The 64,322-nt window shown below is 57.5% G+C and overlaps 1 protein-coding gene across 2 annotated transcripts; it reads right to left on the minus strand.

Moving 5' to 3' along the window:
• Nucleotides 1-10,610: 10,610 nt before the first annotated feature.
• On the minus strand, nt 10,611-53,133 carry PAMR1 (peptidase domain containing associated with muscle regeneration 1). 2 transcript variants are annotated; one of them, XM_008069581.2, is made up of 10 exons: nt 52,989-53,133; nt 50,240-50,368; nt 39,066-39,180; nt 35,586-35,803; nt 34,151-34,258; nt 19,541-19,753; nt 17,861-17,927; nt 14,971-15,203; nt 13,730-14,022; nt 10,611-11,561 (listed from the first exon to the last, which is right to left on the minus strand). In XM_008069581.2, the coding sequence occupies exons 1-10, from the start codon at nt 53,116-53,118 to the stop codon at nt 11,025-11,027; spliced, it is 2,043 nt and encodes a 680-aa protein (XP_008067772.1). In that variant the 5' UTR covers nt 53,119-53,133; the 3' UTR covers nt 10,611-11,024. The 2 variants fall into 2 exon arrangements, with proteins under 2 accessions (XP_008067772.1, XP_008067773.1); XM_008069582.2 differs by lacking the exons at nt 35,586-35,803; nt 39,066-39,180.
• Between the last annotated feature and the right edge of the window lie 11,189 nt (nt 53,134-64,322).

Genomic DNA, 64,322 nt, shown 5'->3' on the forward strand with positions numbered 1-64,322 from the left:
GGCGCAGCCTGGGCTCCCGCCTGGGCCGCGGGCCCGAGGAGACCCCCGCCCGCGCGCCCCTCGACCCTCCCACCGCGCGGGGCCGGCCAGGAGACGAACGCTGGCGCCGGCCAGCGCGAGCCCCGCGGGACCGTGGGTGCCCACCTGCCGGCGCCGACGTCGGGAAGCCTCGGCCCTCCCGCCCCGCAGCGACCTGGGCGGTGTCCTGGGCCCTCGAAGGGGCTTGTCCCTCGCCTCGCCTGGCCTGGCCTCGCCGGGCTGAGAGCTGAGCGGGCCAGAGACCGCGAGCCCTGAAGCCCGAGTCTGCCCCAGGACGCCCGGAGGAGCGCGCACCTCCTCCTGCGAGCCCGCGGGGCAGCCTCTTGGGCGGAACCTCCGAGGGGGGACAGGCAGGTGAGAGAGCACAAGAAATGAGGGGCAACCCGGGGGAAGTTAAAAACAGCCCCTGCGCGCTCCGGAGCCCGGGCCCAGCCCCTCTGTGCCCTCGTGCCTCCGCCTTTCCAAACCCCTTAAATGACAGGACCCTGCAGAGCCCCTCCAACTTCCCGTTTCTCATTAAAGGAAAGAAGGCCCAAACCACCCCTCCATCTGGGCCCCTGGCTTCACTCTCCTCTTCAAGCCATCAAAAACAGAAAGCCAACGCTAGCTGCTGTTCACCGCGGCGTGACTCCGGAACACAGTGGTAGGTGGGAACGACCTTCTCATGCTTGTGCCGGGCCTGACTCCTCAGCCCTGCCGGGTAGGCTGCGACTGTGTCTGAGGTTGTCAGACCCGCTCACTGTCTCATTTTTTAGTGGCACATTTCGGGGGTTCCGCTTCTCTCTCTGCTGGGGGCCGGCCCTCCTGGCCTGGATATCTGTGGTCTCAGCCACTCCACTCCTTGTCAGCAGCCCTTTAAAACAGGCATGAGTGAACACCGCCCTGATCCCTCCATCCCTGCAGCAGGCATGGAGAGCGCTGCACCTGAACGTCCAACACGCCCAGCCATGTTTTGAGTGTTGAGGACCTGGGAGAGTCTGGGAACCCCAGTCATGTCCGGGTCGGAAGGGGAGGCCACTCCACTCGCCTCCTCTGCACACCCCGATGTCCCGTCCCGTGCTTGGGCACTTGCCTTCAGCTGCCCGACACCAGGCCTGTCACAGCACGGGGACTAAGACAGACAGTTCTGCCCAATCGTTGTTTGCTTGAAGACACAGGTGTGCTTTCTTCGTGCCAGAGGGCTCCTGCCGGCATCCACACAAATTACCCATTTTTCAAGTAAGCTGGGGTGGTGATTGTCGACACTCACTGCCCATGAAGATGCCCGGAGAGGTTCTTAGAAAATAGCGAGGCCACACACCTTCCTGAGGGTTCTGGCCCCGCTGGGGGTGCCTTGTGGAGGGTTCCAGCGCCTCATTCTGGGGATGCCTTCGGGAGGGCTCTGGCCTCTTCGTCTGGGACACCTTCCAGAGGCCCTGCCCACACCCTGCTCCCCCCATCCCCCCAACCCCCCCCACACATCCAAACCGCTCTGCCTATGCTGGACTGCACTTCTTGCCTGGGCTCTCATTCTTGGCTTCCTCATCTCAGAACGGGAGAAGCTGACATGGCCACCTGGGGTTGGCGTGTGGAGATGCCATAAGCTGGACAGGTCAGGAGGGCTGGGTGGGAGCTGCCCTGGGTCACAGAAGCTGCAGGTACTGGTGAGTCTAGCGCTGAGCTTGCCAGGGAGCCCAGCCCCTGACCGGAATGTGCCCCCAGTGCCTCCTCAAGGTCACCCATGGCCAGCCTCCTGACCCGCCGTGTAGGTAAAGCCTGGACGTGAGGCCAGCACACAGCCAGCCCGCAAACTGGCAGGAGCACCACGGGAGTCTGGGCCCTTTGTGCCCCCAGACTCCAGTGTTAGGGCAGAAGCAGGGAGATGGGATGCCCCGATGTGTGCAGTGGAATCTAATGGCTAGACACCCTTCCCGAACCTGGTTCACGGCCCTGGGTGCCCCTGATGAGCGCGGCTCACGGGCCTGAGGGCAAAGACCAATGTCCTGCTCTCTACAGGTGACTTGGATTAGCAGTGGACTGTGATGCATGGGACTTGTCCTTCTCTGCCTTATTGGTGGGCAACTTGGCCTAACCAAGCTGCAGGAATTGAGTCCCTGGGGTTGACCCGAGCTCGTGCGTGAGTTGGGACATCACGGCTCTGGCAGTGCGGCCTCAGCAACCGCCGAGTGCTTGTGGTGTGTGACACGATGCTTTATGTGTATAACCTTGTCTGATTCCACAGAAGACAGAATCACCCCATTTTACAGAGGAGAAAATTAAGGCCAAGAGATTGAGGAATTTGCCCAAGGTTACACAGGCATCAGCGGTTATTTTAGTCAGGGCCCCAGCTGGAAAAAGACAGCGCACTCACATTAAGTAAATCCAGGCAGTTTAGTGAAGGGATCCTTCGGAAGGGTGTGGGAAGGGGGCAGGGAAACTCTAGGGGCGGCAGTGCAGGCTCTGGGCTGGTGGCGGCAGGGGACAGCCACCCACTCTAAGCCTGAAGGGAGGTTATGGGCCTTGGGGGTCTTGGGTAGATAAGACCCCCAGCCGGGAGCTGAGACCTTTGTGACCAGCCAGCTGCCAGGGACCTCGACCCCTACGTCCCTCCAGCCCACCTCTGCCCCTTGGGAGCTGCAGTGGGAGGGATGCAAGCCTATGGAGCCCACCCACACGGTCCTTGCCATGCCTACTCCTGGGAACACAGAGGGTGGTCTGCAGGGCCATGGTGGCCAGGCATGAGCCATCGCCCTCTCTGGGGCAACCAGTCAGCATCACGGTGTCCTCATGGTGGGAGCAGGCTGCCCTGCCACGCGGGACATCCACCGTGGGCGTTCCCGTGGACACAGACGTGGCCAGATCTTTGCCAGAGACCAGGGGATATGCCACGGAAGGAGTCAGCGTGCCCGGGCCTCTGTTCTGTCATCCTCAGGCCCTTCGCCAACCACTGATGGGCTTCATGGGACCAGAGGAGGGACACAGCCCCCATCCCGAGGCTCTTCTGAAGAGTGCATCCCTGTCTGGGCTCTCCTGCGGTGCTTGGGGTGGGTGGAGGACGCCCAACACGGAAGAGGAAACAAGGTCCACGCTGCTTCCATAGAAGGATGCCGGCAAAGATCACCCCTGTCAGGGAAAGTGGCCCCAGGCCCCGTGAGGGACCGCCACTCTGTCACGGCTGAGAAACACGGCTCCACCGCTCCCAGCGCAGCTGCCGTTCTCGCCTTGCCCCCTCTGCACTGGGACCCCCAGTTGCTCGCGAGGTGGGATGTGCACACGTGTGGTCCTTTGCAAAGGCAGAGCCCTGGGCAAGCTGTCCTCTCTGCGCTCTGCCAGGCTGCTCTGGGAGGCTGTCTGGGCTCTGGGTGGAGCCGGCCACATGACATCGGAGGTGTCACCTAAACTCCCTCATCTGTAAGACGGGTTTAGTTGCTGTGGCTTCACAAGTCGCATCTGCAGGGCGGACAGCACAGGGCCTGGCATGCCGTGTGAATGCGTGGAACGTCTGCCTTCCTAAATGACCGAGGAATTGTGAGCTGGGAATGTTGACCCAACCACTAAGACGACAGGATCAGACACCTGAAGCCTGCTTTTTTAATGCAATAAACCAGGCCAGTCGCCTTGGCTCACGCCTGTAATCTCAGCACTTTGGGAGGTGGAGATGAGAGGATTGCCTGAGCCCAGGGTTTCACTTTGGGAGATGGAGATGAGAGGATTGCCTGAGCCCAGGGTTTCAAGACCAACCTGGGCAACTTGGCGAGACCTTGCCTCTACAATTAAAAAAAAAAATCTGGAACTTATAGTTACCGATGCTTGGAAGGCTGAGGTGGGCAGATCACCTGAACCCAGCAGGTCCAGGATGCGGTGGCCATGAGCATACACCTGCCCTCCAGCCTGGGCGACAGAGTGAGATTCTGACTCAGAGTGCATAAAAAATAAAATAAACCAGCAGGGACATTGGGGGCCTTCCACAAGACCATAGGCGTATGTCGATTTTCAGCAACGTTACCTCCTTTAATCTGAATGAAAAGCATGAGTGGAAATTGTTGAGCCGTGCTCCTGTTCAGAGGAAAGATGCTAACCTCCCCGCACGTGGGCTGTGGAGCCTGGAGCAGGCTGAAGGGGAGTGGCGAAGCAGCTGAGAGGAGCACTGAGCAGCTCAGAGACATGTGGGCTCAGAGCAGTGAGTCATGGGAGGCCGTTGCGGCAGCGCCAGGTGCCTGTGTGGGGTGTGGGTGGACACAGGCCCAGGTCGCCTGGGAATCAGATCCACAGGCACTGCCCGCCCGCCCGTGTCTGGCGCCCTTTGGGTGAGGCCACTCCTCTTCTCTTCTCTCCGAATGACCTGGGGCAGGTGACCAAGCCCAGTTGTCATCACCCTGGTTCCTGGCTACGGCTGCCCCCTGTGCCCCACAGACAGGCTCCTGCAGCCTGAGCCCGGGCTTGGTGTCCCGGATTGTGGAGTAGCATCCCGGGCCGCACCTCTGGCGGGGGCTGAAGTGAGAGACGCGCCAAGTTCATTCACACTTCTGGTGAACACATGTTCCCAAGAGAGAAGAAAGGGCTTCTATTCTTGCCTCTCCTTGCTGATGAGAAGAGAGATGTCACTTCACAGAAATCTCAATTCAGCCTGGGAGCCTGGGCTAAATATAATCATTCTTCAGGAAGAATCGGCTCATTAAGAAATGCTCCAGGTGGCTGAGCCATCCGGAGGCTGGGCCATTCGAGGCTGAGCCATTTGGAGGCTGAGTCATTTGGAGGCTGAGCCATTCAGGGCTACGCTTCTGCCTGGTGAATTCCGATGGAGAGTGCAGGTTCCTTCCACCTCTTGGAGGGAAGCGGGGACGGCAGCGTGGCAGCACACACTGTGTGTCTGTCCTTCCTTCCACTGTTCCCACTCTGATACCTGATGCTGTGTCAGGGGTGGCAAGGATCCTCAGGTGTGAAGGCCTTGGCGTTGGCTTCGCCACGCGTCTCTCCCAGGGGCTCGACCTCACGTGGAATGGAGGACCTCTCAGGAGTGACACCGGCGCACCATGGCCCGCCTCTCCCCTTCACACGAGATGCCATACTCCAGTGAGACCCCCGTGACGAGCCAGCCAGTGGAGGGAAATCCTTCGTCCTCGGGGAGGTTAATTTGCTTTACAGCAGCGCCTGTGACTGAACGAGAGCAACTTATCGAGGGCTGGAGCGAGACCCCAAGCCAGGCGGCCGTGGCCACCGACGTCCAGGGGGCTCCAGTCCAGGTTCTGAATATCCTTCCCTGGGACACACCAGGTGGCTTCAGGGTGACTGTGCGGCCACCCAGAAGCACCTTGCTCTGGGGGAGGTGATTTTCCTGCTGAGCAACTTAGTTCTAAAGGAGGATTGCAGACACGGGGGTTGCTGCAAGTTGGAGGCGAGGCGGAAGAGCTGGCCTGTGCGGCACAGTAGGGGGGAGGAAGTGTGCTCCTGAGCCCTGTGTGGCCCGTCCCCCCATCGGCTTCTCCCGATCGGGCCTAATATTGAGGGTCACGGTGTTCCTTCTTCTTCTCCCAGAAGCCAGGAACATGACAGCATTCTTCCTCTGAGAATTCAGTGCTGGGCTGCATCTGCATCCAGGAGGCCGCTCGCTCGCTTGACCTGCTGACTTTCCTTTCACCAGTTGCAGTCGTGGCCTCTGGAAACACTCAGTGAGGCAGACACGGACATGACATGAGCCCTACAGACACGGACACAACATGAGCCCTACACACCCGGCCATCGAGCCCAGCCATCGCAAGCCCGGCCCCGGCACATGTAGCCCACGGCCCAGCCCGGCCCAGCATTGCTGGGGCGCAGGGTAGCTGCCAGGACCAGCGCGAGGCTGCACGCTGCCACCAAGCCCCCCGGGGCCCGCATCCCTCCAACAGTCCAGAAAGGTAAAGCTCCAGGCCCGGTCCAGGCCCGGTCCGTCCTACTCTGAACTTGCCCCGATGCTTGGGACAGAGCGCTGGCGGGAGTGAAGACGTGTGTTTCTCTCACTTCCTGCCTCCTCTGCCGGCCTCACTTTTCCTGCTGCCCTAGCTCCGTCCACTCAGGAATGTCTCTGTCAGAAGGACACGCAGGAGAGCCGCTGCAACGAGACGCCAGGGCTGCTCTCACGTCCAGGGGAGGACGCAGGAGACCCAGGCCAGGGCGTCGGCTGCACCTACCGGCCCAGTGCTCTTACTCCCATTCTGGGAGCGCATGGGGCATGCGTACGTCGTGCCGCCCTGGCGGTGCCCTCTCGGTGCATCCTCCCAGCCCTGAAGCGGCCCTGCCGTGGTCTCTGCATACGCCCTGTCCGTCCCATTCCGTCGGCCGGCAGCCTCGCTGCCCTGGAGGCTCCTGGGGTGTGCCAGGAGCCCCTTCTCCAGACCTGCACTTGTTCCTCCCTCTGTTTGTAGTGTTTTTCCTCCCTCCCAGAATTAGCTTCCTCCCAGATCGCCCATCAGCTCTCCAGGGAGGAAGACCGCTCACCCCTCGCCTGCGGTTAAATCCCCCCACACTTGCTTGCGACACATTCTCTCGGGTGCTGTTTATCCTCCCCTGCCTGCTGTGGCTTCTCCTCTGCATGCTGCCTGGGTGCTGTGACCAAGGGCACACGCCAGCCCACCTAGTCGCCCTCTGGGTCCCCGCCCGTGATCTACAGCAAGCATGGAGGACTTGGACGAATGGCAGGTGGGAAACGGATGCTGACACAATTCCCAGTGGGTTCTGGGTGGAGAGAGGGTGTCAGCGAACATTTCTGTGTGGGAGCTGAATGTGGGAAACCTGCAGGAAGTTGAAGTCCCTGAGGACGGTGAAGACTCACGTTCACACCCACACCCCTTGCTCCAGATGACAACGGCGTCGGCTGGAAAGAGAGCCTTGGAGGACTGCAGATGTCACCCAGGCTGGAGTGCAGCGGTGCAATCGTAGCCCGCTGCAGCCTTGAACTCCTGGGTTCAAGCGACCCTCCCCTCTCAGTCTCACAAGTGGCTGGGACCACAGAAGCCCCCCCCCCCCCCGGCTGATTTTTAAAATTTTTTTATGAAGACGAGGTCTTGCTATGTTTTCCAGACTGGTCTCGAACCCCTGGCCTCAAGGGTTCCTCCCACCACGGCTTCCCAAGACACTGGGATTGCAGGCGTGAGCTCCAGTACCTGACCTCTCTCAGAAAGGCATCCAGACAGCTCCGCCCACGTGGCCCTCTGCTCGCTCCTCCTCCCTGTTCTGCCCCCCCCGCCCTGTTGACCTCCACTGTCCTTTCCCGTGGCCTCCACTCGCCTGGGCCTTCCCAGCACCCGCAAAGCTCCTCTCCTCTCCAGCCCTCACTATGCCTCTCATAACTGGCTCCTCGGCCTCCAGTCTCCCCCCCAGAAGAACAACAACAAAGCAATGGCAACAGCCGCCAGGACAGCAGCCCACGTTCACAGGCTGAGACTGAGTGTCGTTGCCAGGCCCTGTGTGTGACGGCCGGGTCTCGGCCCACCGCCCACTCCTGGGACAGCGTCCCAACGGGCCTTTCTAGAACACCTCTCACTCTCCTGGCACCACCACAGGAGCTGGGGTCTGCAGATGGGCAGGAAGAGCCCCCAGGTGTGGGACCCACCGTCGGTGGGCTTTGGTGAGGTGGCCCCCGACCTGCGCTGCAGCAGGGGCTTCACCGAGGGCAGTGAGCAGCCCCTCCAGACAGCCCGCCCCGAGGGATCCCGGGCGTTCTTGAAGTCTTGCCCCACGCACAGTGTCTTCCTGCCTGTCTACCCTCACTCCAAGACCCGCCTGTGAAGAACAATGCCCGTCCTGCGTGGGGCCCCACTTCCGGTGCCGAGGGGCTTCCGGGAGAGAATGCGCCGTGAGCTGCCACTCAGTCACGGCAAAAAGCCCGGCCGCCCCGAGGAGAGACAGTCCTGCTAAAACACGGGGCTTCCTTACCTTCTGTGAACTGTGTGGTAAAACATCCATGATGCATGAAGTTCAAGTAAAATCTGTGTGATTTGGGGAACACTTGACATATACACGACGCCCCCTTCTTCAATGGGCCGTGTCCCGGTAAGCCCACCATAAGCTGAAGACACCATGAGTTGAACACGCATTGAGGCGCCTGACCTGCCAAGCCCCTCGCACAGCCTGGGTCCCTCGGACGTGCTCAGGACGCTCAGCGAGCCCGGTTGGGTGTATCATCCACTCGAAGCCTTGTTGGTGACTGAGCACTCACTCACCCTCACCGTCTCGAGTTCCATGTGAATGTGAGGAGCAGAGTGGCCGTGTGGGTTCTCAGAGCTTCTGTGAGTGTGTGCCACTCTTGCACCAGCCTAAAGTCATGGAACCCCGAGTCAAACCCTCTTGAGTCAGGGACCGCCTGTGTACGCACACATATGCTGATGTGTACGGCTGTGCATATATGTGTGCGTATGCATGTATGGATGTGCATATGGGTACATGTGTTATGTGTGTGCACATGTGAGTATCCATGCACATGTGTATACATGTGGTGTACACACATGTACCTGTGTACATGCACGTGTGTATACATATGTACACACACACACAAACACACAGAGGGCTGTATTCATACGCGGGACCCTCCGGCCACAGACACCTGGAAGCACACGTGAGTTGAGCAGTTGGGGTCTCCGGCCCTTGTGCATCCTAGGGAGCTGTGGGGTGTCTCACCAGAGTGTGTCAGAAGGAACTTGCAGCACCTGGGCTGTTGCTGGGGGATGGCAGGGAGGCTTTGGGAAGGGGAGCTGCTTGGGCAGTGCCACGAGGAAGTAGGGGCAGTTCTGTGCTAGAAGGGAGGAGACAGGAAAGAGTCACAGCGGTGACAGGAAGGCGTGGCGGAAGGAGTGGCAGTCACCCCGTCCCCAGGGTGGGGTTCAGTGGTGTCTCTGTGGTTTACACCGCGACCTGCTCTCGTCTGTCCTGACCCAGGAAGCGGGGTCCTGTGTGTGCCTCTGTCCATCACAGCCTGAATGCCCCGGCCATGTTGGCCCCTTGAGAGTATTGGTCCCGGCGGGTGGCTGTCACAGCCTGGCAGGAGTGCCAGGTCACTCCCCAGCATCCGAGCCCTGCTGGTAGGATGTGGACATCAGGGGGCAGGCGTGAAGACCCACCAAGGCTGCCATTGTGGCCCAGCATTCAGATTCCGTGGTGTGTGACGATGCCCATGCGCAGAGGGAGTGCCTGCCTGGGCAGGCATGGAGGCATGAGGAGCTGTGTCCCGTAGGTGACACTGTGGTCACCGCTTTGCCCCACACCTCACCGATCGTCACAGCCACCACTGTGACATCCCTGGGGTGTATCATGCCAGCGAATGAGGACAACCTGAGGAGAGAGCCAAGCATGGCTGGGGCCACTTGGAAGGGAAATCGGGGATAGGAATTGAAATCCGGGTCTCATTGCTCCAACTTCCATGACACTTTCAAGACCCAGGCTTTCTAGGTTTTAAAAAAAAAGCCTTTACGTGACCTAGTAAATATTTATAGAATCAAATCCTCCAGCCTCTGCCACGGTGTCGGCCACGGCAGCCTCGGGTTAAGCTGTGCTCCAATTCCTGGCCCACTGACACTTGAGAATCGACAGCCACCACTCCAAGACACCAGCGCTGGGCAATTCATCCTGACAGTTGGGAGCAAAGGCACCACTCTCAGATCCAGCCAGGAGGATGGGCTGGGCAGGGGGAAAGCCCAGGAAAGCCCGGCCAGCACACTCCCCCTGCTCAGGGTCACACAGGGCCCAGTGACGGGGAGGCGTCCTCACTCCTGTCTCGGCTGCAGCCCTGGAGGCCCAGGGCCTCAGAGATGGGTAAGGGGACAGTGGGGCCCCGCCTGGGCCTGCAGGAGGACCCCTCGGAAGCCTGGGCTCCCAGTTCCCACATGCTCCAGGAAAGACCCCGACGTCCCCTCGGGCCCTGGGGAGGAAGGGGAGGTCGCTGGGAGGCTGGGCAGTCACCAAAGGTCGGCACTGTGGCTGCGGGGCTGAATGACTCAGGCCAGCATCCAGCAGGGTCCTCACCTGCTGCCAGGAGCAGGCGTCCTGGAAGGGCTGAGGCGTGGGAAGGAGTCCAAAGGACATGGCACGACGTGCCCACCCTCGCCCTGGGCTGGAGAGAGACGGGCAGGGGAGGGGAGGAGAAACAGGAGGGAGAGTCGCCCAAGGAGAAGGCCCTGGAGGGGTCGCAAGGTGCCTGGGTGGGCTGGTGCCTCGTGGGCGGCGGGGCAGGGTCTGGAGATATCTCCTCCATGGGGACTTCCTGCTTATCCCATCTGGCGAGGAGCTGTGGCCGGTTCAAACACTGAGAGCTCAGGAAAGATTCCCCGAGGCCCCAGCAGGGTTCTTGCCAAGTTCAGAACGTGAGCCAGAGCCACATTGGACTTCCCCCGTCCCTGGTGTCCCCCGTGAGCACCTCACGTGACGCTCCCATCTCCCTCCTCTCCTACCACGCTCCTGGTTGACACTGGCTGTGTCAAAGGCATCATGGGGATGAAAGCCCTGGGCGCCACTTTAAAGGGCACATGCCAGGTGTTGGCCCTCACAGGGAACTCGGAGGGGTGTGCGGGACGTGGGTCAGCACACGTGTTGGGCAGAAGCCAGCCCTTGCTTTATTGAATGTGTACAAGAGATGGGGAGGGAAGGACCACGTACACGGCAGCCATGGCCACAGAAGCCCACGCCAGCCCCAAGCCACCCCGAGCTCACAGCTGGGCAGTCCTGCAGGCGGCATTCTGGAGCACGCAGCCTCCCAAGAGGCCTCAAGAAGCCCGGCCTCCCTGCCAGCCCCCTCTCCACTGTGCCCTGGGAGGCCGGGAAGGTCTGTGTTCTCAGGGTCTTCTCTGAAGAAGTGCCCCTGCAAGCCGTCTTCCAAGTGGCCATCTAGGCAGCCAGGGAGGCAGTGACCACCAGATACCGCTCTCCCTGGCCCTGAGTGCTATCCCTGAAACCATAAACCCGAAACAGCCGAGCTCATGGCGGCACGCCCACCAGTCCACATGACCATGCAGCACGCGCCCACGGGCAGATGCCGCTCACTTCATGTTCCGCTCGACCCAGTCCCTGAAGGGCGGCACCTTGGTGAAGGCCGTGGGGAGGTCATGGCTGCATGTGCGGTCATAGCTCCAGCTGACCAGTCCCACCAGGTGCCAGCGGGGCTCAGGGGACACCTGCCCTGGGAAGGATGCAGCCGCAATGCCGCCCGTGCCTGCAGTGCAGATGTCAGAAGGGGCGGCGGGATCCCGGCTGGCGCAGAACATGTTGTCAGTGATGCTCACAGGGACCCCTCGGTCCTCGTGCTGCTCCTCACACAGCAGCGAGTCCACCCCCTGGACCACCCCCGAGCTCAGTGCCTCGTCCTTGAAGCCGGGGCTCCTCTCGTCTGCCAGGATGTTCCAGCCGGCCACTGTGACATGGGCCTCCTGGAAGGAGGCGCTAAGGTCGCGCATGGAGGCCAGGCAGATGGGCTGCACACGGGGACTGAGGCGGGCCTTGTCCAGGAGCTTCAGGACGGCGATGTCGGCGTCCAGCAGGATGGGGTCGTAGTTGGGGTGCGGGATGACAGCGGAGATCTGCAAAGAGGGCCGGGAGCGGGGTGAGCAGGTGGCATAGGCATGACACCCAGGCCTGGGGTGCACCACGAGAAGATGAGTCTGTAGGTGGCAACCACAGGAGGCTCTTTGCTGGGGAAGTGCTCTGTGCCAGGGAATGCACCCTGTTAGGCTGCCCAGAGCCGGTGTGGTGTTAAGAGAGCAGAGAGGATGGAGGGTGGCAAGGAGCGGGAGCCCACCCATCTGAGGGAGCCCACTCACCCGCTGGAGAACACAGGGCACACCCATCTACATGGAGGACACCCACTGCCATAGAGGTCACACCCAGCTACATGGCCCACACACTTCTGCACGGGAGCCTACACACATCTAAGGTGGGCAGTGGCCACTTTCTCCAGTTGCTCACCACTCTGCAGACGTGAGGCCAGCGTTCCCATTTTATCAGAGTGGCCTCCAGATATTTACCTGAATATCTTAATTTTTAAATGTTTCAAATAAATAATTGAAAATACCCATGTTAGCACCATCAAGGCACAAACCCATATAGTTATTACTGTATAACCTTTGTTCCACTGAAACATTTCATTTGCCTCCAAGCCACCCAGATAGAGCTATGCCTAGACGTTTCCCAAGACATCTCTACAACGCATTCCTGATTTCCCCATATTGCCGGTCACTCTCTTTGATGGGAGCCTCCAGGAACTCACATCTGTGATAACTCGTACATCATTTCTGTGTGTGTCCTGTTACTTCAATGCCTTTGAAAGCATTGCCTCTGGGCATCTCGTGTCACCTGATCATGATCTGGTTCTCCCACTAGACTGTGAACTCTTCAAAAAATCCCTATTCTTTTTTTTTTCCCTGAGTCAGGGTCTCACTCTGTCTCCCAGACTGTAGTGCAGTGGCATGGTCACCGTCACCCCAGTGTCAATCTGTTGGGCTTAGGCGATCCTTCCACCTTAGCCTACCAAGTAGCTAGAACTACAGATGCACACCACCATGAACAGCTGGATTTTGTGATTTATTGTAGAGACAAGGTCTCACCAAGTTGCCTAGGCTCGTCTTGAACCGCTGGGCTCAGGCAATCCTCCCACCTTGGCCTCCCAAAGTGCTGGGATTACAGGTTCGTGTCACTGCACCTGGCCAAAAATGCCTATTCTTTGCTGTGTCTATTTGCAGTGAATGTTACATTGTGGGAGTTCAAAAATGGATGGATGAATGAATGGATGGATGGATGGATGGATGGATGGATGGATGGATGGATGGACAGATGGACTGTTGGATGGATAGATGAGTGGATGGATGGATGGATGGATGGATGGATGGACGGATGGATAGATGAGTAGATGCGTGTATGGATAGATGAGTAGATGGATGGATGGGTGACTAGATGGACAGACGGATAGATGAGTGGATGGGTGGATGGATAGATGAGTAAGTGTAGGGATGGATGACTAGATGGACAGATGGATGGATAGATGAGTGGGTGGGTGGATAAGTGGATGTATGGATGGACAGATGGATGGACAGACGAGTAGATGCATGGATGGACGAATAGATGGATGGATGGACAGATGGATGGACGGACGGATGGACAAACAGATGGTAGATGAGTTGAAGAGAGAGAGGGAGGGAGGCTTGGGACAGTGAGAAGTATGTAGTAACTTGGCTAGGCATGTATTAGATAAAGCTTCTCTATGTCCTCCCTAGGACAGTGTCCAAATGTAACAGGTGACTGACTTTCATTCAAGAAGTATTTATTGATCCTTTGAACCAAGCACTGTGCCAGGCTGTGGGGGTGAATGTCAAGTCACTGCATCCGTGGAGCTCGCGGCTTCGGGAAAGTCAGCCATTAAGCAAGTCGTTCCAACAATTTTAAATTTGTCACCATCACGATAGATGCTACTAGGAGAAGCATGTGTGTATTCTACTCTTCGGTGATTAACTTTTGGTGGCCACAATGATGGAAGGCGTTTGTCTCTATCCTACTTTTGAAATAACCAAAGGAAAAAAGACTCTATCGTCTTTCTGGATGTCCCTGTCTGGTATGAGTCAGTATGAAATGTCGAACCCTGCTCTGGGCCTGGCTCTGGCTGCTGCGGACATGCTGGGGGACAGGGCCGCATGTTCACTGCCCCATGTTTGGAGCTCACAGGCGGAGCCCGTTTCCAGGGCGTGGCCCCTCTCACCCGCAAGCTCTGGATGGTCTTCTCATCCCGGTCGTCGTCCCGGTAGAATTTCCCCAAGATGACTTTGAGGTCTGCTGTCTTGATCACGGCCACCTTCCCCAGGTCGGTGACACAGTGGGCAGCCACCACCACGGTGCGCTCGTTCACCAGGGCGCCGCTGCAGACCAGGACCCACGCTCCACCGTGCAGGCTGCTGTCCTGCGCCCCATGGGTCCTCCTGTAAATGGCTGCCTGCCACGGCCAGCGCAACCCTGGGGTCTTCGGAGTAGTGATGTTCTCGATTTTCCCGCAGACTACAGAGGAAGTACCAGCCTAGTAAGATGAACTCAGACTCTCCCATCCAAGGGGAACACGCCACTCAGCCAGGACACACAACTGTGTGTGAGGCCACCAGACCGTCCCACCTGAGCTGCTGCCTTTAAGTTTAGTCCACCACCCCAACGTGGCTGGCTGCAAAGGGTGGGGTGAAATCGGAGGCTTTGCAGCCACATGAAACTGGGTTCTGTTCCTAGACGCTTCTATCGCTGCCTTATCTCCTGAGGCTCTGTCTTCCTGCCTGTGTGATGGGTAGCAATGACAACCGTCTCATGGGGGCCTTGAGGAGACTGAGACAATTTCAGAAACATACCAAAAATATACGCACTGCCGTCGGGACACGGCCAAAGTGGACTGAGCCTCACTGCTCTCCCTTCAGACGAGGCCGAGTACGTTCAGGGTGGTCTGGCCGCACACACACCTCTCCTCTCACAGAGAGGTGGCGGGAACAGAAAGACCCAATCCAGACACGTCCACACATTATCTCAGAGATCATCACTGTGACCTGATGGGGCCGTCCATGCCGCATTACTTAATGAGCGATGGTGACCCAGTGAACAGTGTCGGAGAGTGTGAACCAGGGCTTGCACAGGGCGGCTGAGATTGCGAAACTTGAAGCCCTCGGGTGCTTTCCACCCCTTCCCCACCTGGCGATTAATGACTGCTCTCTCCCTTTTCTCCAAGAAAACACGATGGCTCACCCACAAGAAAGCTGCCTCGAGTGGGTTCCCTTCTCCTGGACAGTATGTTTGGGCTAAAGGAAAGAAGCTCTACGTGTGGGATTTCAGACATCACCCCACGAGGGAGCGCTCTGCCGGCCCAATCCTCTGGACCAGGGTCCCTCCCGGACAAGGCTCCACCAGGACGCACAGTTTCCTGGGCAGCTGCAACCGGCGGAGGATGCCCCAGAGCCAGCCTCGACTCACCCGGGACGCAGGACGGGGCCCGCCCACTCCACTTCCCCGTCCTCAGGCACGTTCTCCGGCTGCTGCCCAGACGTTGGTAGAAGGGTGAGGCACACTCGTACTGCAGCTGGGTGTGCAGGTGCTGGTAGCCGGCAGGCAGGTCTCCGAAGGGAAGGGTGGGCTTCTTGGTGGGGGCGCCTTGCATCGTCTGCTTGCTGAAGGCCGCGGAGTACAGCTGGTGCAGCGGCGTCTCCCTGGGGGGGGGCGACAGACCTGTTTGGCCTCGGAGTCCGTGCCGAGCCCCACAAGATACTGGGTCACAGAGGAAAGACATGGCTGCCTCTCACTCTCTGCCTCCCACACACCTCCCACTCTGTGCCTCCCACACACCTCCTCCCAGCACGGGCACAGTCTCCCGCACACCTGACCTCCGTGCCTCCCCGGTTCCCTTTCTGGCTCCAGACTTTTGCCAGAGAGAATGCTGTCCCGCCGACGGCTGCACCCAGCACGGGCACACGTGGATCAGCCACCATGCAAGGCGGAGGGCAGGGATTTGACCAAAGGCGTCCAGGTAGGTTTGTTCAACCTCCAAATGGGGCGACATTGGGACCTGGCTTGAGCACACGGCGCTGGCACACAGCTGGATTCGGCAGTGAGAGCTGTGACCGGTGCTTGTAGACATGCACCCTGCTCCTGAACATGCAGGCAGTGTGTCACTGTGAGAGGGACAGAGACACGCCTGGAGCTGCTTCTGAGACCACCAGGTGGCTAGGTACTGCATAAGCACCATGTAGCCGTGTTCAGGCCCTGTTGGTCATAACGGCTGCCCATTGACAGGCTGGTGCTCCCTTGGGAATTCACTTTTCATCCCTGTCTAGGGAAACCCAGAGAGGGTCGTGGGAGTGCTCAGGGCATACAGCAGAGGAGCCGGTGCCCAGGACGGCACTCAGCCTCCATGACTCGCCCTGGGGCCCCCGCAGCTTGTTGAAGAAGTCTATCTAATTGCTGCACCATGTTTGGCTCGGAGCAATATGCCCTGTGTTGATTCCATTTCAGATCTTCAGTGAGTGTTTACACCCAGGCCTGCCGGAACTCCATGAGCTTGCAGACACGCCCCTCTCTTGATGGGAGGTCAACACACCTCTGGGGGTGGGCCTGGCCCTGGATGCAGGACGCAGGCACAGGCCCTCCTTACACAGGCTCACATCCACTTACACAGCACCTACCCCCGCCACTGACCTCCTGCTAAGATTGCACAGAAACGGGAGCCCAGTGGTCCCTGTGACCAGCTCGGTGCTCACCTGCAACACGTGCCCTGGGAAGGGACAGGCTGATCCCACTCAGGGGGGAGTCCAGCCCAGGGTGTCATAAAGGGCCAGGATGTGGACTCCACAGTCTCCAAGGAGCTGCCTCCCCCGGGGGGAAAGTCAGAAGGGGCTGGGACAGTACAAGGGGGAAAGGGCAGTACAGGGGTCCTGACTGGATACTCCGGGCATGGGGGTGGGGCCCAGGCTCGTTTCTGGGGCTCCCTGCTAGATTGCCAACGACAGCCCTGGGATGGGTGTCTCTGCGCAGGGCACCTCACCAGGCCCACTACAGGAGGCCGAACACCCAGAGCACGAGGAAGGACCCTGAAGATACACGCCGGGTGTGCATCCTGGCTTGGCCATGTGTTCCAGCAACGTGGTCTTGGACGAGTTCCTCGGCTCCTCTGAGCCTCAGTCCACCCATCGGTAACAAAAGTGTGGAGGCTGCAGTGAGGGCGAAATGAGCTGTTGGTGCCCGAGGAACAGGTGAGCCACGCCCACAGCGAGCATCGAACCGGGTTGGCTACCGCGCAGGGTGCACCCCTCACAACAGTCCCTGGGATGGACTGCACCTCTCCGTGACTGTCAAAAGAGCAAACTGAGGCCAGCAAGCTTGGGCACTCGCCCAGGAATTTCCAGCACCCAAGGGAGGCAGCCCCAGCCTCGCACCCTGGCTGTGAACCCAGTCCGCATGTACAGAACTCCGACGTGGGCATGAGAACTCCAGCTCCAGCAGCACAGACCGCGTTCCTGCACATGTCACGTCCACGTTGCTGGGAGGGGAGGGAGGCAGGAACTGGGCAAACCAACCAAGGGCAGGCCTGGAAGGCAGCAGGCCAGGGGGACGCTGGGGACGAGACAGAGGGCGGCGAGGGCCCGAGACTCTGGGTCCCGAATCCACTCATGGGAGGGGTGAGGTGGGGAAGCCACCTTCACGGGAACGGCCCCTTCATGGGCAAGCGCCCAGCAGAGCAGAGGCACACAGGGAAGCTTCGCTCACACCCCGCGAGGCAGGTCCAGATGGAGCCACCGCGTCCAGTTCCCAGGCAGGATGGCGCCTGGAGTGGTGGCACGCGGAGGCGGCTGCTCCACGGGCGTGGAGTGGGGCCGAGGCAGGAGGGAGCCGAGGACCTGGTCTCTGCCCCCATCCCTCCGGCTGGGCACTCAGCCGGTTTCCCCCCACCCCCACAGCCACCGCCCACCTCTCTCCTGGCCTGGCCTGGCCTGCCGTGCTCGCTGGTCACGACAGGAGTGTCAGAGCTGGCTGCGTGGGTTGGAAAGGTCACTGACGCCTGACCATCAATACGCCACAACTTCTGAGAGATGCAAGAGTGGATGTCTGCTCCTCAGAGGTCATCTGAAAGTCTAGCTTGCAGCCAGCGCCTGCTTTCCCACGGTCCCCTAGCTCTGACCGCCGGCCAGCGGCTGCCACCCCTTGGCTCACGGTGGCTGGCTAACAAGCTCCATCTAACAAGCCTGTTCTCTCCTAACCAGGCAGCACTCAGTGTCCCCGTGAAACCCAGGCTGTCTCTGGCCCGACGCCCGTGGGGAGAGGGGGTGGCAGGCGCCTCCCCCAACCCAAAGACAGAGCTGGGTGCCCTCACCTCGACTGAACCTGCGTTGGAAGGACTCTCCTCCTCACCAGGTCTGAGGTCTTGGGTTCTCGGCAGGCTGGAAGCAAAGAGACAAGGCGCATGACCTTTCCACGGTCACCGCCTACCGCACTCGGGACCACACCGGACCCCAGCCCTTGAGACCCTCGGCCGAACTCCATTGGCTCACTGGGCTGGATGCAGCAGCCGCCCCCTCCCAACCCTGACCCAGAAGAGCCCACGTGTGCACACGCCCCTGCGCTGCAGCCCGTGGTGACTGGGACAGCGGCAGCGCCCCGTGAGGGCCGCCTGCTTGCGGGAACAGGGCTGAAAGCTCGTCAAGGCGGAATGCATCAAAGGGCAGCTCATGCAGGGAGCGGAGGGGCCTCCCTGGGAGCCGGACAGCAGCATTCACAGACAGGCCCTGGTCACTGTTCCTCCCTGTCCTCTCTGCACTCAGGACCCTGCAGTCACGGGGCAGTTCCAAGCCCAGTTCAATTTTGCGGAAGGCTCTCTTTCTTCACAGTGAAAAGGGCCCTTCCCGCCTCTCTTTCCCAATCAGGCCGCCAACCCTCATCTAATTAGCAACTTGGAGAACTCAGGCTGTGTTAATTTGTAAGAGAAGGGTGGACAGAAACCTCCAAGGTCTTATGGGACACTGTTCCCATACTTAATGAAAACCAGATTCAGAGTCTGTGCGGGTGGGAAGCGGCCGCTTCTGGTCCGCGACTAAAGAGGCTTGTTCCTTTCACAAGGTGGTCCCTTTCGCTGCTGTCCATGGCTCAGGCTGTTGACAAACACCCACAAGTGCGGGGTGAAGGCAATTATCTGGATAATCCGGGACAAGGACATGCTTCACTTCCCGGTAAACAGCCGGGTCATGGTGGCCTGCTCCCAGGCCGAGGGGTCCCACCTGGAGCAGCTGGTGAACCCATTCAGCAGGGAGCTCGGATCCCACGGCCGGGGAAGCAAAACCTCCGTACGACGGCCCATCTGTCTGGCTCCAACCCACATGCGAACTCACCTCCCAGGTTCCTGGCTGCCTCGCTCGCGCCGGCCAGTACAAGTCCCTTCTGCCTGCACCTTGCTCTGTCCCGCTGGCTTCCATCCGGATTAACAGCATGGCTCCTCTCCACACCCAAGTCCCTCAGCTCTCCTGATTGGTGCCAACCCCACCCGGCTCCTGCACGGTCCCTGGTCTCTTCTCTCTCTGAACGGGGACAACTCGCCTGTCCTGGGAGTGTCCCTTGAACACCCAAGGGCTTCCTGTCTGCCTCAGCTTCCGGACAGCTCAGCACCATTAGTCCTCCCCGGCAGAGGCTGGTGAGACAGTGCATCTGTCTCCTCTTTTCGTTTCTTGGCTGACTGGCTGTGTGGTGGGATGGACACAGCTGTGTCAGGGTTCGCAAGCGGCCTAGACGCTGCCCCTGGACCCATGTGTTAAACTCTGCCACCTGCCCTGCACTAGACCGCCCTGCTTGAGTACCTTGAGGTGTCGTGGTGTGGGCAAGCCAGTCCTCTTGGGGCCAGAAAAGCAGATATTTGGGGATGGCTTCCAACCACAGAGCTACGCTCGGGTCCAGGAAGCACTTACAGCAGAAAGGCACATTTTCAGGGACTCAAATCATGCTGGGAGCCCCCGGCCCACTAGCATCCTGCATACACCTGCAGGCGGCCCACCAGCCACACTACCTTTGACGCAGATGGGCTGTTTCCCGGACCACTCCCCGCTCTGCTGGCAGGTCCTCTGGTCGTTGCCGCTGAGGACGTAAGAGCCGTTACAGAAGAAGGTGAGGACAGTGCCCACCTTCATGTGGTGTCGATCGGCGAGCCCAGGGCCCCCTGTGACCCTCCTGTGCCCATGGGCTGGGCCCCCGGGGTCCGAGCAGTTCCTCTCTTCAAGGACTGGAGTGGGAGACAGAAGAGAAGGGTACTGTCAGAGCCTGAATCATCCGAGCTGGGCTGGAATCCGTCCATGTCTCAATGGACTAAAAACACAGCCATGCAGAAACATGCTGCAAGACTTCACGGTCAGAAGTGCTAGGGACAAGCCCTCCCCCCAACTCATGTATCATGCTTGAACGGGAATGCCTTTCACTCTATACGTAGGGGGCCTTGACCCCACATCTGGCCCTCGGCGACCTTTCTGTTTCCTCTCACACCATGGGGACCAGGCAGGCTTCGACCAAGTCTGTGTCTCGGCGTGCCCAAGGGGACTGTTTTTGGCAAGGGTGTGTAGCACCTTCATTCTCGAAAATTTGGACAGTGAAGTCACAGAGCTCACACAGAGAACCCAGGGCTAATACGCAATCTCCAGGAACAGACGTGCGCTGAAGGTCCAGGGAAGAAACCGCCAGAGAGCAATGGACTCGCTGGGGAGCCGACTTCCCTGATCTCCAGAGAGGACTTGCCACCCAGCACCCGACATGCATCGCTGAGATGCTTCTGCTCCTTAACTCCCGCAGGGCAGCCGCGAAGCGCAAGTGGTATCAGCAGCCATTCTGAGCACTGAGCAGGACTTCCGGATTTTTTTTTTCTTTTTCTTTTTTTTTCTGACTCAGAGTCTCACTTTGTCGTCCAGGCTGGAGTGTAGGGGCATACTCATGGCCACCCCAGCCTCCACCTGCTAGGCTCAGGCAATCCTTCTGCCTCAGCCTTCCAAGGAGTTGGCATTGCAGGTGTGGGCTACCACACCTGGCCAATTTTTTATTTATTGTAAAGATGAAGTCTTGCCAAGCTGTCCAGGCTAATCTCAAACCCACGGGCTCAGGCAATCCACTCATTCCAGCCTCTCAAAGTGCTAAAATGAATGACAGACTGAGCCACCGAGCCCGGCCTAGGACTTCCGGATTTCTTCTGGAATCTTCTATAGATAGTAAAACATCCTCCTCAAGCCAATTCTGGCACAGAGCTGGACATGGCCTGGCTGAGGACGCGGGTCACCAGACAAGACCTGAGGATGCAGCTCCTTGAAAGAAGACGTGACCTGCCCAAGACCACAGGTCCCCAGATGTGATCTGCCTGAGGACACAGGTCCCTGGAGGATGCCACCCATCGTAACTGAACGGGGGTTTGGGCGCTCCACCAGCCCTCCTGGCTCCTTCCTCACCATCTCTCCAGAGCGCAGGCTCATCCTCACAAACAGTACCTACTCCACGCGGTCCTGCGCTTGGCATGCTTTTTGTTTTGTGATTGCCCCAATCACCCTTCAGACAACTCACTCACTGGCCTCCAGGCAAGAAAAGAATCTCCACCCAGTAACAGCCCTACAGTGTGTGAGAGCTGGAAGTAAATCCACAGCTCTCTTCCATGTCACTTGCAAGTCCGCCACACTAGCCAGGCTGCTGCTTTGTCTGCTCTGAGACTGTCCGCAGACTGCATGGCAGATGATCTGATGATGCTCATGTGCTTTCGGGCCATTTTCCTGGCAGGAGAATCCCAAATCCCCACTTCAAGTACAGAAAGGAGCCCGCTGAGCGAGCTGTTTGAAAACCCTGAGCAGACGCAGGGAGAGCCCAGGGCCTGCTGGGAGGAGGGCCGAGGAAGCCGTCCCTGGCGTCCTTGCGGGGGCTGCCTTCTCTGAGCACAGACTCCCAGGCTGAATGTGGAGCCCAGGTGCCCCCAGGCCCAGGACTGCTGCCATCGCAAGCACACAGCAGGCTGTGCCTGCGTGTCTCAAGTCGTGGCGCTTGTCACCCACATGAAATTCGGGAGCGTCCACAGAAGAATCCGCACCCTTGGCTTCTAGAACGGCTCAGACCCACAGCCTGGGCCTGCCCTCAACAGGACAGCGCTCTGCGTAGCCGCAGACCTGCTCTCCCAGCCCCTCCCCAGGCTGCCTGGCTCCAGCGGGCATCTGAGTCCACGGCCAGGCGCCTGTGAGAGGGCTCTGGTCTGTGCCATTCACAAGGCACCCTGAGAGGACAACAGTAGATTTAGGTTAAGAGCATGCTATTGAGAGACCCAAAGAAACTTTTAAAAAAACACCATATTTGTTGTAAAAGTAGCGTTTAGTTCACTATATTTCATATATCCCCACCTCATGTTTACTATATATTTTGTGTATTCCTACCTCATGTATTTTATGAAATCTTAGTATTTTAAATTCTACCTCAGATGAAATCTTAGTACTTTAAATCCTACCTCAGATCCCGTAGAATTAGGCATATGTCGGGTGCCGGGTCGTGACCAATTATGTAATGGCGTAAGTAGTGTTTGTGTTTAGAGCTCTTGGGTTAAGCATTGTCAGCCCCAAATTAGTAGGCTAACTGCTGCTTTTACAACGGGATGTAAATGATAAAGCGATAAGCCCCTTTCAGACATTCCTACAAGGTGGCAGCAGACTCAGAGGTGCCAGCTGCTCTCTATCACCGGTTTTTATCCCAGTGATAATTTACACGCAGTGGCTATGTAAACCTCAAGGGAACAAAGACTTTTATAAAAGAAACCGCCTTGCTATAATACTCTTGTGATATTTTATAAATTCCCAGAATTAGTATATGAATTTCTACCCCACATTCACTGTATGTGTTTGCAGCATTCATATTTAAAACTTTGTTAAGTTTTTAATTTAAAACTTGGTTAAGCTTTTGTTGTCCCATAATGGCCATGTTATCTTATGTAAATGTTAATTTAAGCAAACAAGCTTTCCTAAGCATACCTTGGGATGGAAACTTAAAGGGCTAATGTAACCCTTTGCCTGCTGGCTCAGGTTACTTCATACACAGGGACTGCATGGACCTAACTTATCTAACATTCCACTCTGCCCATTAAGTGGGTTTCTGTCAATCACGGACAGCACCCACCAATACCAAGTGTTCCCGTACCCATTAGGAGAAATTACCCAATCATGTAAAATCAAGTTTAAAGTTCTTTCCCCTCCCTCTGTAATTGTGCATAAAAACTGCTTGCCATTGTGAATCAGGGCTCTGGTCCATGAAGCCTCTACGGGCTTCATGCGTGAGCCCAGACTCGAGCCTGAATAAAGACCCTCGTGTGTTTGCATCAGAGCTGGCTCTTTGTGGTCTCTATCTCTCTCATTAGAGTCCCGGGTTCAACAACCCCCCTCCATGTTAGCTTTGAGGGAGCTCACAGCCAGGGAAGCTGGGTGGCGTATAAGGCCAGTCCTGGGACATAGGGAGGCACGCCTTACCGCAGCCCCGGGAGCCTCAGCGGATGAGAGAGGCTTTCACCTGTGGCTGCCACAGTCAGTCTTTCTCCCCTTGGGCAAATGTGCTCCCATGGCCCGCAAAGCTCACCCCGCCCCAGCGGGGCACAAGGTCCCTGGGGAACACAGGCCTGCCACAGTTAACATGGGTTTCACCAGCGGGAACCCTGGTGGGGGCTTGAGCCCTCAGAAAATAAAGACTCAGGACGCCCAGGTCGTTTGCTTCCTTCTGTGAGGAGGCATTGGGAGAAGACATACGGAGACACTGAGGCAGAGTGCACGGGGCCCCTCTGCCTGTGACTGAGGAATGTGGCTGTGTTTCCATAATTCTTGGGGACACACACTTTTATGATCCATCCTTTCTGAAACCAGGTCGCACCTGACGTGCGCCGTTCATGAGGCATCTCGTTACACACAGCCGTCAGTGCCGCCGCTCAGTCCTGACGAGGCCTGGGAACAGAGGGCCACGAGACCCGCCACTCGGCTTCAGGCAGCTGCTTGCGGAATGCCAGCAGGATGCAGTCATGTGATGCTGCCGAGTCAGAACTCGTAGGGGGTGCTCGTGTCCTCCCAGACTCCTGTGTTGAAATCCTGACCCTCAATGTCATGGTGCTGGCGGCGGGGTCTTGAGGGGTGGGGTCATGAGGGTGGAGCCTTGCGAAGGGAACCAGCGCCTGACGCAAGAGGCCCCAGAGAGTCCCTCGTCCTCCTTCTGCCACCCCAGGACACAGAAAGTGACGGCGTCTGTGGCCCAGGAAGGGGGCCTCGCCAGGCAACGTCAATGGCACCTTGGCCTTGGGCTTCCCAGCCTCCAGAGCTGTGAAAATAAATGCTTGTGGCTTAAGGCGCCCAGGCCATGGTATCTGGTTGCAGCAGCCCCGGCTGACTGACACAGAAGGCAGGACTGGACGTCAAGAGAGACATAGACGATAGAAGCAGATTTAGAAAAAGAAAAGTAGCCATCTGTCACCACTTAGAAGTGACTGTCTTGTGTACAGTCAGGGAAATAAAAGGCAAGATCAAGCAGAAACCTTGGAAAAAAGCCAAAGGAAAAATCTGGAACTGAAAGTATAAGGGCAGGAATTTAAAACTCAAGACATGGCTGAAGAGGACAGCTGAGTTGAAAGATGGCTTCAAAGAACACGCTCAGAATGAAGCCCACAGAGACAAAATATGGTACCGGAAAATGCAAGAAATATGGGGACACAGCAAGGAGGGCTAAACATGGACATGACTGGCCTCCAGGAAGGTATACCAATGGTCACTGTACAAATAAAACTTGGGCCTCGCTTTGGTCCCCACTCCGCCTGGTTTGAAGCCAGGTACCCTTCTTGGTGAAGTCCCGGTTTCTGGTCGACCCCTGGGCCCCAGCCACGCTGTCGGCACAGGTGTCTCTTTATCCGGCATGACTGAGCTCAAGGTCGTGTCACTGCATCAGCGCCGGACTTCACCCCTCTCCCCTCATTTGCCCTGCGCTCTCCAAAGCCGTGCTCTCTCCTGGACCGTCTGAAGAGGCCCCGAGGCATCCTCGGCCATCTGTGTGCTCCAGTGTGGGCGTTCACCCAGAGGGCACCTAGGCTGGTGGCACCCGTCAGAGTGCTCCCCAGGGGCAGGGTTCCAAGCGATCATTTTCCCCACTTGTCCTTTTGAAAACCTCTGTCTCCCCGTTGAGGTTCATAGCCCCCTCCTGCTTGGTGTCCGAGGGCTGCGTGTCTTGTCGCCAGTGGGCGGGTACTTTCACGCGAAGCCAGGTGGGAGGTTCAGCATCTCGTTTCTGGCTGGGGGAGCCTGACACTCCTGCTTCCCAGATGGAGCTGCCCTGGAGGAAGAACACCGCACGTCATGTCACCGCTCTCATCCTGGGGACAGACACGCTCGTGTAGCCTGCCCTGACTCGCCGTTGCAGGAACAGAGTGGGATGGAGCCACGTCTCTGCGAGGCTGCTCAGATCACTCTTAAGGAACACTGTCTCTGCTCTTGTTTTCCTCTTTCTTGGGGAGACTGTGTGAGGCAGGCGGCCATGCTGCCTGTGACAAAGCCTGTGTGCCGGCTTGGGATGGTGCTCCCGGTGAGTGCTACTGCCTGCCACGTTGTCCCCAGTGAGGGCGCCATCCCCATCCACATGGTGCTGGCAGCTGGTGCTGGTGCCTCAAACTCGCCATTGGCTTGTGCTGTCCTGCCGGTGTGGGGAGCTGCTGAGCCCCTGGGCGGACCCCCGGGACCCAAGACCGCCAGAGCACTGACCAAGGGCAGTGGGACAAAGAAAGTCAGAGGAATCTCTTCATCTGCAGGCAGGCAGCTGGGGTGGGTGGAGCCAAGGAATCTCTTCATCTACAGGCAGGCAGCCAGGGTGGATGGCACCAACATCTCAAGTGGAGCTCCTGCTGCAGTGAGCCTTGGAGACGTGCTGGGGTTTGAGCACCCAGATTTTCGAGTTTTGTTCTCCCTGCGGGACTCGTTGGAGTCAAGGTCCCCGTCTGACCGTGCACATGTTCCAGCTGAGGCTGCCCGTGGCCAATTAATTGGGGAACCGCTGCTAAGATGAGACCCTGGAAGAGGCCCGAGATGCACCTTACCCGCAGAAGCACCATTTCCCAGTGGGGGTGGCGTCACCCATCTATCGAGGGCCTGGCCAATCGAGAAGGAGGGGAAGGAGGCTGGGCTGTCTCTCTCTGCCTGAGCTGGGCCCCCTGCTGCCCTCTACACTCTTGGTGCTCAGGCCTTCGGGCCTGCGGCTCCAGCCTCCAAGCCCACCACTGCTTTCCAGGGGATGCAGCTATAGACGGCCGACGGTGGGCTTCCAAGCCTGCACAGTGGTGTGAGCAGCACCATGTCTACAGCCAATTCATCCTGTGTCTTGGAGAACGTGACCAAAGCTCCAGAGTCTATCCGGTCAGCTCCCCAGGAGACCCCTCCTGCGATGTCTCAGGCTGGGCTCCCCGAGAGGCTACCTGGGGCAGGCTGGAGTGCAAGGAGTTTATCAGGCAGATACTCAGGAGGATCAGCGGATACTCAGGAGGATAGGGCTAAGACAGAAGTCTGCACTCTGGAGCCAGTGGCCCCCAGGGGCCAGTGAGGCTCCGTGTCACTCAGCAACTCTGGGGACAGCATGGAGCAAGAGACACGAGCCACACCCTGCCAGGACCCCGGTCACTTGCTGGAGGCGACGGGGAGCAGTCAGCCTGCCCACATCAGAGCCCGTGGCCTGCAGCCGAGGCAGTCCAGGCATGGCAGGGCGTGAGACGTGGCATCCGCCAGGTCAGCACAGACCTGGAGCACGCACCATCACGCCCGCTGCCCTTCTCCTCTCAAGAGAGAGAAGGATCTGCAGTTTACAAAACTGAATGTGCAGCATTGTGGCACCCATCCTCCGACAAGGCGGGGGAGCAGGGTCAGAATAGCGCCACCAACGTCCCATCCCCGGTAGTATTGGTCACTGGATGTGAGTTCGCTGTCTCCTACGTTCCAACCCACCCAGGATTTGTTTGTAATTGTTCATGCTCGGCTTCTAAGTTCTTTTATCTTAATTTAATGATGACTAATTATACTCTGCTTGCAGCACATAATTGCAGTGGTTTGCAGCTATTTGCAGAACTATGCGTAAAAAGCCTATGCTTCTTGTTTTGCAGATTTTCTGTTAATGAAATACTGATGACAGCCCCACAACCCCCCCCCCAGCAAAAACACCAAGCCAGGTGCAGTTCTGTCTCTGCAGTTAGAGCGCTTTTCACAGATCTGAGGTTATCTGAGTGTCCAGCTGACGAAACAGATCCAGAGTGGGCAGATTCGTGGTTTGTTGTCCGGCTGGAGGCAGGACCCAGCCGGCGGGAAGCCAGACCCTGTCCTGAGCACACCCTCAGAATCCACCCACCCTCCCTTGTCACCCACATCAGGGGACAACTTGGGACAGATCCTCGGGTCTGTGTCTCCTGAGGCATGGAGGGTTCTGGAAGCCGGGCATCCCCCAGGTCACCGCTTAGAGAAGCCATGGGAGGCCTCTCCCATCCCCTTCACGCTCTCGCAGAGCCTGTGTTTGAGGTCGGTGTCCCTGGACCAAACCACACTCCTCTCCTTCTGGAAAGTCTGTGCCAGCCAGGAGAGGGACACCCTGCTGAGGGAATTCCCACTGACTCCCTTTCATCCCTGTCCAGCCGGCGGGTCCACGCATTACCAGCTCTTGGCTGGGGTGGGGTGGGATGGGGGGAGGCGGTGTCCCCATGAGCCGGTGCTTGGACGGCACACACTGCGAGCTTTTCATCCAGCAGCCATGCAGGGGCTCGGCTCACAATCAGCCTTTTGATCCCATCTCTGTTGTCCTCGGCCTGGTACACAGTGTCTTTCGGACACCCCTTTTCCGGCCCATTTATCCGGGCCGCTGAGGCAGCCTGCGTCGAGTAAGGGCGAGGCTGAGCGTTCTTTGGAGGTCCCGGTCGAGTCGTGCCCTGCTGGGTATCCCGCGGCATCCTGTGGTTCACCCCAATCGGTGCAGGGTCGGAGCCTGTATGGGGTCAGGGACATCCTGCCTCCCCGCTGGCTCTGCTCAACCACACAGTCTTCTTGGGGCGGCCCCAGACTGCAGGTTTCCTGATCGGCCTGTGGTGGGAAATGTCTCCACGTGCTGGGGAAGTGTCCCGTGGTGTTCAGTCGACTTTTCCATGCTGGAAGTGCTGCTGTGCACACGCCCAGCTCCGTGTAGCCTCGGGGAGAGAATGGCCTTGCGGGAGGGTCCCAGGATGCGGCATCCCAGGAGGCCCCATCCCAGGAGACAAGAGACGCTGGGGAGTATCCTCACCTCATCGCTGTCACCAAAGGCCTCCCTGGAGGAAGCTATGGCAGAAGCCACATGGCTCGTGGTGCTCCTGTCTGTCCTCTGTCCTAGAAGGGTAAGATGGGATGGTCTCGTGGCTTTGCAGGGGGAAGGGAAAGCACCAAGCCCCCTCCTCCCAGGGCTGGTGCCTGATGGGCCTCACACACATCTGTCTGGACATGCCTGCAACATGGGGTGACTGGGGGCCCCACCACGTGCTGAGATAGGCTCACGCTGGCACGGCCTGGCTCAAGTGGGGGAGGGCAAGAGGAAACACGCCATTTCAGCAGGTGGCTGCCCACGGAACACCCGTGGTTGTGTGAAGGTGAAGAGGAGGCTTTTGTCTTCTGGGAGGGGAGGAGGGTAGTGCTGCCACAGGGAAGGGCCTTATGGAGAGGGGCCTCTGAGCCCTGCTGAGAGCCGGTGTCCCCCCGGGGCTGTGGCAGGACACCGCCTCCTCCCGAGGAGGCTCTCACTGGTCACCCTCGGGACCCAGGCAAGGAGCGACCAGGTGCCAGCCAAGCTTAGCCACGCAAGGGGGTCAGGCCTTCGCACACCCACCTTGGGGTTCACACGTCCTCTCTGTGGCTGGAAGGCTGTCTGTGCTACAATGATTGCTGAGTGCGTGACCCCCCCAGGACCCCGGCCTTCACGAGACACAGCCACGCTCTGGCCCGGAGGCACAGGCCCGGGAGCTTGGTGGAGCACACGTAAGATGTCACATGGTCTGTGTGGATGCAAGCTCACCCAACAAGCATTGACCTGACGGAAGGAAAACTTTTCCCCGAAAGTACACACACACACACACACACACACACACACACACACACATCCTTGATGGCTGCACACCCCAGGGTTGACCGCTGGGAACACCAGGGAGGCTTTGGAGAGTGGCTTCCATGCTGGGGAAGGCAGGGGCAGTCCCAGGCGGGCTGTGAGACAACAGGGTCCCCAGTGCACAGGTCTCTGGGCAACAGGCCCTGAAGGCACAGGCTGCCGAGAGCCTGTGAGTGAGAATGCCGGCCCCCCTGGACCCACCCTCGCCCTCACACCCTCCCAGGACAGAGTGGCCTGCCCTTTTCCTGTCTCTCTAACAAAACGCCAGAGGCAGCTCCAAGGCCCCGTGCCTAGGGCAGCCGCAGGGTCGGCACACAGCCACACCGCACCCTGAACAGGGACTCCATGAGAGCGGCAGCTGCCAGGCCACACGACCCTGGGACCGCCTGCTCTGGCCTCTGATGTCGGCTTCCCCCACACTGCTCCCTCATGCCTTTCACCAGCCCCGCTCTGCACTGTCCGGGCCACAGAGGCTCCCGGGTCACCGTGTGCAGTGGGGCGGGGGGAGGGAGTCCCTGGGTCCAGGGTCTCCTTGATGACACTGCACCATCTGCTTGTCCTTGCTGGCATGTGGGCCGGCCGACAGAGGACACGCAGAGGTCTTGGGAGCATCTCCTCAGCCCCGCCCCGTGGGTGGCTTGTCACCCTTTGGTCGTAGAAACCAGTGCTGTCATCCTGAGCCCTTACCCGGGAGCCCCTACTTCCTGCCACACCTTTAAACGGCTGTAACATAGAGCCAGAAGCAGCAGTGGGAACAGTGGCCCTTGGCTCAGCTCGGGCCTCACACACATCAGTTCATCAGTCCCAGCCCCTCTGAGAGGGATCGGGTATTATTTTTCTGGCCTTTATAAACGGGGAACCTGAGGCTCATAGGAGCCAAGTGACTTGCTGAAGGCCATGTGGCCAGCAACTTGCGGACTCAGCGTTACATGGGTCTGGGATTCATGGGATTCCAGTGTCTCCACCCAGGCAAGCTCTCTTCTGATGGACAAGACGCACCTGGCCTCTCACATCAGGGACGAGAGCCATCAGGCTGTGGAAAGGCAGGAATGATTCTGTTTCACTGCCTCCCACAGGGAATCCCAGGCAGCTGACGACCGTCCCTCCAGCTCGCGGCCTGTGATCTATCCATGTGTGCTGGAGACAGCAGCGACCCTCCAGAGGTCCCTGTGCGTCCCACCCTTCAGCCTTTCTGAGAAAACCCAGGGCTCCTCACCATGCAGGCGCACAAAGGCGGTCACACGCACACAAAGGCAGTCGCCTTTGAAGCCCCTGTGTCAAGTGTGCCCCCAGCTCTTTCTTCCCAGGCCTGGGGACAGGCCAGTGGAAAGTTCCCGAGACTCCAGGCCCCCTGAGACTTGCTGGTTCCCCTTTAACTGGGGAGGCCGGGTGTTTGCTAAAGGCGTGTCAGAGCCCAGAGCTGTTTCATCGCCTTCATTGGGATGCAGGGGACCACCGGCAATGGGGCCAGGGAACAAAGCGGCATGGAAACCAGGGCCGGACGCCGAATCCTTGCTTTTCAAAACAAGACTCCGACCATTTGCGCAAAGACTCATTCTACTGTTGTGCGCCTCACAAAGAGGCAGGAAACTTCAGAGGGAAGACGCCTGGTTTCCTACACGGTGGCCGGGGAGGCTTGGCCGGAGTTGCCAGGAGGCCACGCCCCTTGTTCTGTGTCCGTGGGGGTCACCCCAGGTGGGGAGTGTTTCTCCTCCTTGGAAGAGTTGGGGAAAGTGATCGGGGGGCCTCACGCCCTTGGGACGCTGGACTTGGTCCGCCCCCTCTCCCATCCTTTGTCTAATTTCCCACCAAATTTTCCAAGACTCGCCCAACTGGAGTTCCTTGCAAAGAATTGGTTTCCTGCCTGTAGGGACAGACCTTGGTTCCTGCAACCAGGTCTCACATCCACTCCGAGGACAGGTGCATAGGTGACTGGCTCATCCTGTCAGCTGGCACTGCCTTCCAGGGATCCTCACCACAGCTCTCACTGGTGAAGGGTGTGCGTCCTGTGACCCTGCAACTCAGCCTCCAAGAAGTGACCCCAGCAGTGTGAACAGAGACACACGCCGGGAGAGGCATTGCCGTCACCTTATGACAGCACAGCGCAGCCGTCGCCTGTCTGCCTCAAGGACACAGATGAGGACGTGCTTAGACATCCATCTGTACAGCGAACTCTCAGTTGTCATGTTTACAAGTGAGCTTCCACAAGGACTGACCTGGAAAAAATATCCGTGGCACAGGCAAAGAAAATATGTTGGAAAGTTGTGTGTGTGCCTTACCCACTCTTGTTTAAAACAGGGTTTCTTGTCACAGCACTACTGACGGTGGGCCGGATAGCTCCTTGCTGGGGACCTCTGTGCCCTGCAGGATGGCCTCTGCCCACCAGAGGCCAGCAGCACCCACCTGGGGATAACAGCCAACACCATTCCCAGACAGGGCCTGATGTCCCCTGAGGTGGGCACGGAGAGCAGCATCGCCACCATTGTTTAAAATAATGACATACAGGCTGCCTGTCAGTCTAGCACTTTGGGAGGCTGAAGCAAGGGGATTGCCAAGCCCGCGGGTTGGCAAAACCTTGTCTCTACAATAAATTAAAAATTAACTGGACATGGTGGTGCCCACCTGTAGTTCCTGCTACTTGGAAGGCTGAGGCAGAAGGATCACCAGAGCCCAGCAGTTCTTCCCAGCAGGTCGATGCTGGGGTAGCTGCGAGTTTACCATTGCTCTTCAGCCTAGGTGACAGAGTGAGACTCCAACTCAAAAGTAAATAAACAATGACATATAGTCAGGTACAGCAACACATGCCCGTCGTCACAGCTCCTTGGAGGCTGAGGTAGGAGATTCACTGGAGATAAGCCCAGGAAACATAGGAAGACTCATCTCAAAAATAATAATAATATGCTGTCATGCAGACAACACAGGCTTGCATGCCACAGAAGACAGTCTGGAAGGACATTCCCCAAGTTGTAGCTGTGGCTCCCTGGGAACCAGGACTGGCCAGCAAGAGCAATGCCCTCTTTTTATGGTAGACACCTCTGTGCTATATGATTGTGGGGAGAAGTGCGTATTTCTGCTATTAAGTAGGAATCTGCCCCTCCTCCACCCCACTCCCAGGCCAGGAGGGTGGGAAGGAGGCTGGTCCCAAGGGACTGTCCACCAGGACTCCGCTGGGAACAGGGTGTGAACAAGCCCCACCCAGAGGGGAAGGCCTGAGAGCAGCGCCTTGGGACATGTTCTACTGACCCTCGAGTCCCACCATGCCCTCAGCGAGACCCCGACTGCAGTTGTGACCCAGGAGGGGTATGGGCAGCCTGGCCTCTGCCTTTGGATTTGGCAGGGCCAGCGTCCTGCCCTCTGCCTCAATCATCCATCAGCAGCAAGGAGCCCCTGCCTCACCACAGAGACGCAATGAGACCAGGTTGCTGAAGAGGCTTCTGCGAGTCTCCCCTCCCCAGGCCTGGGATGACGTGCCTAAGACAGGGCTCTTGCCAATATTGGCTTCAGTGCTTTGAAAGCTAGTTTTCTAAAAAGCAAGAGCCTGCCCGGGCACAGTGGCTCCCGCCTGTCATCCCAGCACTTTGGGAGGCTAATGTGGGAGGATTGCTTGAGCTCAAGAGTTCGAGGCCAGCCTGGGCAATATAGTAAGACCCTGTCTCTACAGACAATTTTTAAAAAATAAAAACAAACCAAAGGCTGGGTCCACTATGGGTGCCTGAGAGTTTGGAGAGCCCTAATGCTTGCATCTCTTCCTAACTTTGAAAGACCCTCCTCCGGTAGATTTGTCGAGCTTGCTGGTAGACTCAAGAGGAAACAGGAGAGACACTTTCTTCCTCAGTTTTTCTTTTCTGGTCAACAGATGCTCTGGAACAAGGTCCAGATCTCCTCGGACGCTGTGAGGTAAAGCGCCAGGGCCCGCTGTGTGATGCCCCCATGGAGTGGGCACTCATGCTGAGTTCCCTGAAGGAAAAAACCTAGACCCGACAGAAAACGGAAGGCCCCAGTTCCCGGTGATGCTCCCAGACGCGTGTACTGGGTCCTCCTGCCACACCCATGCACGCCGTGGGGATTGCAGGTGTGGACGACATTCTGGATGCCAGAGGAAGTGTCCTGCCCATCCGGCGGGTGTTTCGGTGACTTGAGACAGTGCAGACCGAGTGCAGGTCCGTCCTCAGCGACCCTCTCCACATCTTGCCTCAGGCCCATGTCTTTCCTGAGAGAATAACGACGCTGAGACAAGCGCTTGCCATCATGATCCATACGGGAATACTTTAATTCCTGTCATCGGGGCTACTTTGTTATCCCCAGTTTGTTATCCGACGTGTGGAGCCTTGGCCCGGCTTCCTCAGGGCATCTGACATGCGTGGGGATGTGGATTCTCCTTCCACTCACTCTCTGCCCGTAGAGCCCCAGTTGCGGCCCTCGTGGAAGACGCCTCCCTTTCTCTTCCCTCTGCGTCTGGCGGCAGCCCCTGCTGCTGTCGAGGCTCAAGATTCCACACATGCTCCAGAAATGAGACATGCACTTTTCTCCCATCTGCCTGACACGCCACGTGGCAGACTCGGAGGAGGCGGGTCACGAGACAGGATGTGCTTTTCCCCTGGAGCAGAGTCAACCTCACCTGAACGGAGGAGGCTTCCTGAGCTCAGCGCACGCTGGAGACCCAAGATCCGTGCTGAGTGCAGGGGAGCATCCATGCCGATGAACTCAAACACACATGGCCCCTAGAGAATGCCAATGTCCAGGTCCTGAATGGCCACAAGGCACCCGTGAGTGCTCCTTACCGGCAGCTGAGGTGGGCACGGTGGGCGCTGCACCCTGGGCTCTGTACACTGTTTGCAGGAGCACGTCCTCTCCCAGCCTGAGGCTAGTTACCTGGGACTCTCTTCCACAGAACTGCCTGGCGCCACAGGCACCTACGGCCACACGCAGGGAGGCGTGTCCTCCTCCCCAGGCCCCGAGAGACAGTCGACCCTCAATCATCGTCTGCACGTCCCAAAGCACCGCATGTCTACAGAATGGTCATGTCACGTGTCACACACTCCAGGACACTCAGCCTCACAACGCAGGGCCTGAGACCCTCAGGAGATGGGGCCGGTGGCCACCAGCACCTCTCCCAACCTCACCGCTGGCTGAGGGAGTAGCAACCCCTTGGAGCCCAACCCTCCGTGGCACTGTAGGACAGACAGCTCCTTCTCAGGGTTCTGGTGCTGTCCTCGGCACTCAAGGCTGCGTGTCCACACCTTAGGATGGACAGACTCATTCCTAGGCCCGTCCTCCATGTCCCGGGTCTGTCCTAGGCCCTTGAGGCCTCTTTGTTCTGAAAGTGTGTGTAGCCAGTGGGGGCTGATATCTGTAGGCAAGCCTGGGGGCTCCAGGCCCCTGACCCAGAGGCAGTGCAGCCCTCTGGGACCCTTGGTGGAGTGCTCGCATCCCACCGCCTTGGACAGGCCCGTGAGCCACTGCCCCCTCCCCCACAGCGAGGCACACTCACGGTCTTCGCAGCGCCGCCCAGTGTAGCCCGCCAGGCAAGCACACCTGTAGGACCCAGCTCCATCTGGGACGCAAGTGCCATCGTGCATGCACGGGGAGGAGGAACAGGCTGCAAGAGAAGAGGTGGGGTTGGCGGCGTGGCTGCTGACGGCCACAGCCCACACCGGGAGGCTGCCACATTGCTGGGGCCCTCCTGGGACTTGGACTCCTGCTGCTTTCCTGGGACCACCACCCAAGAACGCCCCGACAGTCCCTCAGTGGGTGTCACACATGGTGGAGCCTGTCTGACACGTGCGAAGGCCCCAGAAGTACACACGAACCCCCCAGCCCGAGAGACATGGCAGATACTAAGGCGGCATGGAGTCACACTGCCATCTCTCCAAAGAACACAGTGAGGAAAGCCACCCCGGGGACAGCAGGCCACCCATCGGAAGCATGCAGCACCCAGGTACGGGGGCCACAGTGGGAAGGCATCCTCGTGACACTCACTGAGAGCCACCAAACGTCCTTCTACCAACGTCAGTGCCCTGGGATGCTGACGTGTGGGTGTCCCACCAGATGACGGCCACGGGCCACATGCACTGCGGCACTGCAGTGTCTAGTGGGTGTCCCTCTAGATGAGGACCCTGGGCTCACGTGTGCTGGGGATGCTGCAGCTCCCAGTGGGTTCCCTCTAGATGAGGCCTCTTGACCGGCGTGTGCCGGGGACCTTGCAGCACCCAGTGGGCTTACCCTGACCTCTCCTGGCAGCTGTCAGGGTTGCTAAGAACATTCACACTCTTCAGTCGTTCAGACCCTGAACCCCCATCCTTTAGGCATCCTGGGGACGACTTTGCTGGGAAACTCCCTGGGCAACTTGGGCCTGCGTGCCACCCACCTGTCCACATCCACTCAACCGGTGCCGAATGCGTCCTGGCCCAGAGCCACAGTTCGCACAGCAACTGTCATGCCTTCCCGTGTGACAACTGTGCCCCACACCTCCTGTGTTATCCCCCAGGCCTCCCTAGCAGAGCAGGATCTGTTGCTACGTCCTTGCCACTAATGGGGAAACTGAGGCCCCGAGGAGGAGAGCTCACGCAGGGCCCACAGCTGAATCTGCTGGGAGTCCACAGCCCTTGCCCTTGGCCACAAGCACCCGCTCGGGCGAGCGCTGGAGCCTCCCCGCATGGGTGTAGGCCCCTGGTTCTGCCCCACAGCCGGGCGACTCGGTGAGTCACCTGGCCTCTCTGTGCTCCCGCCTCCCCCACCTGCACAAGGAGATCGCCACCCCCTCTCCGGCCCCAGGCGGGCTCGTCTGTCCCTCTCCCGTGTCTCCGGCTTTGGAGAATGCAGCAGGCCGGGTTTGATCAAGGCCGAGTGGGAGCAAGGGAGGCCGGGGGAGGAATCTATCTGGAGACTGAGGGGGGCCCGACGCCCTGGGGACCCACAGCCTTCACCTGTGACCTCCTCAAACACGGCATGGAAGCCGTCGAAGTTCTTGGAGCCGTCAGAGCGGAAGAGCATGTGGAGGGAGGAGCCCGTGCTGCGGATGGGGGATGGCCGCTCGTTGCCACAGAAGCGCCTGATGATCCGCCCATCGCTGCCATCTCCGTCCCGGACCTCGACGAAGTCATACTGGCACGTGTAGTCGAACTCCAGGCTCAGCATGACAAACCTGCGGGGGAGGGACGAGTGGGCCTCTGCCACCCAGGACTGGGCGTGCTTGAGGCCAGAGCGGGGTGGGTCTGGGGGCGGAGCTGCCCTCGGCCTGGTCTAACATGGCGGAGGTGCCTGAGTGCACGCGGAGGCTCCACGTGGCCCCCTCCCGCCCCCAACTCCCGGCTGGCGTGGTTGCTTCCTTCCCGTACTCAGGCCTGAGCTTAAGCACCCCCCGAAGAGGCCCTGGCCGCTCCAGAGGTGAGCCTGGCTTTCCTTGCGATGTAGACACGAACTTTAATTCTGATTTTATCTCTTGGACTCTTCTTCTTGGCCCATCTCTGCCATGAGCCTTCAAGCCCCTTAGGGGCAGGTGGGGCGTCCGTCTCTAACTTTGCTTCCATAGTGCCCTGCACAAAGGGTGCCACAGACACTGTTGGATGGCCGGCCGGCCAGACACCGACCGCAACATCCAGATGGAGGGCGAATGCTTTGCAGGGTGAGGAAAGGAAAAATCCTCTGCACATGCCCCTGTGCGACGGAAGGACCAGGTCACTTTCTTCTGGCTATCAATCATCCTCATGCCCGAGGGCAGAGAAATCAGCACAGAGCCAGAAGTTCAGGGCTAAGGAGACCGGGCACACCCATGCTCCTCTAAAGGGGGTCTCGGGATTGGAGACACAGGGCCACGTCAGATCGGCAAATCCACACAAGCCCACGCAAGAGGGTAGCAGCCATGGCCCAGGCCGGGAGCCACAGAGCCGGCCCGGGATTCCCCAGGGATGCCAAGGGCCAGTCTCCCAAGGTCTCCGCCTCCATGCTCTGCAGAAGACGTGGAAACAGGCGGAGGCTCATGACATCTGCCGGAACCCTTGGGCTCAGGACGCTTCTACCACCCAGGGTGGAAGCCATGTGTCCAGCCCGGGGCCCTGGGATGTGGTGGTACCAGCCCTTTCTGGATGCTCTCCAAGGTCCTCAGAGTGGAAACCCGGGGGCGGGGTGTCATCGCTGTTTACTTCACAGAAAGCAGAGTCCTCCGACTTCGAGGACATCAGCCGCCCCACCCAGACACCACCATCACTCGCTTCAGTCACTGGACTCACAGCTCCTCTCGGCCTCTGAAGAGAGAGGATGAGGAGAGATCCCCACCCGCCGGGCCGCAGCCCTTCCTGAGGCTGAGAGGAGACCTCGTGGCTGCAACCGCATTCACGTAGTCATTCATTTGTTCACTTACTGAGCGTGTGTGGGGGCCGGATCTGTGCCGGGCATGGTCTCTGTCCCAGGGGCTGCCAGCAGGGCCCCGACGGCCAGCTGGATACACGCCTGCCCTCATGGGGAGAGGTCTGATGTGGGAGACAGAGATGGACCAGGAGACCAGAAGCGCACGGATCCCAGAGCACAGTGTGGTCCAAGGAAAGCAGACAGGAGCACCGGGGTGGTGGGCGGGGCGGGTTCTGATGCAGGCGGCCAAGGACGTGGCTAAGGGGTGCCGTGGAGCTGGCCACGTGAGTCCCAAAGGGTGGAGCCAGCGGGGATCTGTCCATGCAAATGCTCCAAGGTGGCAGGGGTGCTACAGGCGGTGAGGGAGGGAGGGACGTGTGACGGGGCCAGGAGGAAGATCCTGCCTGGTGGGAAATTTGGGCTATATTAAGCCAACAAGAGAAGGGTGGTTGGATCCGGGTTTAGGTCTCTTCTGCAGCGGCTGGGCCTTGGACCCCTGCCCCAAGGCCGAGGAAGCTGAGAAGCCAATACAGAGGCAGGACACATTCAGCTTTTCAGAAGGAAGTGCTTGCGGGCACTTAGAAGCCACAAAGTCCTGGGCAGGTGCAGGCCGGGATGGCAGATCCACACTGTCTACCCAGTGCCAGGCCTGCGTACCACAGCTGGGCTGTGCAGGGCGGTGGAGTCAGCGACTCGCCCGGGGCAAGGCAAGGCGCCGTGTGCATCTGCCCGAGGTCAGGCTCTCAGCACGCACAGGCTCGAAGAACCCTGGATGAAAGAGAAATCCCCGGGGCCTCCCTAGAGCAGGGGCAAGCAGAAGGCCACATGGCGGCTCTGCATCCAAGATAGAGCAGTTGGCCCCACCACTCACTCCAGACTCTGCCAGAGGAGATGGCTGAGCGGGCAGGGGTGGAGGCAGGAGGCCAGTGGGGAGGCCACGGCCGTCCCAGGTTGGGGGGTCTGAGGCGGATGGTGACCAAAGGGACAGAGATGCCCATGAACTTGAGACCCGTTGCGGAGAGAAAGGGGACTTTTGAGATGGTCTAACTGTGGTGGAGAATGGGAAAGGACTCAGGGATGATGCTGGGCTTTGGGCTGAACACGCCATGGCTTTCTCATCGCCACCATGGTCATCCCTCCCCTGAACACACCAGGCTCCCAGAAAACACTCATGAAAGCACGTGCCCCAGAGGACCCAGGACTTCCGTCTTCTCCATCTTCACCCCAGGCTGGAAACAGGAAGAGAAAGCGGACGACGGTCCTGGGGCGCCCAGGGCTGGGAGGGCTTCTCCGCCTCCCTGGCAAGGAAAAGAAAGGTGTTCCCCAGGGCAGAGAAGCTTCGCTGGGGTCAGAGAGCTGTACGTCCCCGACACTTCGTGTGAGCAGAGCCCATCCACCTGGAGTGCACCGAGACCGGTCCAGACCCAGGACGCAGCGGCCCGTGGTCTCAGCGACCAGCACTCCCTGCAGAGTCCACCAGTAGCTACAGTTAGAGGGGTCTGCCTGTTGGGCCGTGGTACAGACTAAATGATTGCAGGATCCCAATTCTGTAAGAAGCCGCTTCTCTTCCACTCGAGGGAGAGCTGGCATGTTCTGTGGGGACGTGTGCTGCTCTGGAGAGTGGCAGTGGCAGCATGAACCTCACTCGAGTCCCAAGTCCCCAGAATGTGAGACCAGCAAGGCCTCATGCCTAGGGGACACCTTCAGCCTCACGTCTAAGGGGATACATCCAGGCCTCGCGCGTTCATATCCTGGTCCCGGGACCCACCCACTGCTGGATGAGCCGGTCTCCTTACAGAGCCCTGGGTGAGGAGACGGATCCTGGCGCTCGCTCTGTGCCTGTTGTCTTTGCGTTTCTCTGTCTGTGGCTGAGTGTCAAGCATCGAGTCACTGTCACGTGGGCCCAGCCCCCCACAGCAGCCCCGGAATACAGGGAATGTGCCAATGCACGTTTCCAGCCTCTAAAAAGAGGCGTGGACAGTCACCCCCAGGGCACCGGGTCCCTGCTCTCTGTGCCGCAGCCATTTCCCGTGACCCAGCCCCCCTCGCCCCGCCCCTACCTCAGCTGGATGATGAACCCGGGCCTGGCATGAATGGTCCACTCACAGCGCGCATTCAGGGGGTAGCCCTCCAGCAGAATCTGGCCCTGCGGGGCGCGCAGAACCTGGCCACAGCCTGGAAGAGGAGGAAAGGTCAGACGTGGATTCAAGGCCGGCAGGAACTGACCGGGAGGTCTCAACGGCCTCTGGGCTCAGCGCACCCGAGAGCAGAGAGTGAAGGGAGGAGGGAGCCTGTGATTCTCAGGACGCTGGCCCTGTGAGGGGCCATTGGTAGAGATTCGCTCACTTAATCCACCAACAGCTTGGGAAGGGAGGGGGCTCCTCCTGGTTTTGTGGCTGGGAAAGCAGAACAGTAACCAGAGTGAACAAACAGCGTCCCGGCCACCAAGTGGCAGAGCAGACACAGACCCAGCTGTGCCCAGATGAGGAGGCCAACCTCTGCTCCTGCCTCCCCAGGCCTGCTGATCACCTCTGCTGCCCTGCACAAAAGGCTCGGAACGCAGACCCTACCTGCTCCAACCAGTCAGAACACCTGTGCGGTGTCCAATGAGCGTCCGTGTCGTAAATGCCCCGCTGGTGCCTGGCACGCAGGGAGAGCGCATCCCGGCCACGCAAACTGGATTGAGGTTTGCACATCTTTCCTTGCCCCCAATTCCTTTTGTTCAAACAAAGTCTTATCAAGACCATCAATTAAAAACAACCCCAGGAATCCAAGAGGGGCTCCCGGTGGATGCAGAAGCCAAGTCTGACATCTCCCACCCCACCCCACCTGGCTCATGGAGTCACCCTGCAGAGTCCCTCAGGTCTGGAAGCCACGAGACTGAGCAGTCTTGAAGCTAAGACGGCACAGCTGTGGGAGATGGGCCCTATTTTTGTTCCCAAATGTTTGGGGAATGTGTTTGGAAGTGGTTTTAAGAAAAAATTATTTGAGTCATGAAATAAATGGTATTCTCCACCTGGGACTGGAAAACTATAACCACGGGTCAGATCCGGCCCTCCATCTGTTCTTTAAAAAAATTTTATTGGAACACAGCCACCTACTTGCACGCGTGTGTTGTTGCTGGCTGCCTTTGCGTTATTGTGGCAAAACTGAGTCATTGTGGCAGGAGACAGGCAGGCCTGCAGAATCCCCATCTGGTCATCTAGAGAAAGCTTATGCACCCCAACTCTTTGCAGGAATCCAGGCGACATTATAGACATTCAGTAGCACCCCAAAAAGGCATCAAATCCCACCACTAAGAAGCAAGACCCTCCATGGGCACTGCTCCATGGAAGATGACACCAGCTGTGTTTCCACAGCAACAGGACCGAGTACAGTTCCACAACTGACCAGTCATGAGGCCCAAGGCAAGGCCATTCTGGGAAAGCCGGCTTGAGGACAGACAACCCATCTGTCCATGAGACCCTCCCCCGTGGGCAGCCCATGTCTCCCTGAGACCCTCCATGGACAGCCCATCTCTCCACAAGATTCTTCCCATGGGCAGCCCGTCCCTCCACGAGACCCTCCCCTGTGGACAGCCCGTCCCTCCACGAGACCCTCTCCCATGAGTAGCCTGTCTCTTCACAAAACCCTCCCAGTGGACAGCCGGTCTCTCCACGAGACTCTCCCACCCTCTGCCTTCCACGTGGACCCTGTCCAGCCTCCACCATCACCTGCAACCCTGACCTCCTCCTACCATCCACATAGCCACCAAGGTTACCTTCTGAGTAAGTGAATCGGATCACATCACCTTCCTGACCGGAGCTCTCCGAAGACTGGCCACGGTGCCAACGCTTCCTGCATTGTGTGCAGCCCCACCCCCATCCGCCCAGCTGGCCCTGTGCGGGGTCTCGCTTGCCTCCGGCGCAGTTCCCACGCCCACGTGCCATCCACACGCCGTGCCCCAAGTCCAGGAGGCTCCAGCTCTCTGAGAATGAACTCGGACTTGCCTTCGAAGCCACCTCCCCAGCCGAGCAGCTGGGCAGGCCCTCCCAGCTCTGTGGTCACTGTCACCGCCCTTGGGTTTCCTGCAGCCACGTGCCGCTGCATGATGTCACCTGGCACACGCGCTGGCACCCTTGGACGTACCTGGGACTTATCTGGCCTGCTCAACTAGGACGGTGGCCGGCATGAGACAGGCACTCGGACACGTTTGACGAATGAGTGAACAATTGTGCTGTTTCAGGACAAGCACTGACCAGCACCTTACAAGCCTTCTCTCACCTGTGCCTCCTAAGAGACCCCAGAGAGCAGCGCTCAGCTCCCCACCCCAGACACAGAGCCCAGGGCAGAGAGATGAGGCGACTTCCCCAGTCTCAGACGGTGGAAATCAGGGCACCGCGAGTCACTGTTCTGGCTGGTGCAGGACAGAACGGCAGTGCCCCACACCCGGGGCCAACACTCAGTTTTCAGCATCTGCCCTGGCTCTGCACTCTGGCCTGGCTCCTCCTCTCTCCAGGCCCCCAGGAAACCAGAGTCCCTGAGTCTGGTGTGAGCAGAAGCGACAGCCTGGCAGGGTTTGGTGAGGCTCACGTGAGACTGTGCACGCAGCGCTCTTGGCAAAAGGGATGTGGTGCCAGCTGTTGGCGGGTAGACAGAGAGACACGAGCCCCATCTCTCACCAGTGCCCGGTCCTGTCCTGGGGCATCTCCCCCGGCTAACACCCCCCCGTGAAGTCTCCCCCTCCAGAGACGAGTCTCCACCCACTCCATTTTGGGATCGCCTCCGGCCCCGGCACACCTCGCGCTCGCCGCCTCTGCGGCCCATCTGCTTCCGACTGTGGGAGCGGCGTGCGGGTGTGAGACGGGAAAGGAGGACTTCCTGCCCACCCGCGCAGGCACGGGCTGGCGGCGTCCCAGCCGCAGGGTGTTGGGTCCCAGCTGCCTCCACAACCTTCTGCAGGAGCCCCAAGTTAGAAGCAGCCCCACTGGCGGCTCCCAGTCCCTTCCCTCCGGTGGAAACCAAGCCAGCTGTGCCCCGGCCCCCCGCAGATCCAGGAGGCAGCGCCCCCAGGCAGGCCTCCCTGGAGGCAGGTCCAGTCAGGCCCCTCTGGCTTCACGCAGCCTCCGGAGGGTCAGAGCCCGTCCTCATCCGGCGCGGGTCCGACCACGTGAAGTGCAGGGCCACGTGTCCCCGCAGGCCCGGGCTGACCTTCAGAGTGTCCAGGATGTCAAACACACCAGTTCCTCTTAATGAGCTTCCTTCTCACCCTGGAAGGGCGGGGGGAGTTGGCCCCAAGGTGGGGAAGAGCCTCCAGCCGGCCAGAGACAAAGAGGCCGCTTGGGAATGTGTGGGGACAGGGAACATTGGGCAGGAGGGAGGAGGGAGCCCCACGTCGAGGGACGTCCCAGCTGCCCTCCCTCCTGCCTCCCCGCAGGGCGGGACCAGCTGACTGCACCGCTCTGTCCCGGTAGAACAGTGGACACAGCCAAGGGCCCCTGCCAAGAAGTCCCGCTGGCCAGCCTAGCAGGTGGTCCTGGGTCCCGAGAGCAGAGTCAGCATGGCGCCGGGAAGGCATGCTCAGACTCCCGACCACGGCCTGCTGCAGGAGGAGGGGGGCGTGTGTGTGCGTGCGTGTGTGTGCACACGGTGGGGGTCTGCCAATGAAGCTGGATTGTGCCTCCAGGGGCTCTCAAGTCCCGGCCCTTGTGCCCCTCCCACCATAGGCCAAGCAGGAGAAGCCAGCCAGGCCTTGCTCCTGCGAAGAGGAAGGAGCTCTTCATGTCTATCCTGAGACGCAGCACGGCGAGGGTCCCAAGACAACGGAGGCATGCACACTCTTCCCTTGCCAGCACTGGCTCTGAGAAGCGGCTGGTTTTGTCTTTCGTCCTTCCTCTTAGAAAAGAGGACTCCCAGCCCCATGGGGACACCCGCCTATGCTTCCTCTCCCGAGAACAGCGGAGTCGGGTCTCACTGTCAGGGGCTGGCGGGGCTGAGTGCAGGGCCGCCCTGGCCAACCGTGGGACCCTGACATGTCTGCTGTCTCCTGAGCTGGGGCCTCTCATGTGGACATGAGGAGAGCAGTGCCCATCCATGTGTGTTCCTTGTTTGTGCTGAGGATGGAGTGAGATGCTGCGTGTGAGGCACTTAGCTCGGCACCTGGCACGTGAAGAGGCTCAGAGGACAGCAGTGAGCACTGCTGTCTTTCCAGAGCCTTGCGTGATCTGTGGCGCTGGCTTGGCAGAGGCGCTGGGCACGTCCTAGGTTCTGATGCGTGGCTCAGGGCTCGTTGCCGCTGGAAACTGGAGCCCACTAGGCCCAGCGCCCAGATGGGGACGGAGACCCAGGCCCAGTGACGACACAGGTCACCTCACGCCAGGACCTGGCCACATGCGTGTGCCCCCCCACAGGTCCATGCCCCCTGCTGCTGCCCGCTGGCCCTCAGACGGGCTCTGAGCAAGGGCCACACAGCTTCTCCTTGCAGGGCATGTGCCGGGCTGCTCTGTGATAGCAGCGGTCGCCAGACCAAGCGACCCGGCTGGACCCCTGATTCCAACTATTCCTGTCCAGTCCGGCACTTTCAAAGCCCCCACGGCCACCAACAGCCTGTCCATTCTGGGGAGAAATGGTCGTCCAAGACAGCCCCCGCCTGTGCCGCCCAGGCCTTCCCTCCTGAAGCGACCAGTGCCTCTCCAGAATGCCCACCGCACAACGGACCCAGAGACGCAGCCTGGCCAGGGCTGCACAGAGGAGCTGCACCAAAGGCCCGAGCTGCAGCTGGCGGCTTCTGCTGAGCCCCCGCCCCTGACCCTTCCTTCACCACAACCCACGGGCTGCTCATCCCCTCAAGGATCTCCGACTCCTCACATCCCCCTTCGGGCCTCCGTTCCATCTCAGGTCGTGTAGGTTTCAGCTCTCAGACACCCTCTGGTTCTCTTTAATACTTTCCAAATCTCTCCTAGGTTTCTCAAAGCTTCATCTAATAAATCTGTCTTTTCCTGTCAAAAGTTTCCCCTTTTTGGGTGGGGGTCTCACTCTGCTATCCAGGCTAGAGTGCAGTGGCTCAGCCATGGCTCCCTGCAGCCTCAACTCCTGGGCTCCGGCGATCTTCCCACCTCAGCACCCAGAGGAGCTGGAACCACCGGCATGCACCTCGCCCAGTGAATGTTTTTTCGTGGAGACGAGGTCTTGCTCTGTTGCCCAGGATGGTCTCAAACTCCTGGGCTCCAGCAAACCCCTGCCTCGCCCTCAAAGTGCTAGGATTGCAGGCATGAGCCACCATGCCAGCCTCCTGTCAATCCTTGGAAACACTCGTCTGAGAGGTCTTGAAAAGTGCCTTTTCTGAAAACTCTCACACGTGCTCACCGGGGTCTGCATCTTTGGGCTGAGTCTTCTCGATTGTGGGCCCTGGGGTCTTGGTCCCTCGCCACAGGACAGGCACCATTTCTTCCTGCGGGACGGGCCGTTCCTGTCAGGTAAGCATGTGGCCAGCCGGGAACGGAACCTTCCGACTCAGTGAGGAGCTGGGCTGTTCTGGGGGGACCAGGGCTAGTCACTTAGCAGGGCCTTGCAGTGCAAACCCCAGAACCCTAAGGAGATTTCTCCAGTTCCACCTCTGCCCCCCAATTGTCCACACTCCCGGGACGACAGGGCCGGGCAGCAGTGAGACATGGGACTGCAAGACTCTCAGCCCACAGGGTTCAAAGTCACAGGGCCACAGATCTCCAGGCCTCCTGCCTTGGCCTCCTTCCAGCCTCCACATGCTCTGCGGGAGTCCAGTGAGGAAAGCGCAGATGGATGGTGGTCTCTGTGCTGGGGTCTCCTCTGGATGAACTCAGCAGACAGCCCACAGACCACGATGTGGCTGGGCGGCCTTCCCCCACCCCTCAGGCCTGCCCTTGACTGTTCCCGGCTCTGGGCAGGAGCCAGCCTGCATGGTCCTCCCCCTCTCTGACAACTCGCCTGCGGATGTTTTGGGCACGGCTCCCAGCCAGACCCTCCGTTCCCCTGTATGTGTCCAAAAATATGGCTAAGAAGATGGATGTATTAAGGGCTCTAATCTCCCCACAAATCCGTTCTCCTCCCGGTCGCCTTCCTAGCCTTCTTAGAGCCTAGGGTCTTCAGAGTCCCAAAGGCTGGGATCACGGATGCCAGCTGGACGTGTGGCACCAGGGTAGCCGTGGCCTCTCCTGCTCACCGCTCTTGTTGGCTGAGGGGCTCAGCCCGAGGGCCAGGTTCAAACAGACCCCAGAGTCAGTCGTGGGGTCCGCGGCGTGGGTCCCCAACAGCAATGTGTGAGTTTGAGAGACGCTTTGGTGTCAGCGCCCTGAGTAGCCATCCCAAAGGATGCTTCCTGATACAGCTTCCTGCCATCAGAAGCCAGGATTCACGGAGAAACCTGGGCTCAGCTCTAGGCTTAGAGGTCAGGGGGAACGTGGAGTATTTTGGGGAGGAGAGTGCAAGAAGGGGCTCAAAGGGTGTGCAGGGAGCCAGCCAGTAAGGTCATGTCATGGAGCAGTCATGGATGGGGGGCCCCTGGAGACAGAACTGTGGAAACACCATGAAACAGAAAAACCCACAGCATGCATCCACAGGGCAGGGAAGAGAGGCAGCACAGGACAGGACAACAGCGAGTTGGGCTGGAGCTGGCCACACGCTGCTCGCCCCCGCCTGCAGCGTCGAGGCTTCCAGGTGGCAAGAGGAAGGAGCGAGCGGCCCCATATATGTCACGGCACCACGGGCACCCGGCGTGGGGACCCTGCCACGACCCCAGTCTCCTGGAGGGAAGGGAAGGGAGTCTCTCCGAGCTCGGCGACCTCGGACCTCCGATGATGTCATCTGCAGGCGTCTAGGCACCAGTCGATCCCACCACGCTGCCGACCATCCCGGTGAGGGTGACACTGTCACGAACGCCGTCACGACAGGCGGCTCAGGACGAAGCCAGAGTCTGTCGGCTCCGACGTGCGAGCCCCCCACACATGCACCAGCCTAGGCACTGCTGGCCTCTCCTCCGTCCTTCTGGTGCTCCGTGGGGCACTCAGGGGCATACCCGGGCCCTGCAGCTGGTACCCGGCACACAGCCCGGCGCATCCTGGACAAGGACGGAAAGAACTGCATGGGCGCCATCTAGTCGACAAAGGCATGCACTGCAGAGGCTCCACGCCATGTCCCCGCCACACACAGGACACCCAAGGATCCACGCCGTACCCCCACCACGCACAGGCCACCGTGTATGCAGCCCCTTAACACAGCCAGACACAGTGCCCAATCCCGCACTCAACAAATTGTACGTGACTTCCTTCCTATGAATTCCCTGCACATTCATTTAGTGCCAGGGCAAGGCTGGAAACAATCACCTGAGAGTAGGACACTGATATCTCTCACAGTCTAGCCCCGTCCGTGATGGACGTGAAGGCATTACGGCCCCTGGTGCTCCCCATGACTGCCCATGTCCCGCCATGCCCTGCGATGGAGGGCCCCCTACCCCTCCTGTGACTGCCCATGTTCCAGGGTGCTCCGCAGTGCTCTCCATGACTGCCCCATGCCCCATGGCATTCCCTGGGCTCTTTGGTCACCCCTGGCTGGTGGTGCCATGTGGATCGAGGTGTCGGGGCACGCTCCCCAGCTGTCCCAGCCCGGCCACAGGAGCCTGGCCACGCGTCTGGCTGGTCACTCAATGCCCCAACGACCGTGCAGCTTGTTGGAGCCTCCTCTCTGAACTGTGAGCTCTGAGGGGTCGGGGCCACCTCCATTTCATCACTGCTGTGCCCACACCGGGGAGCGCCCACACCTGATGTGCTTTGGAAGGGTGGGTAGAGGGTGGGTGGGGCGCAACGCCTGCACGACCTGCCAGTGGTCTTGAAGGCCGCACTGAGCTGGCACGTCACCCCCGGGAAAGCCTTGACCTCACTCACCCATGGCCTCTCAGCAGCCCCCCAGCGAGACCCCTCACACGGCAGGACAGGCCAGGCACGGGGCCAACACTGGGGCTTCTGCCGCCATCTTTTTCCCTTTGCTTCCTTGAGCCCCTCCCAGGGCCCTGGGTGAGCCTGCGTGCTCCACGGCAGAACGGGATGCATGTGGTGTGGAGGAGATGGGAGTCGCCCCACCAGGGGCCTGGCAGGCAAACTGCGCCCTCATGGCTGTGGGGGCTGAGCCCGGGTGCCTGTGTGTCGGCCGCTCATGCCTCTGGCCCCATCCAGGACCCTGTGGCGGCCATCCCCGCCCGGAGCCCACTCAGGCCAGGGACCCCCCCACACCCTGCCACCCACCGCTCGAGAAGCAAAAGCAAGCCCTTGTCCTTTTCAGATGGCTTGCCGTACAGCAGGACCTGATGGATGTTATGAACACGGGGCATTCCACGCGGAGAGGAGCCCCTTGGGTGCTGTCCTGACCACAACTCCTCCTGGTCTGCGTGCTAAATGACCATCGCTGAGGCCCGGGTATCCATTGCGCAAAACCTCCGGCTTGCTCACACCAGGCTCTCCCCATGGCTGAGCTCAGGCTTGGACCATTCAAAGCACTGTCTCGAGTACGCCTGCGGCCACCAGTCCAGAGAGCAGCACCCAGCAGAGCTTGGTGATTGCAGCCCAGAACTGTGCTGAGTGACTGAGCACCCAACAGTGCTGGAGGACCTCTGTCCCAGCTGAGCTAAGGGACTCCAGCACCCAGCTGTCCCAAGGGCCTTCCCCACCCAGCTGTCCCAAGGGTCTTTAGCGCCCAGCTAAGCCAAGGCACTCCAGCACCCAGCTGTCCCAAGGACCTTCCCCACCCAGCTGTCCTATGTGACTGGAGCTCCTGGCTGTGCTAAATGACACTCAGCAATCCTAAGTGACTCCAGCACACAGCTGAGCTAAGGGTCTTCCCCACCCAGTTGCCCTCAGTGACTGCAGCTGGTGCTGCTGTCCACTGTGTCCCTGTCGGTGCTCTGGTTCCAGCATGTCTCTAGGGGACTGAGCCTTTTGCGTCATTCAGAGAGCAGAGTCAGCCTCCGCAGAGCTGACCAACCAGGAGAGACAGCCTCTCAAGTCCTCCCCTGCTGAGCACAAGGCTGAGTCCTGCTGCGCCTTCCCCAAGCTTCCCTCGGAACCAGTTTCTCTTCTCCCGCCCTAGAGCCACCGAGCTCGCCCTCCCACTGCCCTGTGGGATGGGCTGGACTCCACCCAAGGCGCCGGCCGGGCACTGCTGGAGACACCCGTCAGCGTCACTCCTGGACCTGACTCTGCCCTGCGCACACCGTTATCATCCCCAGACCCAAGCCCATGCCCGAGCCCTGGCATATGATGCCCACCGCGCCGGAGCGTGTCCTTCCCAGTCTCGCTGCCTCCATGCTCAGCCACCACCGCACTCCCCTCCCACATCACATGCATCCCAGCACGTCTTGCACTCAGGTCTGAGCCTTCTGTTCTGCGACGGGGGCCCCTCCCGTGTCACCCACGGAAGCACAGGCCCAGCCCCGTGTCACCGTCTGAGCCTCCCCTGGCCTGAGCCTGTGGTCAGTTGCTGTTTCCCGGTTCTCTGCTTCCGTGCTCCACCCCCACTGCACCAGGGCCCTTGCTTCCCACCGCCTGACTCACCCACCAGCAAGCCACACGCGACCACACCTGCCACCTGCCCAGCCGTCGAAGTCCCTTCCCACAGAGAGAGCTGCCTCCCCCACAACCCACAGAGGGAAGCTTGCATGGCCTCATGGAACCCGGAGGACACCACGAGACCCAGAGCCGGGCATCTGGCTCTAAGGATGTCTGAAACTGCTCCACCCTTGGGCCCGCCGCTCAGTCACCAAGACGCCTGCAGCACAGTCACCATATACTGTGGCACGCACTGAGTTTTTCTCTTCCCAGAGACAGTGCCAGTGTCAGCATACCGTTTACCATCTCATTTAACCCTCCTTCCGCCTGGTTGGGGAGGCAGTGTCATGCCCATTTCCAGGGAAACTTGGGTGTCAGAGACTAGATGACCTATCCAGGTCACCGGGAGGGACGGCTCAGGTGAGATATGAGCCCAGAGTAGTGTCACCCCAGAGCGTGAATTCCAGCACCACAGAGACGTTCTCTATGAACAAGAGCAGCTGCCAGAGGGGCCCGGGCGACTCCCTCGGCTGACCCACTGGAGCACGGCTGCAGGTGCTGAATTGCGTGTGCCAGAAGCTACCGAATGTGGCTTCAGTATCAAAGCCACTACGGAGACCGGCTCTGCACAGACTCTGAATTTGGGGCAATTTACTCCTGGGTTGGGCAGACAACCCCATCCGGGCACAGTTAAGGCGTTCTCGACTGCAGACTCTGATCCGCACCCTCAGCCCTGAGTCATGAGCCCGTGGCGTGTCCCTGCTGGCGGGATCAGCGGCACCACAGGGATGCTGCAGCCTCTGTGCTGGAAGCTGGAAGCTCAGACCATGGGTGCAGGAGACCACGGGCCCTTCTGACATCTCTGGTCCACATGAGAGGCGTGTTGGACAGCCTAACAAAATCAGCACGTGGCCCTCGAAGGTCATGTGTCTGCCCAGACCCTGCAGAGGGGCAGTCTAGACAGCTCTTGTAGTTCTCGAAGATGATGCAAGCTGGGACAGCCGAGAGGAGGGGTTAGCCAAGCACTCACAGGGCCCTGAGGGCGCTGGACCCAGACAGGGCCCAGCACAAAGCTGAATCGCCACTCCGTTTTCAAGGGATTTTGAACTCACAGGAGGATGCTTTGTGAGCGGAAGTCGTTCTTTGAGATCATGCCGATCCCAGAGAGAATCCCTCTCCTGGGACAGATGGCATGCTGGCGGCAGGTTGAGGATTCCAGGAATTCAACGGGGCCTCGAGAAATTTGCCAACAGAAGCTCATCTGAGAGGCACTGCGGGCAATACTTCTGAAGGCCTGGCGGCTGTCTGCCCACGGCAAACCAAGCTGCTCCTGGACCAGGCGGGGCATACCGCGGGCAGTGTGGCTTGGCCTCCCTTAGAAAGGAGGCTGGGGCAGAGCTGAGCTTCCCATGGCCAGCAAGTCCACACCGCAGTGGGGTATGGCCCTGTTCACAGGCCCACTTAGAGAGCCCTTTGGCCAAGCCCTTGGAACTCTGTGACCAGAGACAGCCCTCAGCCTGCCTGGGCCACGACGTGCAGCCTGCGGTAGAGACAGGAGGGTTGGGGCTACTCACACATGGCCCCCAGTGTATCAAACCTCAGTAGAGACAAGAGGATCAGAGCTACACACATACAGTCCCCAGGGCACCAGCCTGCAGTAGAGACAGGAGGATCGGGCTACTCACGCATGCAGTCCCCGCCGTACCAGCCGGCGCGGCACTCCGAACAGTACAGCCCCTTCACGTAGAAGTCGTCCAAGGTGCCTCCCCAGGAGCCATTGTGGCAGCTCTTGCAGTTCTCGAAGATGGTGCAACCTGAAACAGCCAAGAGGAGGGGTCAGCCGAGCATTCACAGGGCCCCGAGGGCACTGGATCCAGACAGGGCCGAGGCCCTTGGGAAAGTGGCCCGTCTCAAGGAATGTGCCAGGGTTCAAATGGGAGAGGTAGGCGCTTCGGAGCCACCCTCTTAGCAAGTGATGGTTTTTATTTATTGAGTCGGGGTCTCGCTCTGTTGCCCAGGCTGGAGTGCTGTGGCACAACCCTGTCTCAGCACAGCCTCAGCCTCCTGGGCTCAGGCCTCTGTGGTGACTGGGACTGCTGTCATACACCAGCATGCTTTTTGTGCTGGGCGCGATGGCTTATGCCTGCCATCCCAGCACTTGGGGAGGCAGAGGTGAGAGGATTGCCTGAGTCCAGGGGTTCAAGATCAGCCTGGGCAACTTGGTGAGACCTCATCTTTACAATAAATCAAAAATTATCCAGGTGTGGTAGCATATGCCTGTGGTTCCAGCTTCTTGGAAGGCTGAGGTGGAAGGATCACCTGAGCCCAGCGGGTCAAGGTTGCAGTGGCCAGGAGCGTGCCACTGCCCTCCAGTCTGGACGACAGAGTGAGACTCGACTCAAAAAAAATTTATTTTTCTTTTTGTAGAGCCGAGGTCTGGCTATGTTGCCCAAGCTGGTCTTGAACTCTTGGACTCAAACAATCCTCCCGCCTCGGCCTCCCAAAGTGTGGGGATGACGGGTGTGAACCACAGCACCTGGCCAGTGGCTAATGATTTAAAGGAGCAGGAACCACCTTCAAGAAAAGGCAGAGCCCGGCCATCGTGTGATTTTTCCTTTCATGCAAGTGTCACATGTTTACTGTGGCATACACAGAAAATTCAGACCAGCACCAAGATGAAAATGCAAATCCCTGGAGTGCCTCGCCTGGATTGCTGCCTCACACCTCCCTGCTGGGCTTACGTGCGCAGTCTCACTGGACTGACCCTGCACCCTGCGTTCTGTCTGTGTGACTCACTTCAGTGAGACGGAGGCAGAAAATGTCTCTCTGCCACGGAATGAACTTGATGTTCTGAGCTTCTATAACCAAAGTGTGGCACAGGCACCACGAGGCCGGAGCAGGGCCCCGGCAGCCAAGCCAGAGAGGCCTGAATGGGCGGCAGGGACCAGTTTAAAACATGGTCTCCCGGGGACAGGGATGGTGGGATAGAGCAGCAGTAATTCAATCCCACCATCAGAGCAGCACCCGAGTTCTGCCCTGCCCCTTCCGCTGGGTGTCCTTGAGCAAACAGCCGAAGCACTCTGCGCCCAGAATCTTTGTCTGCCAAACCAGGATTAAAATGGCACCTCCCTGCCCTTGGGGCTTCTCTGTTTTTAAGTGAAATCAGCACACGTGATGTGCCCCGGCACACAGCACGGCCCCACTGTTGGGACATCGCCACCGCCGCCTCCCTCGCCCTCCCCGTGTGTCCCTGCTGAGCGGGCTCCAGGCTCCCGACCACCACTGCCTGCCACCAGCCTGAGTTGGGACCGTCCACCTCGCGGTCCGACCTCAGCCATGCAGCGTGGCCAGAGCAGGAGTTGGCGAGAGTCTGCTAAGCGAGCACGGAAAACGAGTGTGTGGCTGCTCGACTTCTGCAGTGACGGCCTGGGATGGACTCGTGGACTTTCATGGCCTGTGGCATGTAGGTGTGGCCTCCCTCCATGCCTCCTGACTCCGTCTTCCAGGGCCTCTACACATTCAGCCTCCCTGTTCACAGTCCTCCTGCCGAGGCGAGCCTCCACGTGGTCAGCCCCCGTGTCCATGGGCTCAGCCTCTACAGATTCAGCCACTGGTGGAAACTACCCTCCTCCTGGGACGGGAGCCCCAGGGTCCCGCATGCCTGCCTGAGGGGCAAGAGCAGCCACAGATCTGGGAGTCTGTGGAGTCCTGGAGATGACGTCCCACGCCAAGCGCCATCAGGTCCCAGCAGGCCATGCGGCAGACGCTGGGTCTGGCAGTGCTTCCGTGCCTCCCCAAGGCCCTCTCCACCTCTGCGCCCATCCTCCTCTTTCACTCTGTGGCATCACCGAGGAGGCAGACGGACAGGGGCCGCCCTGCCCTGCCAGCTCTACCATTTCCTGGGGGCCACAGGTCAAGCCAGAGGCTGGCCCGGCCATGAAGGCGAGCATGGCTGTGCTGACCAGACACCAGGCGTAGATGCACTCTCCTGCTGCCACGCCGAGACCCCGCATGACCCTGCTCCCACGTCCTCTGGCTGCAGGCCGTGGCGCCCGCTGTCTGTCCTCCAGATCCCTTCCCCTCCGCCATGGCGGCTTTCTCCAACTCATCTTCACACACCCTCCCTCCGCCCGCCCTTCTCCCCCAGCCCTTGTGTCCTGCAGGTCTGCCAAGTGCCAGCCCTGCTCTCTTCCCATCTGCTTAGCAGAAGCTATACCGCAGCCCAGTGAGTGAGCATGTAGACAGGCTCGCAGCTCACACGTGGAGCGCTGGGGTGCCGGTTCCTGTCATCCCTGTGCCCCCAGTCAGACAGGCCTGACGCGTCACTCTCAACAGCAGAGGCCCTGCAGCTTGTGGACAGCCGCCCGTGTGAGCTCGGCGCCCAGCCCGTCCTGTCCCCGACGTCGCGTTGGCCACATCCCCGCCCATACTCACCGGGGTGGATCAGGCAGGAGTCACACTCGTCCTCCTCATTCCGGCAGCAGGGGATGGTGTAGCCCACGACCTCCTTGCCCCCAGGACACGCGCACTCCACCTGGTCGTACTCACAGCATTCGCGGCACATGATGTTCCACTCGGCCCCGGGGCAGGCCTCATTGATGACCCTGTACTCTGGAGGGAGAGTGGAGTGAGCGGGAGGGGCGTGGCCTGGGGTCCGGGGCAGGGAGGGGTTAGGCCCTGGGGTCTAGGGCAGGGAAGGGTGAGACCCTGGGGGGTCCAGGGAAGGGAGAGGCGAGGCCCTTGGGGATCCAGGCCCTGGGGGATCCAGAGAAGGGAGGGGCGAGGCCCTGGGTGGTCCGGGTCAGGTCACATTGATGACCCTGTGCTCTGAAAGGAGAGTGGAGAGAGCTGGCTGAGCCAGGAACCTGGGGGGTCCAGGGCAGAGAGGGGTGAGGCCCTGAGGGGTCTGAAACAGGGAAAGGCGAGGCCCTTGGGGGTCCAGGGAAGGGGGGCGAGGCCCTCAGAGATTGGGGGTGGAGAGGGGTGAGGCTTTGTAGGGTCTGCAGCAGGGAGGAGTGAGGCCCCGGAGGTCCAGGGCAGGAAGGGGTGAGGCCTTGGAGGGTCTGAGGCAGGGTGTGGCGAGGCCATGCAGAGTCTGGGACAGGGAGGGCCGAGGCCTTGGAGGTCTGGGGCAGGGAGGGCTGAGGCCTTCCTTGGAGGTTCCAGGCAGGGAGGGGTGACTTCTCGGACGTTGGGGGCAGAGAGAGGTGAGGCTTTGGAGGGTCTAGGGCAGGGAGGGGTGACATTCTTGGGGGTTGGGGGTGGGGAGGTGTGAGGCCTTGGAGGGTCTGAGGCAGGGTGGGGTGAGGCCCTGTAGAGTTGGGACAGGGAGGGGTGAAGCCTTGGAGGGTCTGAGGCAGAGTGGGGTGAGGCCCTGTAGAGTCTGGGACAGGGAGGGGTGAGGCCCTGGAGGGTCTGAGGCAGGGTGGGGTGAGGCCTTGGAGGGTGTCTGAGGCAGAGTAGGGTGAGGCCCTGTAGAACCTGGGACAGGGAGAAGTGATGCCTTGGAGGTCCGGGTCAGGGAGGGGTGACATTCTTGGGGGCTGGGGGCAAGGAGGGGTGAGGCCCTGGAGGGTCTGGGGCAGAGTGGGGTGAGGCCCTATAGAGTCTGGGACAGGGAGGGGTGAGGCCTTGGAGGGTCTGAGGCAGGGAGGGTCAAGGCCTTCCTTGGGAGGTCTGTGGCAAGGAGGGGTGACATTCTTGAGGGTTGGGGACGGGGAAGGGTGAGGCCCTGGAGGGTCTGAGGCAGGGTGGGGTGAGGTCCTGTAGAGTCTGGGATGGGGGGTGAGGCCTTGGAGGTCCAGGGCAGGGAGGGGTGACATTCTCGGGGGTTGGGGGCAGGGAGGGATTAGGCCCTGGAGGGTCCAGGCCGACCTCGTTGATGATGGTGTCCTCTGAAAGGAGGGCGGTGTGAACCCAGAGGAGTGCGCCCCTTGAGGACTTGACTGCAGCCTCCCCCAGGGACGCTCCCCTGTGATCCAGTCACCTGCCTGTGTCTCCCGAGGCCACGTCTCCACCGTACCTGGCCGACCCAGGCGCCCTCAGAGCCTTCCTCCAAGCAAGGTGAGACTGATACGACTGCAGACGCTTTTCAGCATTATTTTTACAGAAATCTCGTTTCACCCACAGTTGAGGGGTTAACCTAGAGCGTGCCTGACAGACCGGCGACTCGGGAGCGTCTTGATGCCACACAGGTGGTCCCCACGCAGCCCCAGGGGCGCCGGTCACCACATGACCACAGCGCAGCCAGGCCTGTGGCTGTAGCGAGTGAGGAGACCAGCCCACGAAGGCCCGCGACCAAGCAGAGGCTCGGCCGTCCCCTCACACTCGGCCCCAGCCTCCCGCACGCTGCTCACAGCCCCCTCCAAGCTGAACCAACGGACCAGACACAAAGCACCCTCATTGGTATGTCTGGGAGAAATTCGAGGTTCTGCAAGGGTGTGCTCATTAGCACAACTCCATTCAGGGCTGAGGACAACCGAGTGTTGTTTTCCAGGAGAAAAAGGCCTCCCTTTCCAGGCTGGGTGTTTTTATTTCCTTTTTTCTTTTTTTCACACACTCACCTTAAGCACAAGGAGTGCACTTCAAAATAGCCAATACAAATACAGCGCAATAAAGCTGAAGCCAGGGATGCAGCTTCTTGTCAGGCCTTGGATGGGATTGCATGTGCGATCCATTCACACAACGGACTCACGGTGGGCCTGTCCACACCAGCGCCACCACGGCCACGCGAGTCACGCGTTGCTCAATGACACGGGCAGCTACAGTACCACCAGGCAACAGGAATTTTTCAGCTCCATTACAATCTCTTTTTACAATTGCTGCACATGGGATAATTAGATACAGCCATATAATGTGTGAAGAGCAAATCAGGGTAATGGGAATATCCATCCCCTTAAACAGTCATCTTTTCTTTATGCCAGGAACATCTGAATTATGCTTTCCTGGCCATTTTGAAATCTACAATAGACGAATGGTGTCACCTGCTGATTCTTCAAACACTAGGTCTTATTTCTTCCAACTGTGTCTCGGACCCACTAATCAACCTCTCGGCGTTCAACGCCCCCCATCCTTCCAGGCCTCCGGTAACAACCATGTTCTTCCTGCCTTCATGAGATCTGCTAAATCCAATAAATCTAATAACTCACACAGGAGTGAGAGCACACAGTGTTTGTCTTTCTCCGCCTGGCTTATCTCACGTAACCTAATGACTTTCCGTTCCATGCATGCTGCAGCAAACGCCAGAATTGCACCCTTGTTGTGACTGAATAATACTCCGCTGTGTTGATAAACCACATTGTTTTTATCCGTTCACCTGTGGATGGATGCTTAGGCGGATTTCGTGCCATGGCTATTGTGAACAGCGCTGCAAGAAACATGCATGTGTCTCTTCAATAGACTCGTTTCTTCTGGATAAATACCCAGCAGTGGGGTCGCTGGATCACATGATCATTCTGCTTTTGGTTTCTTGGGATCTCCAAACTGTTTCCCATGATGGCTGTACTAACTGACATTTCACCAACAGTGCTTGAGGGCCCCTCTTTGCCTACATTCTCACCAGCCTGTTATTCCTTGTCTTTTTATAAAAGCCACTTTAACTGGGGTGGGAAAATGTTTCAGGATGGTTTTTATTTGTATTTCCCTGATGGTGAGTGATGCTGAGCTCTTTCTTTTTCACATAGCTGTTGGCCACCTGTGTGTCTTCTTTTGAAGATCATATTTTCCGCAAACACAGCTGATTTGACTTCTATCTCTCCAGTTGAGTTGCCCGTTATTTGTTTCTCTTGCCTGATTGCTGTGTCCAGGACTTCTAGTATTATACTAAATAGAAGTGGTGAAAGTAGTTATCCCTGTCTTGTTCCATCTTGTGGAGGAAAGGCCTTCGATTTTTTCCCCATTCAGTATGATGATAATTGTGAGGTTGTCATACATGACCTTTATTATTTTGAGGTATGCTTCCTCTATGCCCAGTCTACTGAGGGTTTTTATCATAAAGGAACGTTGCATTTTATCAAATGCTTTTTCAGCATCTATTAAAATAATCAAATGGTTTTTCTTCTTGGTTCTGTTAGTATGATATATCATGTTTATAAATGTGGATATGTTGAACCATCCTTGTAGTCCCGGGATGAACACAACTTGATCGTGGCAAATAATATTTTTAATATCTTACTGAATTTGGTATGTTAGTATTTGTTAAGAATTTTTGCATCTACGTTCATCAATGATATTGGCCTGTAGTTTTCTTTCTTGTTGTGTTATTTTCAGGTTTTGATATCAGGATAAAGTTGGTCTCACAGAATGAGTTTGAAAATATTTCTTCCTCTGAAATTCTTTGGAATAGTTTAAGTAAAATTGGCATTACTTCTTCTTTAAATGTTTGGTAGAATTCAGCAATGAAGCCATCAGTTCTGGGCTTTTCTTTGATGGAACATTTTTTATTGCAGCTTCAATATCATCACTCAGTATTGTTTTGTTGAGGTTCCTATTTCCTTGTGGTTCAGTATTGGTAGGGTTTATGTGTCTAGGAACATATATGTTCCTTCTCAGTTTTCCAATTTGTTGGTATATAGTTGTGTATAATAGTCTAATGATTTATGTATCTGTGGTATCAGTTTTTGTCTCCTTTTTTGTTTCTAATTTTATTTACTTGGGTCACCTTCTCTCTTTTTTCTTAGTCTAGTTAAAAGTGTGTCCATTTTGTTTATCTTTTAAAAAACAACCTTTCATTTCACTGACCTGCTGTGCATCTCTTAGCCTCAATTTCATGTATTTCTGCTCTGATCTTTATTATTTCTTCTGCAACTTTGGGGCTTGATTTGTTCTTGCTCCTCTAGTTCTTTGAGGTATGTGGGTAGGTTGATTGTTTGAAATCTTTTTACTTTTTTGACATAGAAGGTTTATTGCTATAAACATCCTTCCTCTTAATACTGCTTTTGCTGCATCCCATAGATTTTGCTGTGTTGTGTCTCCATTCTTATCTGTTTCAACAAATTGTTTTAATCTCCTTCTTTAAATTTCTTCACTGACCCACCGATCATTTGGGAGGATGTTGTTCAGTGTTCATGTGTTTATGTAATTTCCGAGGTTTCTCTTGTTTGTTTCTCATTTTGGTCAGAAAAAAAATACTTGATGTGATTTCTACTTTCTTGAACTTATTGACTGTTATTTTGTGTCCTAAGATAGGGTCTATTCTGGGGAATGTTCCATACGTTGATGAAAAAATGTGTATCCTGTAGCATCTGGGTGAATTGTTGTGTTGGGTTCCTTTGGTCTGGTGTGTAGTTTAACCCCAATGCTTCTTGACTGACTCTCCTTCTGGAGGACGGTTCATCACCAAGTGTGGGGTGTCAAAGTCCCCGACATCTATTGCATTAGAATCTCTGTCCCTGCCAGGTGAGTAATATTTGCTTTGTGTGTGCATCTGGGTGCCTTGGCGCTGGGTGCATACACACTTGCAATTGGTAGGTCTGCTTGCAGAATCTCCCTTTTCACACGATACAGGCAGCTTCTTTGTCTCTTTACAGTCTTCCGCTTAGAGACCCCAGTATCCGATACGAGTTAGCTACTCCTGCTCTTTTGTGTTTTCCACTTGCACAGAAACTCTTTTCCCGTCATTTTACTCTCAGTCTTTGTGGGTGGCGGTGGGGTTTCTTGTAGGCAGCAGGGAACCGAGTCTTGTGTCTTTATCCATTCAGTCACTGCAGGTTTTTTAACTGGAGAACTGAGTTCATTCACAGTCTGTGTCATCGCTGATAAGCACGGACCTACTAATGCCACTTTGTTCCTTGTTTTCTGGTCGTTTTGTGATTCCTCTCTTCCTCTTTTATTGTCTTCTTTTGTGCGTAAATAATTTTATCTGGTAATATATCTCTATTCATTGTTTTTTATTTGTTGCATTTCTATTATAGGTTTTTGCATTGTGCTTACTGTGAGGCTTACAAAAAACGTCTTGCAGATATAACAAATTATTTTAAACAGATGGGAATTTATCTTAGGCCACACACACACACACACACACACACACACACACACACACGAATAGAAACAAGTGGAAAAAACTTTTTAAAAACTCTACACCTCAACTCCATCTCTCCCATATTTTGATTTTTTGTTTTCCCAACTTTCATGTTCTTATATTGTCTCTCTCTTAACAAGTTGCTGTAGCTATTACTATTTTTGATAGATTTGTCTTTTAGGCTCCATATGACAGTTATGAGTGGATTTCCCACAACTACCGAATTAGGGTAAGGTTGTCTGTATACTTAATTTTACAGCTTCGAGTGTTTTACAGTCAGTTTTACAACTTTGAATGTTTTCCTTTTGCATGGCAGTGGTTTTTTGTTTTTGTTTTGTTTCAGAATGAAGAACTCCCTTTAGCATTTCTTATAAGACAAGTCTGGTGGTGATGAATTCTCTGATTTTTTGTTTGTCTGGGAAAGACTTTATCTCTCTTATATTTGAAGGATAGCTTTGCTGGACACAGTATTCTTGAAAAGTGGGGATTTTTTTTTCTTTCAGCACTTTGAAAATGTCATTTCACTTTCTTATTTATAAGTTATTTTCTTCTTTTACTTTGCTGCCTTTAGGATTCTTTCTTTGTCTTTGGACCTTTGAGAGTTTGACTATTATATGCCTTGGGGTTGAATATATTTGGGTTGAATTCATTCATTGTTCTCTGACCTTTCTGTACCTGGATATTTATATTTTTTTCAAATTTTGCAAAGATTCTTGTTATTATTTCTTTGAATAAGCTTTCTATCCCCACCCTTGTTCATCAACCTCTTGGATGCCAATGATTCCTGGATCTTGTCTTTTGAGATAATATTTTCATCTTGTAAATGATCTTTTTTCCTTTTTCTTTTTTCTCTTCTGACTGTATTTTCAAATAGGCTGTCTTTAAATCACTGATTCTTTCCTCAGCTTGATCCATTCTACTGTTGAGAGCCTCTCATTAATGCTTCGGTTTAGCAAATGTATTTCTCAGTTCCAAGATTTCTGTTTGATTTCTTTTTTAGATTTCAATCTCTTTGTTAAATTTTTCTGAGAAATTTCTGGATTGACTCTCTGTGTTATGTTGGAGATCACTGAGTTTCCTCAAAACTTCTGTTCTGAAGTTGCGTTGGTTAGAGAACTCACACATCACCATCTCATTAGGGTGAGTCACGGGCCCCTGGCCTTGTCTATTCAGGGAAGTCACCATTCCCTGCTTGCTGTTGCTTCTCGTGGATGTACAGCGCTGTCTTTGCATTGAAAGATTAGTTACTTATTCCATCTTCTCTGTCTGGCATGTTTTGATTGCTATGGATGTGTCTGCTAGGAGATTCCTTGTAATTTGCCTGCCAATTTTTTTCCTGCTCGGCCGCTGTCTCCTTCTCGGCACTAGGTGGGGGTGTAAGCCCAGGTTTGCATTAGCTCTCAGAAATGATCAGAGAGCTGCCTGTCCCAAGCAGGGGCATCCCCGAGGGGACAGCCTGGCTGCACTGGGAGGCCAGCGAGGAGCCCATGCCCAGGGGGCCTGTGGAGCAAGCCTCCTACAGCGTGGCACCCCTGAGCATCACTCCTCGAGCTAGTCACAGAGTGGAGTCTCCAGGTTGGGCAGCCTTCCTCTGGCTTTGTCTCCAGCTGTCCTTGGGGACAGTCCTCCCTTCAGGCACTCATGACACTTCCTGTGAGTTGAGGCAGGGGCAAGGCTTCTGCCAGGGAACCCACGACGGCAGAGAAGCTGGCTCTTCACCTCAGCCTCACTTTTTCCAGTGTGGAAACTGTGAGATGGGGGAGATTTTCCATGTGCCTGGCACTGGGCAGATTGGAACGAGGAACACGATGGGTCCCCTCCCCTGGTCCTCCTCCCTGGGTCCTTTCGCCTGACTCCTCTCCCCTGGTTCTCTCCCTGGCATCGCCTCCCTGGGTCCCCTCCCCTGGGTCTTCTCCTCTGGGTCAACAAGCCCACCACCGCTTTTTCTTCCCCAGCTTGAGCAGAGAGAAAACTGCCCCAAGATGAGTAAGAAATAGACAGAGGAAACAGCCTGTGGGAAGCGTGTCAAGTTGACCAGCCAGAAAGACTGAAGAATGCAGCAAACACACAAGAGCAGCGACCTGCCTGCTTTCTGCCGTTTGTTGGAATCGCACTCGTGGAAGCCACACTGGGCATTTGGCTGCAGCTGCACAAGTGTCAGGGCATTTCAACGTGGCGCTGAGGCTCCTTCCAGAAACAAGAACTCAGAGCAGCACCAACAGCAGTGGATGCCGTTGAGCGCTTCTTGTCTGTATGCTAAAGCGCTTTAGCCTTTAGCTAAATTGTTTTTAGATCCTTGGTGGAATTCAATCTTCAGAACGAGACGCTGAGGTCATTGTTGCATTTTCCTCTGAGTGACGCTCCTTTTGCTCCAACCTTCACTTTTCCAGCAAAGATGGGCTTGAACAGGAAGCGCTGGTCTCGTTTCTTGAAGCAAAGAGGACGCCGAGTGAGCGTTCTTGGAGAATTAAATCTGGTGTGTGTGTGGCGGGGGGAGGCCCACAGAGTTCCAGGAGGAGGCGTGAAGAAGCCCACCGCCCGGTGGACACAGCCGGGCCAACGGCTACTTCTGTAGCTGCTGGAGTTGTGCAAAGTTCCTCTGGTTTTCCTCATTTAAGAACGGAGCCTGTGAAAGCTGCATGTGCGTTTCACACTGTCCAAGCTTCCCAGCAAGCTTGCACAAAGACCCAGGAGCCGCCTGGGATACACGGGGTCACCAAGAGGCCAAGCACACGCCTGAGTTCACACAGCAAAGTCAGGCTTATGGCGTTCTGGGGTCCAAACACACTCATTCATACCTTACGCTTCCACTGGGTGAACATGTACTTTTTCTTTATGGGACACTAATTTAGCACTTCATTTTTAGAGCAACGCTAGGTTAGCAGCAAAATCGAGTGGAAGGTCCAGAGAGTCCCCGTGTTTTTCTACCCACAGAGGCGCAGGCCCCAGGCAACCACGCCCACCACCAGAGGGTGCGAGTGCTACCCTGACGAGCCGGCAGTGTCCCTGCCCAGGACGCGTGCCCATCATTATGGTGCCCTATGAGGATCATCACTGCCCTAGGACATGTACCCACCATTACAGTGTCTCACACGGCGGTGTCACTGTCCTAGCACACTCCCATCACTCCAGTGTCCCACAGAGAGGTGTCACTGCTCCATGGCATGGACGCACAATAACAGGGTCCTACACAGGGGTGTCCCTGCCCTGTGAGGTGTGCTGATCATTGCACTGTCCTACAGATGAGTTTCACTCCGCTATGATGGACACCCACCATTCAAGTGTTCTACAGAGGAGTGTCACTGCCCTAGGACACACACTCACCATTTCAGTGACCTATAGAAGAGTGTCTCTGTCCTATGACTCATACCCGTACTTACAGTACCCTACAGAGGATTGTCTCTGCCCTATGACACGTACTCATCATTATAGTGTCTATGGAGGGGTGTCACTGTCCTATAAAACATACCCACCATTCCAGTTTTCTACAGTGGACTGTCACTGATCTAAGACATGCACTCACCATTCCAAAGTCTTACAGAGGAGAATCATGGCCCTATGACACGGACACGCCATTACAGTGCCCTACAGAAGAATGTCACTGCCCTATGACACATAGCCACCTTTACAGTGTCCTATAAGGGAGTGTACTTCCCTGTGACACGTACCCTCCATTCACTGCCCTGAAAAGGAGTGTCACCCTTCCATGACACATACCCACCATGACAGTGTCCTACAGAAGAGTGTCAATACCCTATGAAACGTATCCACCATGACAGTGTCCTACAGAGGGGTTTTGCTGCCCAATGGCATGTACCTACCATAACAGTGGACTAAACAGGGATGTCACTGCCCTATGACATAGACCTACCATGACAGTGTCCTACAGAGGGGTGTCGCTGAGCTACGACACGTTCCCATCATGACAGTGTCCTATGGAGGGGTGTCACACTGTTCTCTGACACATACCCGCCATTTCACTGTGCAACAGAGGAGTGTCAGTGTCCTGTGACACGTACCCATGATTACAGAATGCTAGAGAAGGGTATCACTGCCCTATGCTGTGGACCCATCACATTGCACTGTCCTACAGAGGAGTGTCACTGCCCTGTGATATATATTCACCATGACAGTGCCCTACAGAGTCATGTCACTGCCCTATGACTCGTAGCCATGATTAAAGTGTCCTAGAGGATTGTCACTGCTCTATGACATGTACCCACCATTGCAGTGTCCTACAGAGGATTGTCTCTGCCCTATGACATGTACTCACCATTATAGTGTCTACAGAGGGGTGTCACTGTCCTATAACACGTACTCACCATCACAGTATGCTACAGTGGAATGTCACTGCTCTGAGACATGCACTCACCATGACAGTGTCCTACAGAGGAGAGTCACTGCCCTAGGACACGTACCTACAACTGCAGTGTCCTACAGAGAAGTGTCACCATCCTGTGCTGCATATACTTCACTACAGTGTCCTATAGAGGAGTGTCACTCCCCAAGACATGTACCCACCATTATTAACATGTCCCTGAGACTGGTCTCACTGCCCTGTGGCACATACCCATCATTACGGTATCCCACAGATGGGCGTCACTGCCCTATGACACGTACCCACCTTGACAGTGTCCTACAGAGCAGTGTCGCTGCCTATGATACATACCCTCCATTAAACAGTCCTACAGAGGAGTGTCACTACCCAAGACACACACCCGCCATCAGGATGTCCCGCACCCTGGACTTTCTGCCCTGTGACACGTACCCATCACGACAGGGTCCCCCAGACGAGTGTCACTGCCCTTGGACACGTACCCACCGTCACAGTGTCCTACAGAGCAGTGTCACTTCCCTAAACTACCTGTGTGTTCTGCCTGTTCCTCCCGCCACTTTCCCCCAAACAGTACACTCTTTAATACCCAAAAAACGTTCCTGTGAAAGTTTGGAAAATGAAGAACATATTTCATAAGGGAATTAACAGCATTTAGAGGTAGCCTCAGCATTCTGGTTCCGTCCTTCAGGGAGTCTGCTTCCAACATGTGCATGCATTCACCTGTGGTTGAACGAGGATGCAAACACAGAGCACCTGTTCCTCTCCCGCCGGCAGGTGTTTGCTTTCCAAAGCTGCTTTGTTTCTTTTATCATGAATGGATTCTCTGGCCACTCAACCAACAACTTCACAAGAAATCTCCGTCTGCTGCTTAGCTGTCCTGTGTGTGCAAGCGCCACCCACCCTTTTCTAAGATCAAGGTGAGAAATCAAGAGAGCACAGAAGCTTCGGCAACACACACTTGCCATGCCCTTTGTTCAGCGTCCACGTCAGGGGCCACCTCCTCATCTCCCCGCAAGGAAAAATCCGGCCCTGCTTTCTCCAGCGTTCACTCTGGAACACGGGAGACGTCTAACCCCTGGTCCTGCCTCACGGTGACAACAGCATGGCGAGGCATAGTGCCCACCCACAGCCCAGGCCCAGCTCCCTAACTCAGTGTACAAATGAGTGAGTGAATGAGTGGGTGGGTGAATGGGTGAGTGAGCCAGTGTGTGAGTGACCGAGTCAGTAAATTAGTGATAAGAGCAGTGAATGAGGGAGTGAGGGAGTGAATGAATGAGGGAGTGAATGAGTGAATGGGTGTGTGATTGAGTCAGTGAGTTAGTGATATGAGTGAGTGAGTGAATGAGTGAGTGGCTGAGCAAGTGAACAAGGGAATCAGCTCTGGCCCTCCTGGCCCTGCAGCACAAACCCACCC

The sequence above is a fragment of the Carlito syrichta genome, unplaced genomic scaffold, assembly GCF_000164805.1.
Source record: "Carlito syrichta isolate Samal-C Ts95f unplaced genomic scaffold, Tarsius_syrichta-2.0.1 Scaffold312124, whole genome shotgun sequence".
Classification (NCBI taxonomy): Eukaryota; Metazoa; Chordata; class Mammalia; order Primates; family Tarsiidae; genus Carlito; species Carlito syrichta.

Bases quoted from the DNA above. Each gene is read 5' to 3' on its own strand.
- PAMR1 (XM_008069581.2), bottom strand. From the start codon at position 53,118: ATGTGCCGCGAATGCTGTGAGTACGACCAGGTGGAGTGCGCGTGTCCT. The intron at 35,804-39,065 runs GTAGGGGCGGGG...CCTCCCCCGCAG, and splicing joins GGGTTCATCATCCAGCTGAG to GTTTGTCATGCTGAGCCTGG. The intron at 34,259-35,585 runs GTGAAGGCTGTG...CTTCTCTTGCAG, and splicing joins CGTGTTTGAGGAGGTCACAG to CCTGTTCCTCCTCCCCGTGC.